The 71239-nt window shown below is 34.8% G+C and overlaps 7 protein-coding genes and 1 long non-coding RNA gene across 19 annotated transcripts in view; 7 read left to right on the forward strand and 1 right to left on the reverse strand.

Annotated features, from left to right (window-relative positions):
* The first annotated feature begins 7464 nt into the window (after positions 1–7464).
* Positions 7465–8466, forward strand: LOC122296100. Its single transcript, XM_043105528.1, has one exon. It carries the CDS (start codon positions 7465–7467, stop codon positions 8464–8466), a length of 1002 nt encoding a protein of 333 aa, XP_042961462.1.
* Positions 8467–14465: 5999 nt separating this feature from the next.
* LOC122296035 lies at positions 14466–14861 on the forward strand. The gene is made up of 3 exons (XR_006238366.1): positions 14466–14526; positions 14623–14721; positions 14814–14861. It is a non-coding gene; the product is annotated as an uncharacterized LOC122296035 (long non-coding RNA).
* Positions 14862–17616: 2755 nt separating this feature from the next.
* Positions 17617–18525, forward strand: LOC122296101. The gene has a single exon (XM_043105529.1). It carries the CDS (start codon positions 17617–17619, stop codon positions 18523–18525), a length of 909 nt encoding a protein of 302 aa, XP_042961463.1.
* A 15281-nt stretch (positions 18526–33806) lies between these two features.
* LOC122296104 lies at positions 33807–34814 on the forward strand. Its single transcript, XM_043105532.1, has one exon. The coding sequence runs from the start codon at positions 33807–33809 to the stop codon at positions 34812–34814; it is 1008 nt and encodes a 335-aa protein (XP_042961466.1).
* A 2490-nt stretch (positions 34815–37304) lies between these two features.
* Positions 37305–40869, forward strand: LOC122296056 (ras-related protein RABC1-like). 2 transcript variants are annotated; one of them, XM_043105452.1, is made up of 6 exons: positions 37309–37675; positions 37785–37853; positions 38778–38843; positions 39298–39419; positions 39743–39871; positions 40496–40869. In XM_043105452.1, the coding sequence occupies exons 1-6, from the start codon at positions 37534–37536 to the stop codon at positions 40610–40612; spliced, it is 645 nt and encodes a 214-aa protein (XP_042961386.1). In that variant the 5' UTR covers positions 37309–37533; the 3' UTR covers positions 40613–40869. The 2 variants fall into 2 exon arrangements, with proteins under 2 accessions (XP_042961387.1, XP_042961386.1); XM_043105453.1 differs by lacking the exon at positions 38778–38843 and having other exon boundaries at positions 37305–37675.
* A 6929-nt stretch (positions 40870–47798) lies between these two features.
* Positions 47799–61709, forward strand: LOC122296055 (probable protein phosphatase 2C 11). Of its 4 annotated transcripts, none has more exons than XM_043105449.1 (9): positions 47799–48065; positions 48870–49012; positions 49228–49326; positions 49440–49598; positions 49888–49974; positions 51072–51163; positions 58995–59066; positions 60497–60650; positions 61472–61709. In XM_043105449.1, the coding sequence occupies exons 1-8, from the start codon at positions 47842–47844 to the stop codon at positions 60623–60625; spliced, it is 1005 nt and encodes a 334-aa protein (XP_042961383.1). In that variant the 5' UTR covers positions 47799–47841; the 3' UTR covers positions 60626–60650; positions 61472–61709. The 4 variants fall into 4 exon arrangements, with proteins under 4 accessions (XP_042961383.1, XP_042961385.1, XP_042961384.1 ...); XM_043105451.1 differs by lacking the exon at positions 61472–61709 and adding an exon at positions 60721–60921; XM_043105450.1 differs by lacking the exon at positions 61472–61709 and adding an exon at positions 60729–60921.
* A 217-nt stretch (positions 61710–61926) lies between these two features.
* On the forward strand, positions 61927–66543 carry LOC122296053 (chaperone protein dnaJ 10). 5 transcript variants are annotated; one of them, XM_043105441.1, is made up of 11 exons: positions 61927–62511; positions 62614–62758; positions 63058–63117; positions 63315–63397; positions 63485–63638; positions 63947–64076; positions 64570–64728; positions 64822–65000; positions 65324–65404; positions 65830–65970; positions 66087–66543. In XM_043105441.1, the coding sequence occupies exons 1-11, from the start codon at positions 62393–62395 to the stop codon at positions 66165–66167; spliced, it is 1332 nt and encodes a 443-aa protein (XP_042961375.1). In that variant the 5' UTR covers positions 61927–62392; the 3' UTR covers positions 66168–66543. The 5 variants fall into 5 exon arrangements, 3 of the variants coding, with proteins under 3 accessions (XP_042961375.1, XP_042961374.1, XP_042961376.1); XR_006238368.1 differs by lacking the exon at positions 66087–66543 and adding an exon at positions 65101–65149 and having other exon boundaries at positions 61927–62758; positions 65830–65872; XR_006238367.1 differs by lacking the exon at positions 66087–66543 and adding an exon at positions 65101–65129 and having other exon boundaries at positions 61927–62758; positions 65830–65858.
* Positions 66544–67866: 1323 nt separating this feature from the next.
* LOC122296054 (F-box protein SKP2B-like) overlaps positions 67867–71239 on the reverse strand; it is a 4080-nt gene continuing 707 nt past the window's right edge. Inside the window, exons 2-6 of one of the 4 annotated variants that reach the window (XM_043105444.1) lie at positions 70997–71066; positions 70740–70911; positions 69200–69548; positions 68968–69109; positions 67867–68430 (exon numbers count right to left, since the gene is read on the reverse strand). In XM_043105444.1, coding sequence (XP_042961378.1) covers positions 68060–68430; positions 68968–69109; positions 69200–69548; positions 70740–70900 — 1023 coding nt within the window. In that variant the 5' untranslated portion in view covers positions 70901–70911; positions 70997–71066 and the 3' untranslated portion in view covers positions 67867–68059. Of the gene's footprint in view, positions 68431–68967; positions 69110–69199; positions 69571–70739; positions 71067–71239 lie in introns of those variants that run through there. The other 3 variants (XM_043105445.1, XM_043105443.1, XM_043105447.1) reach the window with 3 other exon arrangements.

Consider the following 71239-nt stretch of genomic DNA (forward strand, 5'->3'; position numbering starts at 1 on the left):
TCATATCTTAAAATTCATTCTTAAATTTGTAGTGGACTTCCAAATACTAATCAACTCATTTTAATAACATATCGTGTATTGTCATCCATTTTGACTTGTTTAATAATTAAATAAAAATATATTGACATGACATAATTTATTTAAACAAGTTTGTTTTATATAAATAGGTTGAATTAAAATACATAACTTATTGACCTGATTAACATAATTTCATATAAAAATTAAAATTTATATTTATTAGTAACCACAATAACTGAAAAATATATATAAATATTTTTCAAATTTTAACATACAATAAAACTAATATTACAAACCATATAATAACAAATATGAATATAGCTCTAAAATTGTAATCCCAACAATAAAAACAATAAAAATATAAGCACAATGAGAAATATCAATTTTATAATTTAATAATAATAAAATTTTAATTTTAAAATAAATTCTAAATGGGTCAAAACGAGTTGATTTCATGTTAAGTAGGTTGATTCGCTTATAAATTATATCTTAACAGGCCAACCCGTTTTGACTCGAATTTGTTAATATTAAACTCAAACTCACTAATTTCATATTGTGTTCGTGTTAAATTTACGGGTCATGTTACATATTGTCACTCTTAGTGCCATTTAGGTGCCATTGCTAGATGAGCCAAAAACATTGACACAAAAAAGAAATTAGGGAAGTAAGCTTAGGTTCCATTGTTGCTGTTCAATGGTTCTTAATTTTCTAATTCTTTTGGCATATAATATGGCAGCTTCTCTAAATTTTAATCTATATTTAAATTAAAGAACCAGGCTACCTTTTGCTCCGGCCATATTCATTTGCATTCTATACAGCAGCTAAATTAGCCTTGGCTTGTGCATAATTGTAGCCAAATTTGAGCTAAAAACTAAAAAGGACATTTAAAGTGGCTTTAGCTGATGATCTCAATTAATTTCATCCCACATTAAATTAGGTATGAGGTTGACTGAATTATTATCATTTTATTATTTTCAAAGTTTTCTAGAATTCACACATTAAGAAAGATGACTGGAAGAAGAAAATTCTGAAATACTGTATATATATATATATATATCCAAACATGCTTTTAAATCTAATGCACCACCAATATTAATCTCATAGTCAACTAATTTTTTTCAGCCTCTTGGAATATAGTTGTCTCATACATGAGACACGTTCCAACTATGACCTTTGTATTTTACCATGAAACCAACATTTTCAATGGTTGTTAACCTATCTTATATCGAACATAGTTGGACAGTTGGGTTCCCTTAATTTGTTGAAGGGCCTATATGTAGAACTATATAGTAAGATTATTAAACGACATGCTAGCCCATATATGCATACATGCGGCACATCCAAAAGTACCCTAGGCTGAATTTCATAGTATATTTGGGCTGGTGCTTGTTGGTCTGCAGGCACATATGGTAACCTTAATCCATTCTGAAGGTCGCAAACATTAAACAAAAGTCTGATGATCTTTTAATGTGATGTTGACATAATTTTTTTTTTTTAGGTAAAATGAAAATGTCTCGTCAATGCTGATGGATCTGTTGCAAGCTGGTCAGAAGCTTAATTATTTTGGCATTCCATAAAATTATCTAATCTTATAATTAACCTTAAGAACAATCATATATTAGGTTTGGTTTTGCAGTAAAAAGATGATATAATATTCAGAATATCACTTCGTACATGACAAATATATGCATCATCACCCATTATTTTATAATATTATGATAGCTAAATTATTAATTTAGACTCTAATTTGCAGTGCTCCAATCCCATCGAGTTATCACGGTCTCCAAGTTATTAATTTTCTGTATTATATACCCTTTTAATTTGGTGATTTAAGGATTAATTTATAGTTAGAAGTTCTACTGCTATAAAAAGATGTTATAAAAATAAATTTATAAATTAAAATACATGATTTTATATGATATATATGTTAGATTTGTTTTATAATAAAAATAATTTTATAATTTAACGTATCACTCAAATTACGTTAATTTGTAAATTTATATTTATAAAATCTCTATAATAAATTGAATAAAATATTATTATAATATTAATTTTATTTTAATATTAAGAGGAAAAAGAAAGACCCCTGCATGTAAATCAATATGGAGAATACACCATGAAAAGAGCTGTTTTGCAATACAAGTCCAAAAGCTTTTGAATTTGAATTGTCCCATGACAAGTCCTACATGAAGCTCTAAATATAATACCTCAGTGATACACTCTAAAACTGTTTCATTTCCTATCAATTGGAAAGCTACGGATAGTCCAATACATTCATTAATTGGAGCAAAGGTACCTATCAACAACCAGAATCAATCAAGAGCCATGGGAAAAACCCAACAATGTCAACAGCAAAAAATTTAGTCCAATCTATGTCACTGATAAAAAAAAAAAAAAAAAAAAAAAAAAAAACCAAACTTTGCGATTTCATTGACTAAAATCAAAGCTAGGGTTTCAGATTTTACCATGTACATGAACCAATGTGCTGAAGATATAACCGAAGTAGTGCCATTCTGGACTTGATTGAAGTACAAGGAGAAGAAGAAGAGCCACGAGAAAAACAGAGGGAAGAAGAAAAGAAAGAAGAGAAAATAAACCTAAAAACGAGAAAGAAAGAAGAGACTGGTAGGGAGAGAGAAGGAGAAGAGAAAGAAGAGAAAAAAATATAGAATGTGCAATGCGGAGAAGAGATGAGAGAAAAATAGAAAAAATGAGAAGAGAAAGAAAGAGACGCGGCGAGAGAAAGTGGGAAGAAGAAAAGAAAGAAGAGAAAAAAAAAATACTAGAAGATGTGAAAGAAGGAAGAGAGAACGCGAGTTTGGAAGAAGAAGAGAAACAAGAAAAAAATCAATCTGGAATAAGAGAAACCCAAAAGATACACGGGAGAGAGAGGGAAGAAGAAGGGAAAGAAAGAGATGTGGGAGAGAGGGGACTCGTAATTTAATTAGGCCTCTGATCCTCTGTACTTTGAAATGATGGATATGGAGAGTCGTATATAGATTTTCTTTTGTGTTAATAATTTGGACATAAAAAGTTAAAGATGGGTCGAAAAAGACTAGTTTGGTTTTTTCGACTATCGAAAATTGACACATAATGGTCTGATCAGTTTAATTTCTTTTGCGACTCACAAAAGATGACACAACTAAATGTAAGTTGATGCAAATAAAATTTTCAGTGTGCATGTGGGTAATATGACCATTTCTGTTGATTATTGCGGTAGGTTTAATGAAGACATAAATACTGATTTATCACGGCAATTTATCGAATGATGGAAAATAATTATTAAAAAAAAATGACGCGGTGAATCATATTAGTGGAGTGTATAAGGAATATGCAAATGTAACTATACATAGAGTTTTTATTTGCGAAATAATGATTTAATATTTTATTTTCTGTTTCTCAAAAGACCAACATATATATAAAACGACGACTTTGTGCGATAAATCGATCATGCATAATGCATGGGTACGTGTTCTTGTTTCTATATATAATATTTTTCGTTTTATATATATAGTTTAATCGGATCGAAAGGTCCGTCTGGTGCGCAGAACACAAGGATGTACATTAATTAATTTAATTGCAGCTTATCGATATGTTAGTCATTTTCATCTCATTTTATTATTTGTTTTTTCTTTAATTTTTTACTGCTCTTTAATTTGGCTTTTTTTTTTCCTTGCAATATTCTTGACTATAACTTTTTAAAAAATAATATTTGCAATGTGATTAAAGATTGTATAATTATTTAAAAATAAATAAATAAATACATGACTCAAATAAAAAATTAATTTTTTAATAATAGATTCTACTCATTTTCAAAATAACTGTACGATGTTTATACATTTCAGAATTATATATATCATTACTTGTCTCTTAATTCCTCCACTAATATAAATGAATGTCTACTTTTCCAGGTTTGTTTGAAAACTAGGATTATAGAGTTTGTATTTGCTAAAAAAAGTTCACGTCAATTTCCTATATATATACCTTCCCCCAAGATCGCCTTTCTCTTCCTCCATTGTCAAATTCTTCCCTTAACTCTCTTCTTATCTTCACCCGATCTCTTCTCTCCGGCCAACACTAACTCCATTCAAAGCAAGGAACTGATTACCATGGATATGGAGCAAGAAGACATGCAATTTCTTGGCTTCTTTGGTGTTTGCAGAGAAGCCTTCAAGATCATCAATTCATAGAGGACAATCTTCAGCCAGATCACCTTGGCCTTAGTCCTCCCTCTATCTTTCATCTTCTTGGCTCAAATGGAAGACTCCAAGGCACTCCTCTCCTCAATGATCATCCATATTGACATGATACTTTTGGATGAAACCAAAGCAGTCACTCCTAGTTACCAATGGCTCTCATATGTCTTCATGTCCGAAGAGATCACTTTTGACCTCTTCAAAGTCGCCTACCACATCTTTTCCCTCATCTTCTCTCTCCTCTACACCTCTGGCGTGGTTTACACCATCGCTTGCATCTACACCGGCCGTGAAGTAACGCTCAAGAAGGTCATGAGCATTGTCCCTAAGGTTCGGAAACGGCTTATGCTCACCTTCCTAAGTAATTTCGTTGCCCACTTTGCATACAACGTGGCTGCTTTGATCTTTGCTGTGATCAATTTCCCCATTTTAATACGCATGGACAATTACTTTTTGCCTCTACTTTGTGTTCTTTTCATCTTCTACTTGGTGGGTTTGGTACGTATACATGGCCATTGTTTGGCAATTAGCCAACGTTGTGACCGTGTTGGAAGACACAAGCGGGTTTCATGCCTTGAGAAGGAGCAGGGCACTGCTAAAGGGCAACATGTGGGTGGCCACGTTTATATTATTGCTGCGCGGTCTCTGTCATTTTGCCATACAAAATTCATTTCCCGTGCTTGTTGATCAGTTTGGATCATTAGACGCGGCGAGCACGTTTGCCAATGGGATTATCTGTTTGGTGTTACTTTTCATGTTGCTCCTGTTCGGGCTTGTCCTTTGGACAGTGATCTACTTCGTCTGCTAATCCTACCACCATGAAAACATCGACAAGTCGGCCCTCTCAGATCGCCTTCCTGGCTATTATATTGGAGAATATGTTCCCTTGAAGTCCAAGGATGCTCAGCTAGACCCTTGAACATTTCGATCTATGTTTGATTGGCTTGCTATATGAATTAATGGGAGAAAAGTGATTTTTCATTTTATAATAAATGGCAGTTTGTGTCACATGTAATATTATCAGCACTGTATATAATATATCTAATTCTATTATAATAAGTAGCTATCTAACTATTAGTGGTAACTTTTGTTATTTTTCCGTTAATTTTTCTTTTTTTTACATTAAATCCGTTAAGTCTATTAAGTCTTGTTTTATCAAAAGGCCCCTAAGACTCTTGACCATTTGATGTGTAGTTTCCTTGTAGAATTTAATAAATGATCTTGTTTTACCAAAAGGCCCTTAATAACTATGCGCCACATATGAATTGAAGTCTTTTTTTCATATTCTTTTTGTTCTGATAGTGTATTCAATTTACTTTCTTTTTGTTTCATTTTTTAAAATAAAAAAATTAAAATAATTTTACTCTTTAGAACAGAAATTCTTTAGAGCATTCTCATTGTAAAATACAACTTTAAGTAAATTTAACTAATAAAATACTTAAAACAATCAATATATAATATTAATTATTAATTTAATTAGAATATAATTATTATTAATATTTTAATTAGTAGAACTAAAAAATGTGATAAAATTAAAAATTAAAAAAATTATTAAATCAAGAATATTTTATTATTATATAGAGAGTAAATAAATAATCTAATATAGATGTAAACCAATGCTCATACTTTGCTTAAGTTTAGATTTTTTTTTTTAATCTTTCTTTAACCTTATATTTTCTTTTCCCGAAAAAATAAGCTATTGACTTTTTCATTTTTTTTATTTAAATCATTATATCAGGTGCACCCCAGGAATAACGCACCCGGAGCCGTTCCCTAGTATATATACACATATATATAAGAATAATATTATATACAGTCATTTTTACGTATTTCATGTGCACTTCACTGGTGTGATTAGATGTATCAATTCTTTTTTAATCCACAACTAATTATATTAATAAAGTATATAAAAGAATATACAAAAATACATACACATAGAATTTTTAAACTAACATTTTCAATGGTTGTTAACCTATCTTATATCGAACATAGTTGGACAGTTGGGTTCCCGGCCTTAATTTGTTGAAGGGCCTGTAGTACTATATAGTAACATTATTAATCGACATGCTAGCCCATATATGAATGCATGCACCACATCCAAATTACCCTAGGCTGAATTTCATAGTCTATTTGGGCTGACGCTTATTGGTCTGCAGGCACATATGGCAACCTTAATCCATTAGTAAGGTCGCAAACATTAAACAAACAAAAATGATAGTATTATGCCGCCCCAATTGTACCGTTTCAAGTGATCGCTCATGTATTTTTATTATTTAAAAAAAATACTTATTAATTCAAAATTTAATTTTTAATATATTAATATATATATTTTAAAATATTTAATTAAATGTATTAAAAAATATAAAAATAAAAAAATAAAAATCTCATTTTATGCTGGACGCATCTAAAAGTCATTACTGGGCAATAACCTAGCTAGCGCTAATCTTAAACAAAAGTATGATATTTTAATGTGATGTTGACATAGTTATATTTTTTTAGGTAAAATGAAAATGTCTCGTCAATGCTGATAGATCGATCTCACAATAATTTTATAATATAACCACACATGCATTAAAAAGAAAGAACAAATTAAGGGGATTTGCCGGCCCCAGGCTAATTTGCAGAATAAAGATTTAATATTTAATTTTCTGATTTTTAAAAGATCAACATAACGACGACGTTGTGCGATACATCGATCATCATGATGCATGATGCAGCATGCGTCCGTCTTCTGGTGCATAGAACACAAGGACGTACATTAATTAATTTAATTGTAGTTTCTCGATATATACGTTAGTCTTCATCGATTATTAATCTTTGGGCTCTCATTCGACCCCTGAATTTCATTTCATTTCATTTTGTTCTTTATTTATTTTTTAATTGTGTGGTTCATTCAAAGATATTGGTCACATTTTCATGTAAATTTCCTTGAAGACTCACGACCCAATTAATTATATATACTGAAGCTTAATTCGCGAGATCTTGAGATAATAGTCATGGGGTATTGCATCACGTGGTATTTATTATTTGCCTGTCTCTTTCCTCCATTAAATTAAATGAATCATGTCTTGACTTTTTCTGGTTTGTTTGAAAACTAGGATTATAGAGTTTGTATTTGCCAAAAAAAGTCAACGTCAATTTCCTATATACCTTCCCCCAAGATCACCATTCTCTTCCTCCATTGTCAAATTCTTCCCTTAACTCTCTTCTCTCCAACAATAACTCGATTCAAAGAAAGGAACTGATTACCATGGATATGGAGCAAGAAGACAGGCAATTTCTAGGCTTCTTTGGTGTCTGCAGAGAAGCCTTCAAGATCATCAATTCATGGAGGAAAATCTTCAGCCAGATCACCTTGGCCTTAGTCCTCCCTCTGTCTTTCATCTTCTTGGCTCAAATGGAAGTCTCCAAGCTCCTCTCCTCAAAGATCACCCACAACAAGATACTTTTGGATGAAACCAAAGCAGGCACTCCTAGATACGAAAGGCTCTCAGATGTCCTCATGTCCGAAGCGATCACTTTAGGCCTCTTCAAAGTCGCCTACGTCATCTTCTACCTCATCTTCTCTCTCCTCTCCACCTCCGGCGTGGTCTACACCATCGCTTGCATCTACACCGGACGTGAAGTAAAGTTCAAGAAGGTCATGAGCGTTGTCCCTAAGGTTTGGAAACGGCTTATTCTCACCTTCCTAAGTAATTTCGCTGCCCACTTTGTATACAACATGGTGGCTGCTTTGATCTTTTCTGTGTGCGCAAGTTTCCTCATTTTACTCCACATGGACAATTACTTTTTGCCTCTACTTTGTGTTCTTTTGATCTTCTACTTGGTGGGTTTGGTATACATGTCCATTGTTTGGCAATTAGCCAACGTTGTGACCGTGTTGGAAGACACAAGCGGGTTTCTTGCCCTGAGAAAGAGCAGGGCACTGCTAAAGGGCAACATGTGGGTGGCCACGTTTATGTTATTTCTGCTCGGTCTCTGTCTTTTTGCCATACAAACATCATTTCAGATGCTCGTTGTGCGTGCTGGATCATTGGGCGTGGCGAGCAGGTTTGCCTATGGGATTATCTGTTTGGTGTTACTTTCCATGTTGTTCCTGTTCGGGCTTGTCCTTCGGACAGTGATTTACTTCGGCTGCAAATCCTACCACCACGAAAGCATCGACAAGTCAGCCCTCTCAGATCACCTTGCAGGCTATTATATTGGAGAATATGTTCCTTTGAAGTCCAAGGATGCTCAGCTGGACCCTTGAACATGAATTAATGGGAGAAATTTGATTTTTCGTTTTGTAATAAATAGCGGTTTGTGTCAGTATAATATCAGTACTGTCTTTGATACACACACACACATATATATACATACACGCATGACGTACTTTTTCTAATGTATAATGTTTGTTGTTGTGTAATCTATTTACGTACAACTGCTTGTAATTTTCAACACTTTCTTTTTGTTCTTGCATTGCTAGCCCTTCTGTTCGGATAATGCTTATGAATTCGGGAGGGTTGGTCCATATTAGCTAATGTGGGGATGAAGCCATAGGTAGTAGGCCGGCCAGTCAAGTCTGAAATTGTCCTCCCTAGCTAAAAGGAATGCATCAACATCCTGACTGAAGTTACTGTTTGAATTTTGTAAGAGAGAGATTAGTAATGAGAAAGATACCATCATGATTTAACTAATTTATATTAATTGAAGAATATAAATTTACTAATTTATGTAAATAGACTCGTCTATTTGAGATTTGTATCTATCATTACTCTTACGAAAACCCCATCTTCGACTTAAGGTTGCTAACGCCGGACCCTGCCCAACCCCATAGCCACGAAAAACAGCCTCCAGCCAGATCCTCTTTACAACCACCAACTGATGTCGAAGGGTCGAGCCCAGGAACTGACTACGGTGCGTAGCATAGCGAGTCCGAAATATGCACTTCCGTGGGGCCAGCCGTAGCTTCCTCTCGAAGTCCAGCCTCTCCCCGCCGTCAACCACCTATCCAGCAATCCACCGTGCACCCCATGCCCAGGCAGTGTCTCTATAGCGAGTGGAAGCCATCTCAGCCGTAGTTGCATGGCGACGTCCAAACCTAGAGCCATAATAGAGCACAACCGTGTATGACCACCAACCAACACCGCCCTAAACCATCGTCGCACGGAACAAGCAAACGAATATGCCCCTGCTTTACAATGCCGAAAACAGAGGAAGTTTCATGCTCCCATCCCAAAAACGCCTTGCAAGACCGTCCAACCCCAGCGAACCACCAAAAGCTAGAAACACATCACCTCAACACCAACTCGTGAGTCTCTATGCACGGCCAGTACTACATTACCAACGTAGAGCAGAGTAGTTCCACAAGGTTAAACAGTTGCACCAGCTTCTCCTCCACCTACCTCATTTGCACCACCCAGTGCCACCCTCTGTAGAGGCCCTAGACTTTGTCCACCCCTACTGCACCAGACCCTTCCTCTATTCCCGCTGTGTGAGTGTGAAGCCATCGTGATCTTCCCTCTGCAAGCTGCGAATCTGCACTACCAATGCGTGCCCTCCTCTCTTTCCCTCCACCCTGTTGGCTTTGTGGAGTTGGCTTATTATTGTGGTTTCCCAACTTGATGATCCAATCCAACAATTATTGGTTACAATTTTTTGAGTAGATTTCCAATGAGACTTTTGCCATGTTCACTTCGGGTTGGACTGATAAGTTTTTGGCACTATTTTTGACTCAGGAAGCACTAAGACAGAATGTTTGCTTGACGTTGGCTCGACTTTCAAGTGGAGAGAAGATCAGACAAAAAGTTCCCTCCGGTCTTGCTTAGCAGTGGGCTAAAGTGAAGTCTAGATAGAGACTTCGCTTAACAATCGCTTGACTCGATACTCAAATAGAAATCAAATAGAGAATTTGATAGATGGGCGCTTGACTCTCTACTCAAGTGAATATCGTAAAAAAGTGAAATTAGGGTTCTTGTCACGTAATCCTATAAATATGCCTATTTTGTACAGTATGGTTGTTCTAAATAGTGAATTTTTTTTTAAAGTATATCTTATAATTTCTCAACATAATAAAATCCTCCACGGCTCTGTGAACATAAACACGTTGCCAAACCACGTAAATTTATCTTATGTCATTGATTGTTTGATTATTTCTAGGGGTGTTCAAAATTCCGGGACTTCCGATTCCAACCGATTTCCGCTCCGATTCCGACTCCGGCGGAGTCGGAATATTCGGTACTCGGGATCGGAATCGGAAGACTACCGATTCCGATTCTGAAGTCGGAATCGGAATCGGTACCCAGTTGGTTCCGACTTCTGAATTCTGACTTTCGACTTTTTTTAAAAAAAATATTCCAGCTACAAAACGACGTCGTTTTGCAGCTGGAATATTTGTGCAAGTAAAACGGAACGGCGTCGTTCCATTTAAATGGGAACGACGCCGTTTTGAGGAACCACTTATGACTTACCTCAGTCCGGACACAGCTCACGCCTCACAGCCTCACACTCACAGACTCACTCAGTACTCTCACTCTCAGCCTCTCACGAGTCACTGCATTGCCGATCTCCATTTTGCTCCACAGACCTCTCACGCCGCACGCCACACGAAGCCGCCGCCCCCCACCGTGACTCCGTCCGTCGTAGACTGCCATCGCCGCCCCCCACCGTGACTCCGTCCGCCGAATTCGACCAGTTTTTTCCAAAAGGTAAAAACTGGTGACTCTTGTGTAAATTGTAATGTGTATTCCGAATTTAAAATTTTAAATGGATTAGATTGGATGTATGGAATTTTTCTATGAATGGTGAACTGAGTTGTGAAATGATTATGTATTGAGGAACCGTTTTTCATTTTCAGTATTTTATTTGTTTGTGATTTTGGCCATTGAAGGCAACCTATTTGTGGAAATGTCACAAAGAAACGGAATAGGCTTAATAGTCGGAATTTTACTGTGTGAATTGGGGCTTTGATAATACATTAGCTAAAAAATACTTTTACACAAAGAAACGATTTTTTTAATGGCCTTGCTATCTTAACAAACATGAGGTAATTTGGTTGTGGTCATCTTACTTGCAAGTGGTTCATTAAGTGGTGATGCTCACCAGCTTAATTTTTATTATTGGACTAGATTGCAATGCCAATTTTTATTATTATTTTCACCTAATATGTTATTATGATGCAAGATTTAACAAAGATTGGTAGGATTTCTTTTGCATTTTCCATTGTCTCCTTACAGTAAAGTACCAATCAAGGTTTCCCACTTCACCATCATAAGCAGCTTTTTATAGAAAAAAATCTTTGAATTTACATTTTTCTTTCTATTCCTGGATAGTGGATATGCCTTTGGGTTATCAAAATACAAGGATGGTCTGTACCAATGAGCATTGGGCGTAAAGTATATATAAAAATTTAAAAAAAAACTAAGATTAATATGAATGTTGAATATATAAATATATATATATATATATATATTTATATATGCATATATACACACCATTTTTGGCTCTGTACCAATGAGCATTGGGTGTAAAGTATATATAAAAATTTAAAAAAAAACTAAGATTAATATGAATGTTGAATATATATATATATATGTATATATACACACCATTTTTGGCTCTGTACCAATGAGCATTGGGCGTAAAGTATATATAAAAATTTAAAAAAAAACTAAGATTAATATGAATGTTGAATATATATATATATATATATATATATATGTATGTATGTATATATAAAAATTTAAAAAAAAAACTAAGATTAATATGAATGTTGAATATATATATATATATGTATGTATGTATATATACACACCATTTTTGGCTCTGTACCAATGAGCATTGGGCGTAAAGTATATATAAAAATTTAAAAAAAAATTAAGATTAATATGAATGTTGAATATATATATATATATGTATATATACACACCAATTTGATGTATCTTCATTCTTCATTCTTCATTCTATAGAGTTTCATTCTTCATTCTTTCTCACAATTCTTCATTCATTTTTGGCTTCTATGTCACTTGGCAGCATGGTTTTTTTGGGTATCTGAATGTAAGACGATAAACCATGGTTATTAATTTGGTTTTCTATATATGTGACAGATTTGAAGCTATGGAGGAAGAACCATATGGGACCCCAGAACAGGATCAAGATGCCACAATGCCGTCCCCAGCACCGAGATCGAGACCCTCTTCCAGAACACAAACTTCATGTGCAAGTAGTCGATTCCCAATGCCGGTAAATATAGAAGATGAAGATACATTTAATGAGGAGGCTGAGATGGGTATTGGGGATGAGCCGGATGTACCACCTCCATCCACGAGTGCCAAGCCACCACATCCACGATCAAATAAAAAAAGATCGTGGACGTGGGAACATTTCACCAAGGTTGATGGTGATCCCTCGGAACCGCACGCGGTGTGCAACCATTGTGGCCAAGAAGTTGGATGTCATTCAAAGAAACAAGGCACTACTAGATTGATATCACATCTAAATGGTTGCCAGAGGTATAAGATAGCGAAGGGATTGGCGGCCAAAGATCAGACAACGCTGAGTTATGAAACTTCTACTGCGACTGATGGTACGCAAGTTAAGAAAATGACCATCCCTCAATACAGTGAGAAGTTGTTGAGAGATGCGCTTGCCGAGATGATCATTGAAGATGAGATGCCTTTTATGACAGTTGAAAAAAGAGGGTTCCGAAAGTTTGTCAAGTTCATTGAGCCACGATTCCCAATGTCGTCACGGTATACAGTGATGCGGGATTGTATGAAAAGGCATTTAAAAGAGAAGGCTGAGATGAGGCAAATGTTTGTGAGGACTGGCCAGAGAGTCTCATTTACGACTGACACATGGACGTCTATACAGAATGTTTCATACATGTGTATTACAGCACACTACATTGACAGTTCATGGATTTTAAAAAAACGGATTATTGAATTCAAAGAAATCAGTGATCATAAGGGTGCATCAATTGGGGCGGCAATGGATGATTGCTTGAAAGATTGGGGAATTCAGAAAGTTTTGTGCATTACAGTTGACAATGCTAGTGCCAATGATACTGCAATTGAATGGTTCAAGCGGAATACGAGAGTGAGAGATGATGTCATCCGGGACCATGAGTTTATCCATGTTCGTTGTTGTGCTCACATAATCAACCTGATTGTGACTGAGGGCTTAAAAGAGATTGATGATTCCATTACAAAAGTCCGCAACATTGTGCGGTATGTGAGGGCTTCTCCCCAACGGCTGAAAAAATTCAGGGCAATAGAAGAACAACTTGGGATAAAACATTCACGGACGCTGTGCTTGGACGTTCCCACTCGATAGAACTCTACATATATGATGTTAGATGTGGCACAGAGGTACCAGAAAGTATTTGAGCGGGTGAAGGTGGAAGATGGGGGCCTTAAGTATGCTTTGCTGGAGCCTGCCGGAAAGGGGCTCGGTCATCCGGACACACATGATTGGACGAGTGTAGGATTTTTTGTCACATTTTTACAGATTTTTTATGATATTACAATGAAAATATCTGGATCCGCATACACGACTGCAAACTTGTGGTTCAGTCAGATCTCGACACTACACCACCACTTGGAAGATGGTTGTGATGACCCTAGCGGACTTCTATCTGGTATGGCTTAGAGGATGCTGTCCAAATATAATAAATATTGGGGGCAAGTTGAGAAGATAAATAGATTACTCTTTGTGGCTGTGATCCTTGACCCCCGATTCAAGTTGGCCGTGATAGAATATTGGGCAAATTCCGTCCCTGGGGCAATGAAGGCTGCATCGTTTGTTACATCGTTTAAAACTGATCTCGATGACTTGTACTTCCATTACAAAAATAGTGGACAGCCTTCATCTTCAGCGGGTACCTCACACGTGACTCCGACACCTCCCTCTGATGACTTTAGCCCAGTAGGTGCATTGGCTCGACGCTGTAGGAATTACGACATCATGAATGAGTATCATCAGCTTGTTGCATCGAAGAATATTATGGGGTGTACTTCAGAGGTTGAACGGTATTTTATGGAAGAGGTCGAGGCACCTAGTCCTGCATTTGAGATATGCATTTGGTGGAAGGCTAATTCCGTCAAGTATCTAGTCCTTTCCCGTATTGCCCGAGATGTGCTAGCCATTTCTATTACGACGGTTGCATCTGAGTCGGCGTTTAGCACTGGAGGTCGAGTGTTGGATGCTTTCCGGAGTTCTTTGTCACCGTCAACTGTGGAGGCCCTCGTTTGCACACAGAACTGGATCAGTGATACACCCCTTGGACTAGATAGCATTGGCATTGACGATGAGAGCTATAGGCTTGAAGATGGTAACCATATTTTACTTTTTTTTTATTATTGATTATTTTAATTGTTTTTATGATTATACTAATTTATTTAATTTATATTTTTTTATCATTTCACAGATGTAATTGTGAACCCCAGTATAGTTGCTGATGACTGATGGAGTATGGATAAAGATAAGTTGATATCAGAATTAACTTATTCCGTCCTTGGTATTAATGGTAATTAAATTTTACTTTTAATTCCGTTTCAATTATCTGAATCAATATTTGGTTACATTTATTGATTGAATTCCTTTTTATCTTAATTTCAGGTACTTCAAATGACCAACTACGATGCTGCAAATGATGTTTCTTTTTTGGTTGAATCAAAATGTTTGTTCTTATGGACTGTTTAATCAAACTTTGAACTCGGCTGTTATTTCTATTATTCATTGTTTATGATCTTCTGAATTATGTATAATTAGCTCCTAGCTAGCTATAAAGGAAATATATAGTCAGACTTTTTATGAAAATTATATCAATCTAAATTTTGAATTGTAAGATAATAATATTAATACGCAGATCGGTATGCAAATTCATTTGTATGTAATAAAACTCATGAGCCGAAAATGCGAAGGGAGCTAGCTAGATCATGAGCCGCCTATATATATACACACACACACACAGATATCTATATATATATATAAGTACTATATCTCTCATAATGCAAGTCTGATTAATTAGTAAATTAATCATAAATTTAAATTAATATTATTTCAAGTTAAAATTTACTTTTTGATTAATCACATTAAACTAATACATAAATTAGTATATAATTAAATTTAAAATAAGATAAAACCTATCATACTAAAGAAGTCGGAATTTGGAATTCCAGCACAGATCGGAATTCGGAATTCCGACTCATCGGAAGTCGGAATTCCGATCGGGAGTCGGAATTCCGACTTCCGATCAGAGGCGGACTCCGATTCCAGTCGGAATCAGAATCGGAGCTCGATTTCGATTCCGACAAAAGTCGGAATCGGAGCTCACCCCTAATTATTTCTTGTTTACTTTTGCTTTATTGTCATTGTTTTTTGCAATGCACCCTTCACGTAAACCACCCCATGCATGGGATCAGGGATTGTAAGGGCCAGTCTGAAGTTGCACCACCTCAAACCTCTCTCTCTCTCTCTCTCTCTCTCTCTCTCTCTCTCTCTCTCTCTCTCTCTCTCTCTCTCTCTCATATTTTACGGGTTATGCACTTTGAATTCACTACAAGAGAAGTGGACTTTTGTGACAAAATTTTTGTGACTAAAAGGACTATTTCCTACGAAAACTGTAAAAAATAGTTATTTTGATTATTAAATTTTAGTCACAAAAGTCCGCTTTTCTTGTAGTGATTTGACCATGGTGTTATGGACTTATCGGAGAATATGGATTTATGAGAATTCAGACCAACGAAGGTTAGAGTTTTGTGATGATAATTGTCAGGATGTCGATCATCAATCAAAGTTTGATTGGTTTATAGTTTTAACGTCAATATTTTGAAGTTAAAGCAAATTTGTGGTCACGATGATTTTAGACTTTATGCATGTATATATTGAGGATTTTAATTAGAGATTACATGCTTAATTAGAGGTTTACATAAATTTCAAGTTACGTGCCCGCTTTATAGGTGACAATTGATATCTACTTGCCTTTATTGTTAAAAAGATTCAAAGAAGTTAAAGAGTGATCTAGGTAAGTAGTACTCTTATACTAAACTTTGCTTAAAATTGACTGAGGTTGATTCTGTAAAAGTCCTTCATATTTTGTTATGAAAACAACCTCAATTATTTTTTGCACTAGTTTCCACATCGAACTTTGAAATTTGACATTTTATTATGACTGGTGTAGACATGAGTAGTTTCTGTAGTCTCTTCCTCTACTACATAAATTGTGAATATGAAGATTGAAATTGTTATATAATTATATGATATTTATCTGTCTAGTACTCTGATATGATATTATATTGCGTATCAAAACCTCGAGGCATGAGATTTTGTTTTAATTTGGTTACAAGCTCTCCCATGGGTTATAGTGGTAGTTTGTCCTTGTCGTTCTAACAGTGATGATCTAATTCGTCTGATCTTCCCACGAGGGCTTCTGTGCCATCTTTCCCATGTGGTATTGGTACATAGTTGATGGTTGTGCTAATTTGAAATAAATGGCACATGACAAGATTGTAAAATAAATGTGAGATTAGTATCAGGTGGCATAAGTAAATTAGTTTGAGTAATAGGAATTTTGCCAGTATTTAATTTATTTTGTTTGGAAGAAATTTTTGAGAGATTCCATGATGAGAGATTATTGTATTTAAGTTTTATATTTTGTGAATTTAATATTGCATCTTGATATGTTAGTACTTTTGATCGATTCTTTGGGCTCTGATGCATTCGTCCCCTGAATTTCATTTCATTTTTTTCTTTCTTTAATTTTTTACTATATAGTGCCCTTTTGACTTTTTCTTTTTCTTGTGCTCTTGGCTCTAAATTTTATCACTACTTTGAGCTTATTCTGAACTATTCTTCACACTAAAAAATGGATAAAAATGATGCTGATCTTCTGTAAATTGAACTAACCCATTAATTATTATTCAGTCCATAATTTTGAGAAAACCTTATATATATATAAATATGCACTAGTAGTTCTGCACTAATCGAAGGGACACTAATTTAAACCGGTGTTATCTAAGTGCATGCATACTGATGTTAAGAAATTGTGTGGTTCATGCTTATAAAGACACAAAAAAACAAAACTTGTGGGGTACATTCAAAGATACTGAAGCGTCACTCTTGATCAGATAATGGTCATGGAGTTTTTGATCACCATGTAGTATTTATATTTACTTGTCTCTTTCCTGCATTAATATGAATGTCTTGACTTTTCCTGGTTTGTTTGAAAACTAGGATTATAGATAACTTTGTATATGCATGAGAAAAAGTCCACATTAAATTCATATATACCTTCCCCCAAGATCGCAATTCTCTTCCTAATCCATCGCCAAATTATTCCCATATAAATTTTCTTCTTATCTTCACCTCTGTTCTCTCCAACAAGAACTCCATTCAAAGAAAGGAATTAATTATAATGGATATGGAGCAAGAAGACATGCAATATCTTGGCTTCTTTGGTGTCTGCAGAGAAGCCTTCAAGATAATCTCTTCATGGAGGAAAATCTTCAGCCAGATCAGCTTGTCCTTAGTCCTCCCTCTATCTTTCATCTTTTTGGCTCAAATGGAAGTCTCCGAGCTCCTCATATCCAAAGAGATCACTTTAAGTTCATGCCTCTTCAAAGCTGCCTACCTCATCTTCTCCCTTATCTTCTCCCTCCTCTCCACCTCCGCCGTGGTTTACACCATCGCTTGCATCTACACCGGCCATGAAGTAACGTTCAAGAAGGTCATGAGCGTTGTCCCTAAGGTTTGGAAACGGCTTATGCTCACCTTCCTATGTACTTTCCTTGCCTACTTCGCATACATCATAGTTGCTGCTTTGATCTTGTTTGTGATCTCAACTTTCCTCATTTTAATCAACACCAAGTTGTTCTCTCTACTTTATGTTCTTTTGGTCTTTTTCGTGGTGGGTTTTGTATATTTGTCCATAGTTTGGCAATTAGCCAACGTTGTGACCGTGTTGGAAGACATATGCGGGTTTCATGCCCTGAGAAAGAGCAGGGCACTGCTAAAGGGGAAGATGTGGGTAGCCACCTTCGTATTCTTACTGCTTGGTCTCTGTCATTTAGCCATACAAATATCATTTCAGATGCTTGTTGTGAGGAGTGGATCATTAGGGGTGGTGAGTAGGTCTGTCTATGGGATTATATGCTTGGTCTTGCTTTTCATGTTGCTCGTGTTCGGGCTTGTGCTTCAGACAGTGATCTACTTCGTCTGCAAATCCTACCACCATGCAAACATCGACAAGTCGGCCCTCTCAGATCACCTTGCAGGCTATCATATTGGAGGGCATGTTCCTTTAAAGGCCAAGGATCGATGTTCAGCTTGAGCCTTGAACATCCCTATGTTTGATTGGCTTGCTATGAATAAATGGGAGAACAGTGATTTTTTTCGTTTTGTGGTATATAGAGTTTGCAGTGTCAATGTGTCATTGTAATATCAGTACTGTCTTTCTATACATACTTACGTTTTGTAATATATAATAATGTTTGTTCTAATTGTTGTAGCTTAATCAATTTAGGACTTGTTTAAAGTTAGTTTAGTAAAAAGTGTTTAAATAGCTTTAAAAGTAATTTAATAATAAAACTTGGTTTGTTTAGTTACTAAAAAAAATAAAATATCTCAAAAAAATAGAAAGTTCATCTTATTTTCTTCAAACATGATTTTTTGACAAATACAAAATATAGTTCGAATTTTAAAAAAGACTTTCAATGAGCAAAAATATTTATGCTAGTTACTTTCAGATAATTATAACTTTGCCCTTTGCCTATGAATATTGATAGTACTTTTATTGTTATTAATTTCACTTATGCATCATTGAAAGGATTTTTTTTATTTTTTATTTCATTGCATTTACTAAAAATTCTATTAGAATGTTTTCCTTAAGATTTGATTTCTATAAAGGATTTGGTTATAATTTTAAAGAAATTTTTAACTATAAAAATAATATGTTAGCATGTTCTTATGATAGAACTTAGTCCATTTGAGTTGGAAGAGAAATATTTTAGACACAAAAATGATCATACACAAATAAATCTACAAACTAACGTAATTTGATGTGGTATGTTAAATTGTAAAACTATTTTTATTGTAAAGTAAATTTAAAGTATTATATGAAGTCGTATAAGTTTGAAGCATTAGTTTTTTTTTTTTTTTTTTTTTTTTGGTGGTTATAGCAATTTTTGAGTTGTAAATATGTTGAGTCTACATTACAATTGGATCAAAAAGTGTAAAGATTACAAATTCGCAAGATATTATGAGATCGACTTAGTTGGAGTAAATCGGTCAAAACTTTTGATTCTCATATCTGATTAAGGTGATATTGATGTCGTTAGAAAGATAACTCAATTATCTATAAATTTATGTTTCACAAGAATCTTTATTTTCAAATTTTGATGGGGTCAAAAGATTATAAATTCGCAAGATTTGATGTGAGTGACCTATTCAAAGTAAATTAGTCATAATTTTTTTTTTTTATCACCATATCTGATTGAGATGATATTGGTGTTGTTTGAAAGCTAACTCAATTATTTATAAATTAATGTTCTTCCGATTCCAACATTTATGGGGTTAGAAGTGCTCTACAATGTCATGACTATAAAATTGGACACAAAGTTCGCTCGAGTGAAAATCTCAAGACCTTTTATTAGGGTTTGGAATCTCTAAGTAGTGTACTCAAGCCCTACGTGAATATAAAATGACATGCATGAATTCTAGGTTGGGGAGAGAGGCTAGAGTTTCCGTATTCATTGTATTCTTAAGAGAATATTCTAAAGAAATTCATTGTGCTTTGAAGATCGATTATCTCTTGATAAATAGACCTTCATCATATTATGCCCATGTTCGAGTATTGTTGAGTCCATTGGTGTGGACATGTTCTTTAGCCGGAAGAACTTTTGGAGTTGCCTGAGTACAAAGATCTAGTTGGTGCTTGTGGTGAAACTATAGAAATGTCGATGGTCAAGAGTTGTCAGGGTGTAGAGATTGAGTGTAATACTCGTGGTGTTATAATTTAGATTTAGTTATTTCAATGATCTTGTAATAAGTGTTTCTAAATTAGTTATAGCAAATAAAATTTATATGGCAGATTTTAGGTAATGACTTACACCCGAATTAATTTTAGATTTTGAAGATTTTCTTCAAATGACTTTCTATTTCGTGACCAAAATCTTCGTGTTGATTATTTCCTATTATTGATTTATTGATTGGTTGAATGATTGATTATTGATTTTAAATAATCGAACGAATTTTGAAAATATATATTCACACCCTCTAGATGTATTTGATAACTGAATCACTAATTTTTCAAAATCAAATGACTTATGTCGTCTTTATCTTTAAAAAAAAATTATATTATTTTCAAATAAATATAACATGTTTGAAATTACTTTAGACATATGGTTACTAAATAATAAATAATTTTTTAATAATAAAGCTTATCACTTAATCTCTACAACTAAAAATTCTAAAATTAAAAGCTATATTACCCACCACAACCTTCGACATGCTCTTACAGCTATTTGTAATTTTCAAACATTTCCTTTTGGTTTTTGAATTATTTGCCCTTTTGTTTGAGTGGTTAATGTTTATGAATTGGGGAGGGCTGGTCGATGTTAAAACTTGGGATCAATCCATGCTCCCTGGTCATATTCACTAAGGAGCAAAATAAATCAGAGTGTCATTATATTTATAAAAGAATAATATAAAACAACTTTATAAACTCACTTAATTTTATCAATATATTATATTTATTTTATAATAAAAATAATTTTATAATCTGATAAATTATATTAAATTATATTAATTTGTTAAATTGATTTTATCTAATGTCCGTCGAATATTTCCCAACAAATAAATGTTTCTTTGACCAAAAGGCGTGCGGATAAAGCCATCGGTAGTAGGCCGGCCCGTCAACTCCGAAAGTTTCCTCCCTAAAAGGGATGTATCAAGATCCAACTGAAGTTACTTGTTTGAATTGTATAACATTACATGAGATGGAGACGAAGGGACATGAAAAGGTCACGTCATTTTTTAACTTTATTTTAATGAAAAATATTTATAAAAAAAATGAGTTATTTCAATAAAAATAACTTATAAAATCGTTATACAAATATTATTATTTCATACAAATCCCTTAATTTAAAATAAAATTGTGAAAATTTTTAAAAATGATTGTCTTTGTCATTTTTGAAAATTCAATACAGAAAATAAGTTATACAATATCTATTATGCATTAATGTTACTTACAAATTTATTTCCACCACGTCAATTATATATATATATATATATATATATATATCATCACTTGTCTAAAAATTTCAAGTTAATAAGAAGTGATAGATTTTATTTTGAAAAATACTGTTTGCACATGCCGAAGGGGACACGCCGCGTACACACGTCCACGTAGATAGGAATTAACGAAACGGTGCGCAACAGTAGCAGTTCTCCTTCATCAATAGACCTTCTTCGTTGCCTTTCCCCCCTTCAAAATTTCTCCTTCATCCTTTCCCTCTTCAGATGAGATTAGGGCACAGCTACGGATTGAACACAGGTAATCCATTTCATCTCCTTCTTCTCCCTTCTAAAATTGGCTTTATCTTCTTCTAATATTTCCCTCATCTATTTCTGGGTTGAAATGAAGCACTCACTTTCGGCTACCCACGGAACAGATTAGGGTTCGACATCAAGTTACCCCACAGAAGACCACGAAGAGAGGTTACTTTTCCCATATTGTTCTCATATTCGAACTCTTGGAAAATAGTTCTCTTATATTTGTAGTGAATCAGTTACAATAGATTTGGAAATGTCGAAATGCCCAAAATATACAAGCATAAAAATTGTAACTGATTTTGAAAATTGGAAACCCTAACCCGAAATCTCTTATATTTGTAGTGTTTATTGAACAATAGAGTTCGAAATGCCCAAATGCCCAAAATATACAATTGGAAATATACAATTGCATAAAAATTGAAACTGATTTGGAATTAAGTATATTAAATAAAATTCTTTATTTTTTATATGTTTTAATTTCTTGAGTTATTTTCAAGGTTGAGATCAATTTGGGGAAAATATGCATACTGCTCTCAAACTACTACAGTCCACTGAGTACTATAATATACTTTATTGCTTGATCATCTACCAGATAGTCTTCTGACTTTAGCAACATAATTTACTTTAAAATGCATGACCTCATGCACTGTAATTTGGCATGCTTTTAAGTTAATTTTATTGTTGGATGTATGAGTACTATAATACAAGTTATTGCTTGATCATCTACCAGATAGTTTTCTGACTTTAGTAACATAACTTACTTTAAAATGCATGACCTCATGCACTGTAATTTGGCATGCTTTTAAGTTAATTTTATTGTTGGATGTATGAGTACTATAATATACTTTATTGCTTGATCATCTACTAGATAGTCTTCTGACTTTATCGAAAGTTAAACAATTACTTAGAAAGGATTCAGAATTTTATTATTTTAACAATTAATCAGTGTTCTATTTTTCTGACCAAATTTTTAGTGGCATTGGATTAATATAAGAATATGTCATCATCCACAACGACGTCCTCTACCTCTTTTGCCAAATGAACTCTGGGTCATCCATTATGCTTTTATGAGATTAAAGCCCAACTGAGATACTTAAATACAAAAAAAAAATCTAGGCCGACCCTTCTTCAATTGTCCAAAGTACAACAAAGAGGTAAATATATTCATATTTAGTTAAATTATTAATATTACATTCATCTAACATTTTTGCAAAAAATTTGTATTCATTCACAGGGATTTCCATATTGTAAGTATTTCAAGTGGGTAGAGGGGGATGAATACAAGATGTCAGATCGTCTAAAAACTCACAATGAACTATTAAGAAAGGAGAAAGAGCTGAAGAAAATACTCAACAATATTGAAAACATCATTATTGAGTTGCGTAAAAGAGCAGATGAGATAAATTTAGTACTGTCCAATAGAAATGAGGAGTTACTGAAGGAGTTGGTGGTTGTTGTACGTGAAGCTGAAATAAGACATTCACGCACATTAATCCGTGTGTTTTAGACTTTTGCATTTGTTGTAGCATATTACTTGATAGTACATAGGTAATTTCATATTAGTGTTAGAGACCTGTGGCTGCTGTGGTTATGTAATGTTATTTACTAGTTAGTCTTACTTGTCAACCATGTAGATTGCAGCTAGCTAACAGGACTGGAACCATCTTAATTTTGTATTGTATTTCCGTTTGTCTAGGAAATGAAGTACCTGTTATGGAAGTACCTGTTATGAAGTATCTGTTTCTATGATTTTGGTGTCAGGGAGAGGAAGGGAACTTGGCTATATTTAGACTTCCATTATGGCTCATGGACCTAACTTTGACTTGAGGCTATTTTGACTTTGGCTTGAGGCACAAAATATATGGACCTAACTTTGAGTTGAACTTGGCTAATTTAATAAAGAACCAAGCATGGCTTCACAGAGCCTTTAATTGACAGTGTACTCATAAAACTCCAGGTGCATATAACAGGACTAGAAAATCAGTTTGATAGTCACTTAATATACAAATTTAACTTCCACTATAGAAAGTCAAGAAAAAAAGAGATAAATTCAAAATTCTACTCTATTTACCAGGTTAATCAATTAGATCCTAGAATGATCACATGTAAGAGGAGCAGAATTTCAAAGAACATAATGAATAAAAATCATTCTGTCAATCAATATATATCAATAAATGAGGCTATTTTGACTTGACCTTTTAAGATCATCGAAAACATCATCAGAAGTAGGCATTTTTCCTCTTTTCTTTGAACGTGATTGTATTTCTCAATTCAACACATAATAACACCAAGTAAAAATTTCTCAATTCAAACCTGCTTATAATCACTATGTGTAAATTTCCATCACTTACTTAATATCAAAACATACAAAATATATAATCACTATAATTATTTCCATCATTTACTTAGTATAAACACATACAAAAATTATAATCAATATAATTATTTCCATCATTTACTTAGTAACAAAATATACAAAAATATGCCTGCACCATAATTTCTTCCATCATTTACTTAGTATCAAATAACATTAAAAATTTTGCATTTTCATCACTACTTTCGGAGAAATGTTTCACATACAAGGTATACTTCATTCAACTCCCATTTTTAATGTCATTACATACACCTCATGCCACAAACAAAATCAATGCTTTGGCCCTACACAGCCAAGCTGTACATCGACACATGAATGGAGAGCACGCTGACCAACAAAGATAGATTTGCAAAAAACATTTTCCAGTACCTACAAAAAAAAATCCAGATTTTGATAATTATTCTTAAGAGAAATAATGTGTTATTTAATTACTTTCTCACCCCAATTTTACTACTAATAATTACCAAAACATCTCCGTTATGAGCTTGAATAACCACTTTACCAATATTTGAAGTTAAAAGTCACTGAGGTTGCACCAGTTGTGATCCATCCACCGCAACCGGTTGTGATCCATCCAACCCAAATAGCATCTGCAATGAGTATTATGCAAATCTTAGTGTAATGTCAATATTAGACTAAGAATAAAATTCTGAAATATTACGCTTTCTTGACTCCTGATCATTGATTCTTGGCGCTGGGTTCCACTAATGTCAACAACTGGACTGTCTTCAATAGGCTGGTAATAACATCACAAACATAAAAATTCAATTGGACAGTCCAGCAATAACCACACATAAAAATATCTATATTAGGAAATTTTTATACCTGCATCAATCCAACATTGGATATATCTTCCTTTGACGGGCCAAATAAATTCCTGCACATGTTCGGCAATGGTGTATCTCCTCCATCTCTTTAAAATATATAAGTAACAAAGCACATTGAATCAAGTATGCATTAATAACTTATAAAACCGCATAATATACTATATTTATTGTTAACTAGCTTATTGAAGTACATGTTTACGTTTTTCCTTGACTGTTGCATTCTTCGCCTTCGCTTTAACTTTCCGCAGCTCTTTTTCCATTATCGATGCTCTCCTCAGAGATGGTGGTCTGTCTTTCCCTCTTACTACTAGCGGACTAAGTACTTTCTGTGAACCCGCACATATAGCTATCTTTGGTATCGAAGGAATAACATTAGAACCCGTGCATGTTCTAGATGGAGGTTCTTGGTTCTCACTATATAACTCAATCTTTGCATGCAACTTCTGTGTTGCATCCTCAGTATGTTTTTTTGAACCCGCTGCGTGAGTAATCATCTTATAACAGACTACTCTATTGAATATCTGTTAGCATTTACTCGCTAACCCCCTAAGTCATAGCTGCTGTCGATTAACGTGTACCTCCTCTTAATGTCCTTCCTCCATCTGTCTAAAATATACTGATTTGGCAAAACTTTTATACCATTACATTTAAATACAGCCAAAATATGCATTCACAATATACCCCTCATCTAAAATAGCCCACACGAACACTTTGCAGCTGTATCCACATCACTAAAGTCCACTGAATATGTAACTAGCTTAGTGAAGTCTTCCACATGAACTTTATCCTCTACAAGATACGTCTTTACACCATCATCTCTCTTAAGTAACTCTGGAGCCAAATCAATAAGACATTGCAGTTCTCGCTGAACTTCCCTAAATTTTGCATTCGTGTATAATTCTTGAAACTTCTTTTCAATCAGAGATCTACATATGCAGGGAATAATGACGCTGAATGAGTGAAAGTCAGAGCTATTTTCATTCTCAATTTTTTTCTTCAATGCGTTGTCAAACTGGTCGACAAACTCTTTCAAGTTTGTCTTAGCGTGAACATAACCATCAAAAAAAGCATTCATGCTCTCGCTCCGCTACGTTGTACTCATCCCCGCCCAAAATGAATCTTTCAAGAATGCCGGTACCCAATGCTCACGCTTAGTGTATAAACTTTGCAGCCAAGCATTCTCCTCCAAGTTGTAAGTGGTGATTAACTGCTCCCAAAAGCTTTCAAACTCTTCAACATTTTGGGTATCATACACACATTTCATCAAGGCACTCTTGATCCCACTTTTATAGGCAGAATAGGAGGAAAGCTTTTCAGGGACTTCTTTCAGTTTATGCCACAAACAAAATTGATGTCGACTTTTTGGGAAGACAATAGCAATAGCATTTTTCATTGCTCTGTCCTGATCTGTGATAATAGCTCTAGGAGCTATATCATCCATGCACTGTAACCAAGTCTTGAATAACCACATAAACGTTGCCGTATCCTCACTGGATATCAATCCTGCTCCCAAAAGAATTGACTGGTCGTGGTGGTTTACACCAACAAATAGTGCAAATGGCATCTCATATCTATTCGTCAGATATGTGATGTCGAATGTAACCACATCACCGAAATCTTCATAGGCTGCCCTACTACAGGGGTCTGCCCAAAAGACATTCTTCAACCTCCCGTTGTTATCTAAATTCATCGACACAAAGAACCCAGGATTCTTGTATTGCATCCGTAAAAAATATTCCCGAAGTGCTCCAGCACCACCAGTGCCAAGTCGTAGATGTTTTGTCTTATCGATGTAATTCCGACAATCTTTTTCCAAAAACGGGAGGTTTTCAAAACCTCCCGCGCCAATGACAAGAGATCCAAAGCTCTTATTCATTTGGATACCAGCTAGATCATTTGTATCTAAGACTCTTTTTACGGAGTCACTAACTTGTCGATTACATCGAAAGAAGCATGATTTTTTTGGACTAAAGCCGTGGTTATGAATGTTATTAACTGTTGTCAACTAACTTTCCGTCAACTTTGAAGACATTAATCTTCGCCTTACACTCTGTCTTTCCTGTCGGACGTGGCCTGGTGACATTCAACGTCCTATTACAAGCTTTCCCACCCCGGGCACAACCGAGGGTGGCATATCTGACAGTCCTATCATCTCCCTTCTCAGTCCTTCTTGTCATCACCCCAAACCCAATATTCTTAGCATACTGCTTATAATAAGTCATTACTTTTTCAAAGAAGTTAAACTCCATCTTCGACTTGGGCTCTTCAATCGTGTCACCACCAACTTCATCATCTAACTGAGCTGTCTCGCCAATTCCATCCTCAGTTTCCATAGAATCTGGTTTATCTTTGTTGCTTTCTTCAATTCTAACGGAGGTAGATGGGAACTCAGTTTCCCTACAATTGGGTGTTTCTTCTATATCACCTCTTTCGCTTGCGACAGATCCAGTAGTCATAACATGAGTTTGGTAACCATCATTATGCTAGAAGAAGAAGAAAAATATTTAAAAAACATATGACATTAATCTTTAAAGGAAAACCAAAAATTTACAAAAATTTAAGAATACAATTGTATCACCTCTTGAATATTGCATGGACATTGGTAGCCATCTGGCTGTTGCATTAGAGCTGGTGACCACGTAGGAAGTTCTCCATAGTAACCGTGCATGTGCATGTAATTTCTAAAACTTAGAGAAGTTGATGGCATGCCCTAACATGTTATTACACAAGTTATTCATGTGGAAATCCATGGATATCAAGCCAACATAGTCCAACAAATTTATAAAAAATATAATACACCGTGGTTGGGAGATTTGAGCTAGATGGTATTAGCCGAGATAAGTGTTCTTCCCCTTTTTCCATAATGAGAAGATATGAACTGTATAATTTCACAAAAGTAGATAAAACTTGCCTTACAAGTACTACATCTTTAATGAAAAACTCTAAAATAAACACAACTGAACTATAGAAGGGCAATTTAGTCATACTTAAATTAAATTGAAATAATACCAATTAATTGATCTACTCCCACAAAAGTAATTAAATTTTGCAAATAGATAATTCATTTGTGTGCTTAATTTACAAATGGAATTGGCAATATGAGCTGCACAAATTTGTTATGCACATTTAGATAAGTCTCTATCTGATAATTCATTTGTGTGCTTAAAACTAAACGATGAGTCTTTATCTGATAGATTAAAAGAAAAAACATATTTCATTATTCTACCTAATCTGAATACAACACAACCAGACCAGTCAAAGACATAGCTGATAGCCAATACCAAGATTAGCAACAACTCTGTCACCAAAACATACACCAGAAAATTGATAACATTAACACTAAAATCATATGGCTCTGCCATCCAACTAACACAACTATGGGGCAAAAAACCAAGCCATGAGTCTTTATCTGATAGATAAAATAAAATAAAAAAATAAAAAATAAAAAAAAATAAAAACTTTATGGCTCTACGTAAGTACATGAAACAATAACTTATTTTAATCATTGTTATAAATTATATTCTCTTTTTCTCTTTTCCAAGCAGGATTTGACCCTAAAACATACCAAGCTTCATTCTTTTCATTTGGCTGGAAAAAATCAGGGTCCTGGGAGGGAGAATCTAGATATGAGTCTAACCCTCATATTTGCAAACGAAGTGGTCAATCTCAAGGTTGGTAAAGCTTGAACATAGGTTACATAACATAGCTGATTATTAGCAGATTAAAAATACCATCAAATTGTTTTTAGCATTACAATCATTATAAATTGGAGAACTTCCAGCTTTTCACATCCTAGACAAGCATTATCCCAACAATACAAACGACAAAAGAAAACATGGCAACCCAGCAAAATGAAAAAAATAACGAGTCTAGCTTCTCTTCTTTTTTTTCCTTTTTATGTTTTTGGAGTGTATCTTTGTGATCGTGCTGAAATAGTAAAAGAACATATATCCCAACAATACCAAGATTAGCAACGACTCTGTCACCAAAACATACACCCGAAAAAATAACAAGAAAGCACCTCTAAGAGGTTAAGTACATTTGTCTAATCCCACGCACTGAACAACCCATTTTTTCAAATAAATTACATCCTAAGTAGCGCAATGTTCACAATAGAAATTTCAAGTTGATACTATGTTTGGCTGTCAAGAAAAAAAAAAATCCATTATTTCTAAGTTTCAACAGGTACACGGAATAGATTTCCAATCTCGAGAAACTCACAAGAAAGTGAGATGCATTTCGATGTAAGATATACATTGTATGAAAACTATCATCAATAAACACCTAGACCAACAGGAAAAAAAATGAAATCTAAAATAAGAAGAAAATAGACCAAATGTTTTCACGAAGCAGATGAATTGTTTTCAAAATTATAAAAAAAAAAAAATTGAATATTTGGAAAAAGGGTTAGAGAAGCATGTGGTAGAGGTGGACGAGGAAAGAAAATGCCGATCTTGAGGGGAGGAGGAACAAATCTGATAGAAGACTCAACATTCAAAAGCGTTTATTCAAAAATCTACTGGGATTTGAAGAAATGCAAAAGAAGAGGAAGAATAAATAGTACCTGAACAATGTAGTGGCTTTCAGAATCGACGATGAGAGAGAAGTGTGGTTGCTGGGCAAATTTCTGGTTTTGGCGCTCACAGGATGTTTTATGCACTTTCTAGGTTTCAAATGGGCTTCCTATGACGTTAATCGATTTCATTTTTTTTTTATAATATATTAGCTAATGCATTAAGCCACATCAGCGATTCCGCAACAGGTACCCAGCGGCGGGTACTTGTAGCAGTTCTGTTTTATTTTTTGTATCATATTTTAACACTTCACTCACATTATGTGGACCAGATCACATTTTTTTAATGATCAGTGGGTTCAACACATAGAATATTTAATTAAATGATATAAAGTATAGAGTCACTTTACACTCCGCTCATGTGTGCGTCAGACCCCTCTCAATGACTCTACATGGGAAATATTTAATTGAATATGATAAAATGTAAATTCAGAGCTAGAATTCAAGATATGAATAAATGGGAGAAAGGTGATTTTTTTGGTCTTGTGGTATATAGAGTTTGCAGTGTCATCATTGTAATATTAGTACTGTCTTTCTATACATATGTACGTTTTGTAATATATAATAATGTTTGTTCTAATTGTTGTAGCTTAATCCATTCAGAACTTGTTTAGAGTTAGTTTCGTAAAAAGTGTTTAAATAGCTTTAAAAGTAATTTAATAATAAAATTTGGTTTGTTTAGTTATTAAAAATAAATAAAATATCTCAAAAAAAAATAGAAAGTTCGTTTTAGGAAAATCATTATTTTGACGCTTTACCTCAAACGTGATTTTTTGAAAAATACAAAACATAGTTTGAATTTTAAAAAAGACTATCAACGAATAAAAATATTTATGCTAGTTACTTTCAGATAATTACAACTTTGCCCTTTGCCTATGAATATTGACAGTACTTGCGTTGTAATTAATTTCACTTATGCATCATTGAAAGGATTTTTTTTTTCATTGCATTTACTAAAAATTCTATTAGAATGTTTTCCTTATTATTTGATTAAGATTTGATTTCTATAAAGGATATGGTCATAATTTTAAAGAAAATTTTAACTATAAAAATAATATGTTAGCATGTTCTTATGATAGAACTTAGTCCATTTGAGTTGGAAGAGAAATATTTTAGACACAAAAATGGTCATACAAAAGTAAATCTACAAATTTATATAATTTAATGTAGTACGTTAGATTGTAAAACTATTTTTATTATAAAGTATATTTAACGTATTATATGAAGTCATATAAGTTTGTAGCATTAGTTTTGTTTTTTTTTTTTTTTTTTTTGCTATAGCACTTTTTGAGTTGTAAATATGTTAAGTAGAGTCTATGTTACAATTGGAACAAAGAGTGCAAAGATTACAAATTCGCAAGATCTTATGAGATCGACTTAGTTAGAGTAAATCGGTCGATTCTCATATATGATAGAGGTGATATTGATGTCGTTAGAAAGATAACTCAATTATCTATAAATTCATGTTTCACAAGAATCTTCATATTCAAATTTTGATGGGGTCAAAAGATTATAAATTCACAAGATTTGACAAGAGTGACCTATCCAAAGTAAATTAGTCATAATTTTTTTATCACCATATCTGATTGAGATGATATTGGTGTTGTTTGAAAGCTAACTCAATTATTTATAAATTAATGTTCTTCCGATTCCAACATTTATGGGGTTAAAAGTGCTCTACAATGTCATGACTGTAAAATTAGACACAAAATTCGCTCGAGTGAAAATCTCAAGACTTTTTTACTAGGGCTTGGAATCTTTAAGTAGTGTACTCAAGCCCTACGTGAATATAAAATGACATGCACGAATTCTAGGTTGGAGAGAGGCGCTAGAGTTTCCGTATTCATTGTATTCTTAAGAGAATATTCTAAGGAAATTCATTGTGTTTTGAAGATCGATTATCTCTTGATAAATAGACATTCATCATATTGTGTCCATGTTCGAGTATTATTGAGTCCATTGGTGTGGACATGTTCTTTAGCCAGAAGAACTTCTGGAATTGCCTGAGTACAGAGATCGAGTTGATGCTCATGGTGAAACTATAGAAATGTTGGTGGTTCAGAGTTGTCAGGGTGTAGAAATTGAGTGTGATACTTGTAGTGTTACAATTTAGATTTAGTTATTTCAATGATCTTGTAAGTGTTTCTAAATTAGTTGTAACAAATAAAATTTGTATAGTAGATTTTAGGTAGTGACTTACATCCGGAGTAATTTTAGATTTTAAATATTTTCTTCAAATGAGTTTCCATTTTGTGACCAAAATCTTCATATTGATTATTTCCTATGATTGATTCATTGCTTGGTTGAATGACTGATTATTGATTTTAAATAATTTAACGAATTATGAAAATACATATTCACCCCCTCTAGATGTATTTGAGATCTGAATCACTGATTTCTCAAAATCAAATGATTTATGTCATCTTTATCTTAAAAAAAATATTTTTTTATATTATTTTCAAACAAATGTAATATGTTTGAAATTAATTTAGATATATAGTTACTAAACAATAAATAGTTTTGTAATAATAAAACTTATTACTTAATCTCCACAACTAAAGGTTCTAAAAATTAAAAGCTATATTACCGACCGCAGCCTCCGACATGCACTTACAGCTATTTGTAATTTTCAAACATTTCCTTTTGGTTTTTGAATTATTTGCCCTTTTGTTTGAGTGGTTAATGTTTATGAATTGGGGAGGGCTGATCGATATTAAGACTTGGGATCAATCCCTCCTCCCTTGTCATATTCACTAAGGAGTAAAATAAATAAGAGTATTGTTATATTTATAAAAGATTTATATAAAATAATTGTATAAATTAACGTAATTTTATTTAATTTATTATATTTAATTTATAATAAAAATAATTTTATAATGTGTTAAATCATATTAAATTATATTAATTTGTTCGATTGATTTTATGTAATGTCGGTCGAATATTTCCCAACAAATAAATGTTTCTTTGACCAAAAGGCGTGCGGACAAAGGCACGAGAGGTAGGCCGGCCAGTCAACTGCGAAAGTTTCCTCCCTAAAAGGGTTGTATCAAGATCCAACTGAAGTTACTTGTTTGAATTGTATAACATTAAATGAGATAGAGATGAATGGACATGAAAAGGTCACGTCATTTTTTAACTTTATTTTAAATGAAAAATACTTATAAAAAATATGAGTTATTTCAATAAAAATAATTTATAAAATCGTTATAGAAGTATTATTATTTCATACAAATCCCTTAATTTAAAATAAAATATGGTGAAAATTTTTAAAATTGATTGTCTTCGTCATTTTTCAAAATTCAATACAGAAAATAAGTTATACAATATTTATTATGCATTAATGTTACTTACATATTTATTTCGACCACGTCAATTATATATATATATCATCACTTGTCTAAAAATTTTAAATTAATGAGAAGTGATAGATTTTATTTTTTGTATCATATTTTAACACTTCACTAATATCATGTGGACCAGATCATGTTTTTTTAATGATAAGTGGGTTTAACTTATAGAATATTTAATTAAATGAGATAAAGTATAGAGTCACTTTACACTCCGCTCACGTGTGCGTCAGACCCCTTTTAATGACTATACATGGAGAATATTTAATTGAATAAGATAAAGTATAAAGTTAGAACTAGAATTTAAGATCATTATTCTGATGACATGTAAAATCATTACTTATCCATAAAGTTAATTAAACTTAAAACCAACTAGCCAACTGCGAACGCTTTATTTTCATATCAACCCAAGCCTCAAGTATCACGAACAACAATATTAAAGGCAATTTCGTCCATCAAAGTGCTAAGAAATTCACCCTTTCATCGTAGAGAATAGATATTACTTAAAGCAACATGATCATCTACCACAAAAATATTCTGATCTCGGGGTTGAATAAATATAAATATTTTCGAGGCTTAGAAAAGCAAATATAGATATCTCTGTCCAATCAAAGGGACACTAACTTATAGTTTATATATACCATAGTTTAGAGAAATTTGAATGGTAGCTTTTGGTCGAATAATGGATGAAGACTTGATCAACACATATTTATTTACCTCTCTTTTTCTTCTTCCTCCATTGATGTGAATTAATGACTTTTCCTGTGTGGTCCATAGACTTGATCAAAAAGTCCAAAAGTCAATTTTCTATATATATATATATGGAAAATACCTTCTCCATTAATCTCTTCCTCCCAATTACAAATTCTCCATATCTTCTTATCTTCCTCTCATCTCTCCAACAATTAGAACTGCATTCAAAGAAAGGGATTAATTACCATGGATATGGAGCAAGAAGACATGCAATATCTTGGCTTCTTTGGTGTCTGCAGAGAAGCCTACAAGATCATCCATTCATGGAGGAAAGTCTTCAGCCAGATCACCCTGGCCTTAGTCCTCCCTTTATCTTTCATATTATTGGCTCACATGGAAGTCTCCGAGGTCCTCTTCTCAAAGATCATCCACAACGAGATGGTTTTGGGTGAAACCAAAACGGGGACGCCTAGATACCAAAAGCTCTCAGACGTCCTCAGATCTGAATTAATCACTTTGTGGCTCTTCAAAGCTGTCTACCTCATCTTCTCCCTTATCTTCTCCCTCCTCTCCACCTCCGCCGTGGTTTACACCATCGCTTGCATCTACACCGGCCGTGAAGTAGTAACGTTCGAGAAGGTCATGAGCGTTGTCCCTAAGGTTTGGAAACGGCTTATGCTCACCTTCCTATGTACTTTCGTTGCCTACTTGGCATACAACATAGTTGCTGCTTTGATCTTGGTTGCATCGGGAGCTTTCATCATCTCAATCAACATCAAGTATTTATCTCTACTTTATGTTCTTGTGGTCTTTTACATCTTGGGTTTTGTATACTTGTCCATAGTTTGGCAATTAGCCAACGCTGTGACCGTGTTGGAAGACACATGGGGTTTTCATGCCCTGAGAAAGAGCAGGGCACTGCTAAAGGGCAAGATGTGGGTGGCCACCTTCATATTGTTGCTGGTCAACCTCTGTCATTTTGCCATACAAATATCATTTGAGAAGCTTGTTGTGCGTGGTGGATCATTGGGCGCGGCGAGCAGGTTTGCCTATGGGATTATCTGTCTGGTGTTACTTTTCATGTTGCTCCTGTCCGGGCTTGTCCTCCGGACAGTGATCTACTTCGTCTGCAAATCCTACCACCATGAAAACATCGACAAGTCGGCTCTCTCAGATCACCTTGCAGGCTATTATATTGGAGAATATGTTCCTTTGAAGTCCAAGGATGTTCAGCTTGAACATCTCTACGTTTGATGGAGGGAGAAAATTAAGTATATATGTTTTGTAATAGCAGTTTGTGCCATTATAACATCTATATGTTTGAAGAAGCTACTGTCTCATGTAATGTAAACCGGTTTTCTAGTGAATTTTTGTTGCTTAATCTATTTAAGAGATTCAAGTGCTTTTTGTTATTTTTAAAGGTATTTTTTGTTTGAGAATTACTACATCTATAAATCGATTGCGAAAAAATAAACAAAAATTGATAATGATATATATACAATTATTTTTACGTACTTTCTGTATATTCTATTAATGTAATTGACTGTATTAATTTTTTTAATACACAACCAATTATATCAATAAAGTGAGTAAAAAAAAATACGTAAAAATGATTGTACATAGAATTTTAAAAAAAAAATTGACACAATCAATCACATCAATAGAGTGCGTAAAACATACGTAAAAGTGACTATTACTTAAAAATAAATGTACAAAATAACGTAATTTAATATAATACGCTAAATCTATTTTATAATTAAAATAATTTTATAATATAATATATTATATTAATTTATATAAGTTTATAAATTTATTTTTATAAAATATCTTTTAAGATTAAACGATTTATGTTTTATTTCGTTTTTAAATTAGTTAGGTGTTTTGTTGGACAGAAATGTTTTGGGTCCGAATTTGTGGCCGAAAGATTTATTTATTTGTTTATTTATTCTACTTAATGGTTAAGAAAATAATTTTTAATAATATTGTTATGAATTTTATTTTTTTGAAAAAAATATTTAAAAATATAAAAAATAATAATAAAAAGTTATCTTTCTCGGTGGGCATTCGGGCTGCAATGCGTATGAAATGGAGTTGGTTGACTTGGAATTTGTGGACTGGGGCCAATATTTCGCCATCACATTTATTAAACATGAGAACAAAATGTTTCTTAATAAGGCGTGGGGATAACGCTACAGGTAATAGGCTAGTGGTCAATTTTATAGCTAGGTACGGTTTGGGTAACCAAACTGGACGAGTTGATAAAATATTAAATATAAATTAAAAATTAAATAAAATATTATTTTTTAATATTATTATTATTTTAAAATTAAAAAAAATTAAATTATTTATTATATTTTAGATAAGAATTTTAAAAAATTATAACAATTGAAATGGTTGGAATATTTAATATTGTATCAACATATTAAAATGAGCTAGAGACAGAGTAATCTATTTATTTTTTAAAGATAAATTAAATTACATAAGACTCATCACTCAAGTGCTTCTTGACCATTTGTTTATCAACTTGCCTATCCAAAATCTAGAGTCATTCCTCAAAGATAAGGAAAATGATTGATGAAGTTTAGGGTGTACCTGTACATGTCTCGTTATTTTTTTTTTAAATATAAGTAAATATAAAATTTATATAAAAAAATTATTTTTTAATAATAGAAATTAATATTTTTTTAAAGATATTATATATTTAACATTATTCCAAAAATAAAATAAGATTTTTTTTTTTTTTTAATTAAAGACGTTTAGAATATGTAGTCTTTAGTTTCTACACTTATTTATTTATTTTGAGTTAGGTAAAATGACGTTTTTGTCACGCGTTTGTGAATGCAAACATCATTGCTGACGCTCGACGGCTCGAGCTGATCAACTACGTGTTGAAAAATGAAAAGAGAATTAGTGGACAAGACTCTTTAAAAGATGAATACTTTCTTTTGCTTGAAATTTACTCTGTTTCTAAAAAGCAGATATTTCTTAAAATATCATTTTATACCTCAAAAAATCACTATTTCTTAAAATTCCCCAATACATTAATAAATTTATTTTTTTATTTTATTTTTTATTTTTTTAACATCTTAAAAAGCTAAATCTTAATATTTTTTACACATTTGTTTCACTATTAATACTATATACTATATTTACATTTTACTTTTATTTTATTATATAAAATGTAACACTTTTATCACTTTTAAATAATATTTTATATTTAAAAAAAAAGTTAAAATTGGTGATCAATGATACCTCATCATAGTGAGATGAAAGTGATCAAACTTTATTTATAATACAAACATAGTGGTTGTACCTTGACTTATGATATAAATTGTAAAAATAATTTATAGTTTATAATTTAAAATGATATCTTATGTAGTTTTGAATTAAAAATTAAGAAAAATTAATGATAAAAAGAAAAAAAAAACATATTAGGTTCGGTTTGTTAATAGCGAGTTTTAAGATAAGAATTTTAAATTTTAAAATGAAATATTAAAATATTATATTTTAATATTATTATTATTTTAAAATTTAAAAAAATTAAATTATTTATTATATTTTATATAAAAATTTAAGAATGTTATAAAGATAAAATGAGCATATAAAAATTCTTGTCGGGGAAAAATATCCCCAAAAAAAAATCTGTATCATCAAAGTTATCCATCTATCAAATCACCGTTAATTAGTTATTTGTTGCTGATCAGAGGCCATTAAATAGGATACAAGTCAACAATCGTTAAATGCATAGCACTGGATTCCCGCTCATCTGCAAGGAGTCGGTACCGATTTCAAGAGCAAAAGAGCTTCCTTCGAATCTCTGCAACCTTTCTCCCTTCCACTTTCCGCAGAGCACACAAATTAAGACTATTTCCCATAAATTCCGCCAATTCACCGGAACCGGATTCCAGGTTAATGGTGGGGTGATCGCTTGGGAGTGTTAAGATATATATATATACACATACATATATATATAATGGATACAGCGTCGTCTTCGAGTCCGGCGGAGTTCGATTACCTTTTCAAGTTGTTGATGATCGGGGATTCCGGGGTTGGGAAGAGCACGCTCCTCTTGAGCTTCACTTCCAATACGTTTGAGGATCTCTCTCCTACCATTGGTGAGCTTAGGGTTTCCCTCGTCTTACCATCAGTGAATTATTATGTTCATTGTTTAATTATTTCTGGGATTGCGTTTAGTATTGATTTATATTATTAAATTTTTTCTAGGTGTGGACTTTAAGGTGAAACATGTTACTATGGGAGGAAAGAAGTTGAAGCTGGCAATTTGGGACACAGGTATTAAGTGAAATTTCTTCTGAGAAAAGTCGGAAAAGACATTAAATTTTCATGAATTAATGTCTGTGTCTTTTGCATACATTTGATCGTGTAATGTTACTGCCTGGAAAATCTCTGCCTTAGGATTGTGTGAACAAGTGAACAACCCTCGGATTCATGCATCATTATATGGGAATGTATTGTCATGGATTGTTTCTCCCCGTGGAGCGTGATAAAAAAAAAGGACGAATTATGGGTTTATGATAAATACCATGAATAACTGCCATTGCAGCATTTTTCTTTGTTAAGATACCATATATGGGAATGATAGCTTAATTCTTGGATTTTCACATTGTGCTTAATGGAATAAAGTTTGGTAACCTGCAGTACTTAGTCTTTGAAATATTAGGCTTAGTTCTTGTGGTTCTTCTTATAATGAGCTGATTTAAGGACCCTGATCATGTGAAGCCTATAGGAACTTGGATGAGCATTAAATATGGTCAACCTATACTAGCGTGCTTGATGTTCTTAGATTAGAGTGAAAAAGGTTACTCTTTTCCGCAAGAGACTAAATTGTCTAATGTTTACTAGCTTGAAGGATTTTGCAATTTCTACAAATATGTGAAGTTCAACTCAAAATCACAAAATTTTCGGCATTGGAAGCCCTTATGCATTTGCTTTATAAGTAGCTCATAAATATCAATTCTTTGGTTGTAGTGCATCTGCAGTATTTACTATAATTTAAATGTATTTTAGTACTTGATACATGCTATTTATGAAACCAAATACACACAACACACATGCTTACTTCGAAAGTAAATGATATTACTATCATTTCTTGTTCCTTTGATTTATTTTCAAGTTGCCATGGAGTTAGAAAAAGAGTTAGGTCCCATAGTTTACAGCCTTGTTTCTGACACAATTTTCCCATTTCTCATCATGAAGCTGGTCAAGAAAGGTTTAGAACTCTAACTAGCTCATATTACAGAGGAGCTCAAGGAATAATAATGGGTATGCTGCACCATCTCTATTATCCCTCTCTGCTTTCTATTCCTGTCTATGCTCATTTAGCATGAAATCCATACCTTTATTGTTGTTGAGAGTCCATTAATATCCAAAGCTTTTAATTATAGATCTCAACCTGTTGTGACTGATGGCAGATATCAATTTTTGCCCCATTACTACTTTTTGATTATTTCCATTCTTTTATGCATGCATAAAGCACAGTGCACATTCACTTAAGTCTTCAAAAAGAAAATAGTGAATGATCAATGCTGTTTAAGTATTGAACTAGTTCTCCTTCATTGATTCACAGGTTTTAGTAAAGCCTATAAAGAACATCTCATCTGCTTCTGACTGACTGTTTTGTTAGTAATTGATTGAGTGACTTTTTATGTTGCAGTTCTTTAGTTTCGGGAAAAAGATATTCTGTATAACTTAGTAATTGTATTTGGGAATGTTTCAGTGTATGATGTGACAAGAAGAGAAACTTTTACAAATCTGTCTGATATATGGGCTAAGGAAATTGACTTGTACTCAACCAATCAAGATTGCATCAAGATGCTTGTTGGCAACAAAGTTGATAAGGTGTGTCTTTAATGAACTTCGGTTTGTAGTTTTTTGATTCTCGTGAGCATCCTGTTCTCAATAAAAAATTTTAAGGTTAGGATTGTACTAAGATCTACCATCCCTAGACCCTATAACCGTGAGAACGATACTTGGTTATTATCCTTCCTTTGTGTGTATAGGGAAGTTCACAACAAATTAGTTCTTTAATCTTGATCAGATTATTAGTTTACTGAGTTGTTTGGACTTTATCTTATGAGCATATATTAGTTTTAGCTTCTAGGGATGCTTTATTGTTTCTATTTAAAGGTATCATGCACATTGAAGTTATCTTTAATTTTCAGGAAGATGAAAGGGTTGTCAGCAAAAAAGAGGGTATTGACTTTGCTAGAGAATATGGATGCCTTTTCTTGGAATGCAGTGCTAAAACTCGAGTCAATGTGGAGCAATGCTTTGAGGAGCTTGTATTAAAGGTATGCAAATTACTGAAATATTTTGTCCATATATTGTTTTACTGTTATAAATGTACTTCTACATGTGATTCCTAGGATGTGAACCAGTTCTTGAACAGTTTTGGATCCGGATGTCGAGTTTAGTCCCTTTGTTTAGTAATTTACTTTTAAGAAACATGAAAATAAGGTTTGCTATTAAATAATTTCGTAATGCATTCTATAGTCGCTTTATTTATCCAGAAACTTTAACAATAAAATTGCTTCTTGGCCTTGTATATATTGGCATTTTGACGTGTGTACATGCAAGGACACAACAAACAAAAGGATGCTGAAAATAACAAAATTTATCGTTTAGTATAAAGCCATGATTAGATAAGTAATGAAAGTTCTAAGGTCATCGAGGAACATAGAATTGATTGAAAAATGAAAGATATGCCATATTATTGGACTTTTCTTTTTCTTTTCTTTTTTTCCCTTAAGTCGTGTTCTAATTGTGAGAGCATTGGATCCTAACAGAAAAACCAAGTGGATGTGTCTTATTTTACAAAGAACGCACTTATTGGTTCTCTTTTATTGGTAAAGTATTTTGAACCTTATAGCATCCATAACTTGTGTGCATGATGTGGGTACCGTGTTGATGTGTAGATTTTGGAGACACCCAGTCTTTTGGCCGTGGGCTCAGCTGGGGTAAAAAGGAACATCTTCAAACAGAAACCTCCACCACCTGATGGTGCTGCCACTGGTGGCTGTTGCTCTTCGTGATTGTTCTCTGATGTTTCTCGCAAACACTCCCCCTCCAAATAGTATTTCATTTTCACTTTTTCCCCTGTTTGATCTAAAATGTTCACAAGTAGTTCAAAAGATGGTAATGTCTGTAGTGACTTGTATTCCCTTTTACAGATCATGAGTTAATTTTGTACCCCATCTCCTATTTACAAGTACATTCCCATTCTCTCTGCAGATCTTGGTTCTTAGTCACTGTTTTGCTCTTATATAAGAAGTTTGCCATTCCAATATCAGAACTGTGTTTCCTTTCAGTTTTTGCAGATAGAAATGGAGTCTTCGTAATATACTTGTTTTTTTGGAGGTTTCATTTTTTAGTCGACTTGAACTCTTTATAAATTATTTAGAAGGGGAGGAGGGTTCAAGATTCCTTAACGTCTGTATCCGAACTTGAAGGTTTAAAACGAGAGAGATAGAGACATGAGGTGGGTTTTAGAGGATTTTTTAACCTACTACCATTTTAGAATCTACTTCCAACTAGATCTTCAATCTTTTAGCTTCTTTCTTTGACATGGCAAGAAGGCTGCTTGAATATCACTAATTTAAATTCACAAACATTTAGCTAGTGAAATAAAACTTCCTTCTCAAAAAATCTCACTAACAATCAGATGGGGTTATGAATATCTCGACCCCAATTATATGAGAGAGTGATGGCCCTAAGTATCTTTAGGGGATGTATTAAAATCTTAAATAATATAATTAACTGAAAGTTTTTTTTTTTTTTTAAATGAGAAATAGATTTCTATTCATTCATGAAAGAAAGAAACTATAACTGTGACTGATAATTACAGGTAACAAATCCTAATTACAAGTCAACTACTTATCTGTTGTAAGCTTCTCCCACATACAAAATTCATTATGCTGGACATTATCTACCTTCAAAGTTTTTTAGTGACAAGACCGTTCTGAGATGTGAGATTATGTAATAACAGAAATGTCTATCTTGACTTATCTTGAGAAAACACATACCATCCCCACCCTCTCAGAGGAGGAGAGCGCTCTCCTCCTCCTCTAAAGAGGAGAAGGACTAGTCTACTATAGACAATAAAGTCCAATAGCCTGTTTCTCTTTATTTTTAATACTTAAACTAAGACTAGAAACACTAAAATACAATGACTCTCCAACAGATTGTCCATTGTCCATGATGCACTTCTAAAACGCGTGAGTGCCTGACAGGCCCCACCATCTCCTGCAGCAAACATGCACAAAGCATGCGTGAGTGCTCAACAGATCCTGCACCAAGCTCCACGTTCTTCTGCTCCCTCCAGCCCAGGCACACTTCTCCTCCATAGCAGGATTCAAGCACGCCACCTTATGCCGAACTGCAGGCCTGCAGTGGAAACACGGTCTGCACTCCGTTGAGTCCCCATCACTGCAGCCCTGAAGCCTTATTGTCACACAGGCAAACAAAACTAATCCAATAGAAACTTGAAACAAACCAAACGGGAAAAAACTTGATAACCAAAGAAAACCCAACGTACTAAATAACATGAAACACTAAAAAACTGGTAAACATGCAATGAAACTGGCTCTAAATCGGCTATCATCAATGCACATTCCTCTGTTCCCCAGCAAAACCCGTGAGTCGGACTTCACCCCATTCCTCTGTTTTCCTTGGCCAGCAACAGAGCAATCGATGTTCATCCAGGAAAGCACTTCTCCTTGGCCAACATAGAGTCATCCATGCACGTCAGTGTGCATCCACCTTCTATTTTGGGATCTTGTCCACATAAAGCATTTTCGCAGGAAACACACCACGGCTCTGCATTTTCGCAAGAACAAGCCAGGAACATACTGAGAGCACCACCACCACATTTTAGACTCACTCTGAGACCTCCCACCTCCTTCGTAAAGACCACCACGCCCAGCGGCGTGTTTTTGTTTGGGGAAAGGCTCGGAGTCAGCCAACTAAGCCAGGACCCCCACCTTCATCGTGTTAGACTGCCTCGCCCAGCTACGAGTTTTTATGTGATGGAAAACAACTCTCCACCTCCCTTGTGCATGAAGACCACCCCATTTAGCTGATTGGATTAGTATGGTGGAAGTCTCGGCTCAGTACATGGTATAGGGCTGTCAAGCCTCCATAACCACAGCCAACGGGCCCTTATTTACACTCACAAACACAAAAGCTTGGGGATAACTAGAAAACACAAAAGAGGAAGGAGGTGGGGAGGGAGGAGTTCAGCCCTTCCCGTGGTGTTGCTCTGGTTTGTGTTTTAGAGAGATGTAGGAGCTTCTCTCTCTAGAATGGAGGTTGCAAAATTTTAAAAACTTAACTGAAAGTTATTGATAATATATGTTGTGAGAATTAATTTGTCTTACCAAAGTACCAATTTCATTGTTTTATCAAGTACTTTAGTTTTCCTCACCCATATATATTATTTTCTCAACCCTTATTTTTTAGTCTTGTAACCAATGGATCTATTAAAGAGTGTTAAGATTTTAGAGGAAGTTAAAAGAGTTTGTAAATTTTTGTTAATGATTATTGATCATTCTCTTCACTAAAATAAATAAGGTTTGTGAAGTTTTTCATTATTCATGTTAATCTACAACTCACAAAATAGATGCCAAATTCTTTGAATTAAGAATCTAAGGAAAAACAAAAGGAGACTCTGAATGCTCAATCCAAAGAAGCAAAAGTTGTATTTCATGAATTTGAATGCAAGAAATAGAATCAATTAAGGTCTCGTTTGGTTATACAGTTTAGATGAGATAGGATATTTTGGTAAAAATTAAATAAAATATTGTTATAATATAATTTTTTTAATACTAATTTTGTTTTAAGATTTAAAAAAGTTAAATTATTTATTATATTTTGTGTAGAAATTTAAAAAATTTGTAATGATTATATGAGATGAGATAGTTTGATTTTGTGTTAATAGGAATTTTCATAGTAGTGTTTTTAATTATAGAGTTTTATTAAAAAATTCTACTATAAAAAAGTTGTTTACTATTTTGTAAACATGCATCTAAAATGCTTATAAAGTTAGTTGCGATAGTTTTTCACAAAGTTATTTGAAGAAGATTTATATATATATATATATATTAATATATATATATATATATATATATATATATATAAAACCTTCAATTTTGTGTTTAAAAAAAAAAGACTTTTAGCCCTTTTTTTTTAGGTGCTTATAACAGGTTTTTTTTTTTTTTTTTTTTTTTTTTTTTTTTTTTTTTATATATATTTATCAAACATATCAAATTTTTTAAAGAGTTTTTAGGCTGTTAAAAGTATTTTTTAAGTTTTCAAAGTCAAATCAAAATAGCCACTTATATCAATCACTTGAAAGAACAATGGCATTGGAATAGCTATTTGTTCTAGTTAGCCATGTTTTATCTAAGTTATCCTCATCTTCATCTACATTGGACTAGGCTAATTTGGATTTAGCCATAGTGATTCAACATATTTGTTGAGAAGTGTCTATTAGGAAAATAATATAAGAGAATTAATTTAGCTACAAAAGTAATATATAAAAGTAAATTCACAAACTGACGTAATTTGGAATTTTGATTCTTACAATAATATTCTTACTTTCTCTCTATGGTTTTGATTCTTGAACATTCTTTCCATTTTCTTAAGGGTCTTGGTAGTTTTGATAAATAGATTATTGAAAATTATGAAAATAAAAATAAAAAAGTATTTAAAAATAAATAAAAAGATGCATTAAAAAGTAGATAAAAAAATAATAAGAATACTTTTTATTATATAAAGTGAGATGACTAATTCAATGTAGGGTTCAAGTTTTGACTCATTATCCAATAGTCAAAAAGTGACATATTAGCCAAACTTCATCGAAAACTTTGCCCAAACTAATGTTAGTGTTCTAAGGATTCTATGTGCAAGGCACTATGTCCTGTTGAAAATGTTACTGCATTTTATCAAGATGAAAGAATAGAAAATGTAAAAATTAGAACGCATAACTAATCAAATGTTTATAATTCATTCTATTGAAATCATAATATGACATGCATTGCTCCGCTTGTTATACCACCAATTAGACATGTACAAAATAATAATAATAATAATAATAATAATAATAATAATAATAATCTTCTTATAAATGAAAAATTAAAATAAATGCATTATAAATAGATGAATTTGAATTGCGCTACCATAGAAAATAAAACAATGGATATGATAAATTAAAAACCAATCATGAATTAATGCATAAATTGGAACCTAAAAGTAAAAATTGTATTTTGTAAAATGATAACAATATTAATCCAACCACTATTATTTATTTTAAATTATTATACAAAAGAGGATGAAGATAATTGTTAATTTTTTTCAAATAATATTATAGAGGAATGATAATAATATTTTTAAATCTGCCCTGTGTACTTGGGATTTGCCATTTATGATGAATAAAACTTCTTGATTACTGATAAAAAAAAAAAATATTTTTAAATCAAAAAGGAATATAAAAAATACTTTTTATGAATTTTGTGCATGGTGTTAGCAATGGGGTGAGCAACAACAACTTGCACCATGACAAGAAAATAGTGTTTGCAAACTAGGGCAAGCACTATGGGAGAAGTGTAAAACTTGCCCTCTAGATGAGTAGAGAGGAAAGGGAAAGTGATCCCCAACAGGAGAAAACAATCTTGCCCAAGGTGAGCACTTTTTTCTCCCCTAAGGTCGAGTAACAATATCTCGCACCAAGGCAAGCAAAAAGTGCTTGCAACCTAGGGTGAGCATCCTGAAAAGCAACATTGCTTGTCCAAAGACGAGCACCGCAAGATGAGTGTAAATGGGAGAGCAAAGTGGAAAGGGAGAGTATTTGGCCCTAGGAGAGAACAAATTCACGCTCGATGCGACTGACATCCATAGTGAGCAAAGAGTGTTTACACCTTGAAGAGTAAAAGTGTTTTCTAAAAGTGAGCACCTTAGGATGACTATGAAGCTCGCCCTTTGGGTGAGTAGAGTGGAAAGGGAGTGCTGATCCTAAGAGAGAAGAAATTCACACTTGATGCAAGTAAAGAGTGCTCATAACCGAGGGCAAGCACCATGAAGAGAGTGCTCGCTCCCAGAGAGAAGAAATCCACGCCTGAGGTGAGTGTAAGTGTTGGCACCTAAAGCAAGCAATCGCCCTAGGACGAGCAATAGCAACTCACACTGGGGCAAGCAACAACATCTTGAACTGAGGCAAGCAACAACATCTTGAACTGAGGCAAGCAATAGTAGCAAGCACCTTGAAAAGCAATAGTATTAGCTCCAGGGTGCACGTCTAACACACATGTCGACCTAACCATAACAACTTAATGGTAGAGATTTCAAGAACTTTTTCATCATTAGAGTTGCTCTTCTGATTCTATCTTGAGTTAAGAGTTCTAGAAGTAAGAGATGTAGTTATATTTGGTGCCATTCATGTTGTAGAGGTAGTATTGTCATCATCCATAAAGACCAAGAAACTCACATTCACACTTGTACAAAAAATAAAATAAAAAAAAAATAAGAGAAAAAAAAGAGAGTAAACAGTGGCTTTGTTACGAGCACAAATGTCTTTGGAACAATGCTCCCTTGCACATTTGAAGATAGCAAAACTGGGAGCCAAAGAGTTGGGGTTTGGATAGTTGAGAGTTTGAGAATTTTATGGAATAAAAAAAAAAAAAAAAAATAAGATTGTGTTTGAATAGTAAGATAGTTTTAGATATTTTATAAATAATAATAAAAAAAGGAAAAATTAATGAGTAGTAATAAATAATAGTATAAAATAATTAAAAAAATGAAAAATAAAAATAAAATAATTAATAATAAAAAAGTAATCATATCCAAATAGTTTTAAGAGAGGCATGAGAGTAAGATAAGGATGGAAGAGATGATTCTGAAGGAAAATAAAAAGCAGTAGAAAGGCGTTAGAAAGAAGGCAGCTAGGTAAAAAGGCTTGAAAAGCACACCTTCGCTGGCACTATTGAGGGCATTTTAAGCAAGAAAAAGCCACATGTTTTGTCCGCACCCTATAGGATAATCACAAAGTTCCAAGATGCTGTTAACATCATGGACGTGGTGGCATTAAGTATACAAATATCTTCTCCTCAAGCCAGCCCATCTTTCCACACTCACAAAATAAAATATCTTATAAAGAGAGGGGGCAGATTAGGCCATCATGCATAGTGAAACCAAGATAAGTAATATCATCAAGCAAAGTAAAACACAACTTAAAAAGAAAATTATAATTGAATGATCGATTATATTTTTTTATTTTTTTAATTAATAATTAAAGAAGTGAATAATATTAAATTTATATATTTTTTAAAAAATTTATTTAAAATTGTGTAAAAATAATTAAAAAAAAGAAGAAAAAAAATATATTTGTACTTATCAGTTCATTCTTTATTTATATAGTTTGTTCAGGAAGTATTCATTATCTATATACGACATATTATATTTTTTTAATTTTTTTTTTATTAAATATATAGCATATGAATAATGAGTAAAATAATTCAATTAAGAGAATTTACATATATATATATAGATTACATAAAAATAAATTTATAAATTAATATAATTTTATAAAATCTATTAACTTTATTTTATAATAAAAATAATTTTATAATTTGACATATTATATTAATTCACATTAATTTATAAATTTATATATATATATATATTATGTCCAAAGAATTTGAACTAATTTAACTAAAAAAATGACTATTCCTATAGAATCACTTTTATTTAAAAATTTTATTATATATAAACAAAGTCACGTATTAATTTATATATTAATATTAATTTTTTTATATTTAAAATTTAAATTAATATTATTTTTAATAAAATTTACTTTTAACTAATTATATTAAATCGATAAATATATTAACACATAATTATGGTTCCAACGGATTTTTTCTTTATCTAAAATCGGGAAAAAAGTGAAAACAACAGGCCACCGGACATGGGAAGGAAATGAACTGAACTGGGGCCTTCCAACCCTTACACCTCTTGCTTGTCTTGTCTAGTGACTCTGCCTGGGCTAACCCAATCTTGGAAGTTCAAAGGGTACCCCACAAGACAGACAGAGTAGAGTGGGACCCACAGCAGGGGGGGTTCGTGTACGGTGAACGATTGACTTTGGGTGTTCGGTCCCAACAATATCCCATTTTATCCGTAATATATAATATAATATTATTTGTGTAAGTCTTTTAAAAATAAAAAAATAAAAAGAAGAAGAAGAATTAAAAAAAAAAAATAGCGAGAGAGTATGAACACAGCAGGAGATGATTCTGCCACCACCACCACCACCGCCACCACCACCACGACTGATCCCGGCAATTCCACAGTTCCGACGGACCCGACTTCCATCACCGGAGTTTCTGATCAGGAGGTGGAGGCCACACGGCCACCGATACCACCACGATTGCAAGTGCCGGCTTTCATAGTGTCCTCCAAAGATCCCGATCCCATTTTCAGTGGGGGCGGCATCAGGTATTCCTCCTCTCTCTGTCTCGGTCTCTCTTCTATTTTATCTTTTTGGGATTTTATTTTTTATTTCCAGTGCTTCTTATTTTTAAGCGTCTTAATTGTAATGTAATTTTTTGTCCGTTGGGTTATCGTCTTGATGATTTATGTTGTTTCTTTGTTTTGGTGCCGTATTTTTAGAATTTCACAGTTGTGATTGATTGATCTTTCTTGAAATGTGGTCTGGTTTTTGGGAGTTTAGTCTAATTTCGAACTCTTGACGATTATGCCATGTTTCGGAAATTCTTTTGAAGTTTTCTGTGCTTTTTGTGTTGGAGTTGTTTGTTGACTCCGGGCTTGGTTAATTTCGGGAGAGCACGTACCAAACTATTCACTTTTATGCTAAATAGCATATAAAACGCTGTTCGGGCTTTGGGTCTGATGCTCTGCTAATTATTCTAGTGGTCAGTTATATTTCGAGTGGCATGGTCATTTTAGTGAGGTTGACTAATATCTGGTTTCGAATTCAGAAAATCAATTTTGTGGTTTTGAATTGTCATATGCTTTTGAAATCTATTATGAGTCCTTTTACATGATTCAACTTCGATCATTACACAGCTAGACCTAATTTTGAGCATTTTAGTTGACGGATCAGTCTTATTCACTGAGGGAAATATTGCGGAAAGATTGTCGGACCTTTGATATATGTATGCAATTAATACCATGAGCTTGGTGAAATAAGAACAGATTATATATACCCACAATTTTCTGAGAGTATTTGAAGACTTGAAGTTACATACCTGACTAAAATTTCTCTTATTTTTTTGTTAGCTTTCTTACTGGAAGTCGAAATGGAAGTTTCAACTATGGATATTCTACTTTCAAGGGTAAAAGAGCTTCCATGGAGGATTACTATGAGACTAGGATTTCGGAAGTAGATGGTCAGATGGTTGCTTTTTTTGGTGTTTTCGATGGTAAGGCCTAGGTTTTTATTTTCTATCTCTGGTAAAATGTTGTTTTCTGAGTATATTCTATATGAAGAAAAATTCACGGCTGGTGGTGCAATGCACATCCTACTAGACTTGTAACATTCTTAGGTTCAATAGTTTTCTGAATGAGTTGGGGACAGTCTAGATGCTTTCTTATCCACTTAACTGTCTTGTTTTTACATGGTTTTTGTCTGATTCAGGCCATGGAGGTTCAAGAACTGCTGAATACCTTAAAAACAACCTTTTCAAGAATTTAAGTAGCCACCCAGATTTTATCAAAGATACAAAAGCAGCTATTGGTACGAAGTTGGTAAAATTCTAGTGTTACTTTTTGTATAGAATGTGAGTGAGATTTTTTATTCATTTGGACATGATGTACAATCAATTTACTCTTTTCTTTTTCCTATTGTAGTTGAAGTATTTAGACAGACAGATGCTGATTACCTCAATGAAGAAAAAGGGCATCAAAAAGATTCTGGTTCAACTGCATCAACTGCTCTGCTGTTAGGTGACCGGCTACTTGTTGCAAATGTTGGTGATTCCAGAGTAGTTGCCTGTAGAGCTGGTTCAGGTTTCTACCTTCTCTATTAAGATTGGGATTTCTTGAAATAATGCCTTTAAGTTGAGGATAAAATAGGGAATCAAGAACTTAAAGGATACTTTTTCACCATCTATGTTTCGTATTTTGTTCTAAGAAATGATTGCAGACCAAAATTTCTTTTTGTAATGACACCAATAAACTGGGCCAATGGATCGACTTTTGTTGGTTCTATAGTGATCTGTATAAGAATAGAAATATTTAAGCAATAATTCCATTTCTTTACTCTGAATTGGATGATTGTGATTGTCTCCTTTTGAAGCTATCGCATTGTCTGACGATCACAAACCTGAAAGATCTGACGAGCGTCAACGGATTGAGGATGCTGGGGGTTTCATCATTTGGGCAGGTAAGTTGCATCTTCCTGATTCTATATGTATGTGTTTGTTTTGTTTGGATTAGCTTGTGATGTAAACTTCTGCAGCACGAGGACTATCTGCTTAATAGTTGTTGCGTGAGGATTATAGTTGCACTGATCAATAATTCAGTGTTAATAATTGGTTTTGTACTTTGTATTGTTAGATCAAACTTTAACTGAGTTTAACTGGGATGAACATTTAGGGGAAGTTTGGATACAAAAAGTCTTTTAACTCGTCTCATCTAATCATTACAATTCGCACACAAAATACAATAAACAATTCAACATTTTCAAATCCCAATACAATAATAATATTAAAAAATAATATTCTGACAATATTTTATTCAACTTTCAACTTTTATCTCAACTCATCTGTTAAAAAGCATATATGGAATGGAACAAGTAAACATAACAATAAATTGTAAAATTCTAGTCCACGGGCTGTTCTTTTATTCAGCAAAGGGAGAGAGAGAGAGAGAGAGAGAGAGGGGGGGGGGGGGCACTTAATTGTGAGAGCAGAAAAAGAGAGAGTCTAGGAGGGGTGAGAAGGGAGGAAACAAAGAAAATAGAGACAAAGAAAGATTAACATAATTGGTAAAAAAATCCCTTTGATAAGCACATGGAGCATATTGGATGACCATAAAGGTATTAACCATAATGAGCTTGTTGTAATAAACCATAATTGTGTGTTCTTGGTTGTTTCTAGGGACATTGCTTCGTCTATTTTTTAGTACTTCGTTTTAGATTTATATAATAATTGTTTCTTATGTGCTCTCTTTTTGAGTTGGTGTGAAAACTGTTGTGTATAGGCTGCACAATTTCCACTTCATTGTTGTCTCAGGTATCTAGTTGGAGGGCAAGATAAAGTCCCGAAACAAGAAAGAAAAAAGAAAAGAAAAGAAGAGAACAGGAATAGGAGGATTACTCATGATGTGCAATATTTTTTTTTAATATACAAATGTTATCAGATATCAGTCAATGTTTAAATGTCATAGGCTAGTTTTATTACTGGTACTGTCTCCAAGGATACAAGTTAGTGTTACGTAACAGTTTTTTTAAACTTCTAACGTATAGCTATGCTTTCACAGGAACTTGGCGGGTTGGTGGCGTCCTTGCTGTTTCTCGGGCATTTGGGGACAAACTACTAAAGCCATATGTAGTTGCTGAGCCAGAAATACAGGTTAACTTTTCCTTTTCCTTTCCTCTTTTCTTTTCCACGTGAATGCTGAAGTGAGAATCTTTGATTTAAATGTAGCATTAAAAAAAGGAGACCATAATAGGTTGTCAATATAATTGAAGACATTAATATATATTGTTTGTGAGTTGCTCTTGGAATTATAGGAGGTTAGAAAAAAGAAAAGAAATAAACGGTCAATTCTTGGGAACGGGTGCAAATTAGATGGATTTGTATCAAGTAGTAAGGACGATTGCAGGGATTGTGGTAGGTCTTAGGCTCAAATCTTACCAAGGAAAAGATAAGGGCGCAGCCAATAATGCAACTTTTGTCCTATGCAAATTTTCTCTCCGTACACATGCAAAACGTTGTCTCGTCAATGATGTTGCTACGATAGTGGCGTTGTAGTATTGTGGTGTTTTCTAGATGGCAGTCTCCAGAGAGCTAGTAGTAGAATCTAAATTGATTGTGCTTGTGAAGGAGGGGGGCAATCTACTATTTCAGAGTAGGGCTGGAAGGAGAGACATGAGGTGCTGGTGGGACTCAACACAGCGTTGTGGTTTGTGAAGGTGCTGGATGAGTGCTTGAGAGGGGGGAAAAAGGAGGTGTACTCGGTGATAAGGGAGGGCTATCGAAGCTTTGTGGCTCAACGTTGTGAGAATAGCAGTGGGCGATACTTGTCAATCGTAGAGTATGGTCAAGCGGGAAGAACTTGTTTGCTCTGTTTCCCTGAAGGTGAAGAAGGGTGGGGCTGGAGACGTTTGAAGGAAACTGTTGCAGAGTTGGTCCATTCAAGGGGAACTAGGCCGGGACCCGCTGTCAGAGCTCAGGCGAGCAAAATAGTAAGGGGCCCAATGATCAATCCTTCAAGGAGATTCTCACGACGGTGGGTCCAAACCACGCGCAGATGAGGGGTGTTGGAGGTGACAAACATTCTGACGGGGTGGAGCGTTGAGCCTCACACCATGTATGGGTTGCAGAAGTTGGTAGGTTGCATGCTGGGCAGGAGGTGTGGGAGACCCGTAGGCGTTTGATGGATTTGCAGGGGTAGCTGAGGAAACTGCAGAAGGAGATGGAGGAAGTACGTTGGCACGTCGGGCTGAAAAAGGAAAGAAATTGGTACCGGGATGATGAAAGGGGTAGAAATGGAAAGGGACCAGAGCATGTAAATTCCTATCGGTGACCTTATTGGAGTAAGAAGGCTGGGCTGCAATCTCAGCCCAAATCCCATAAAGAATCCCGTAATACTCACGTGCCGTCTGGAGGGCAGCTTAAGTCTGTTATGGAAAGGGCCTAGCCCAAAGATCTATCTGATGGCAATAGAGCCTCGTCGAGTGGAGGGCTCGGTGTGAGTCCTGGGCTTCCTCAGCCCCTTTTTGCAAAGCCCAATTCCGTTAGGGAGAGTCCCCTGACTCTCTACGATGGCTCGATGGAGTGCATACCTGAGACGGTGCCACCCTCGTCGTCGGTGGATAGGGTCATGACGAGCCCACAGACACCACCGATGATCGTGATGGGGCACTCCGGTGACGTCCAGGCGGCATTGACTGATCGTTTAGAGTTGAGGCAGCTTGCGTTGGGCTCTCTATCGAGTTTGGCAGGCCTCCTTTCGGAGAGGGGAGGACAGACGGTGCCGATAAGCCATGAAGACACAAGATTGGGTTCGATTGTAGCCTCTGTAAGTCCAAATCACGAGATGGTGGAGGAGGTTGATGAAGGGGAGGGATCCGAGGATCTAATGCACTCGATGGATGGTGATCTAGGGTTTCCTGATGTATGTGGTCAGTTGGGGTTGGACAATAACGCATTAGAAGATGAACATCAAGGAAGTCAGATGAGCAGGATGGAGGACCCTGTCCCGTTGAACTTCTGTTTCCCGGCTCAACCGAATGTCTGAGATTGGGTCTTCCAGAAGGTGAGAGAGATCAAAAAATTTGGGGGGATTGAGTGTGTGACGGTTATGAGGAGCAGTTTTTGGCTCTATTCACTGCAATTGAAGCGGGACATAGACAAAAAAAAAAAAAAGGTGAATCGAAGAAGCATCATGAACTTAAAAGATTGACTTGGTCGATGAATATGGAAGGCAGTTCAAGCAGGGGTAGGGTAAAAGGGAAGGGGCTGGATGTTTCTCAATGAAACCCAAGATTTTGTCGTGGAACATCTGTGGGCTAAATGAGATCAATAAGCGCCTATGGATCAAAAACTTGCTTCGGGAGTGGAAGGCCGACATTGTATGTCTGCAAGAGACGAAGTTGAAAATGATTAATAGGAAAATTGGGAGGAGTTTGTGGAGTGGAATTCATGTGGATTGGGTGTTTTTAGCCTCTAATGGGGCATCGGGAGGGATTGTGGTGATGTGGGATTGGAGGGTGGTGGAGAAGATGGAGGATTTTGTTGGGCAGTACACGGTAGCATGCTCTTTCGAGTGTGTTGCCGATAACTTTCTGTGGGCTTTTGCAGGTGTCTATAGTCCTAACTTAGATACAAATAGAAGTTTGCTGTGGGAAGAATTAGCTGGGGTCTAGACCTGGTGGGAACTCCCATGGTGTATTGGGGGAGACTTTAATGTTGTAAGATTCCCAAGCGAAGTTTTGGGTAGTAGAAGATTGCGGACAGCTATGGAGGAGTTCTTGAAGTGTATCTTTGACCTGAACTTATTGGACTTGCCACTAGCTGGGGGTACTGCTACTTGGTCTAATAACCAGTCATGGTCTCGATTGGATCGGTTCTTAAGTTCACCAGAATGGGAAAGCCATTTCCCAAATGTACGGCAAAAACGTATGCCTCGTATTGGCTTGGATCATTGGCCTATTTTGCTGGATTGTGGAGGAGTGCGTAATGGTTGTCAGCCTTTCAAATTTGAGAATATGTGGCTAAAATCGGAAGGCTTTGTAGATAGGGTCAAATAGTGGTGGTCTTCTTATTAGTTCCAAGGTACTTCCAGTTTCATTTTTGCGGAGAAACTGAAAGCACTTGAAAGAGACCTAAAAGTGTAGAACTTGGAGTTGTTCGGTAATGTTGGGGAAAACAAAAAAATAAAGTTGCTGGAAATTCAGGAGATAGAGAAGCTCTAAGAGGTACAATCACTTACCTAGGAAGAACAAGATCGAAAGGCTGAGCTGGTTGCCGAGGTTGAGAGGATGCTATTATTAGATGAGATGTCTTGGCGCCAAAAGTCCAGGGCTTTGTGGTTGAGGGAAGGAGACCGAAGCACGAGTTTTTTCCATAGAATTGCAAACTCTCATGGGAGAAATAATAATATTGAGATGCTGAAAATCGATGGGGCAGAATGTAGGGATGAGTAGGTAATCCACAATCATGTTGTTGACTTCTATGAGAACTTACTAACGGAGCAAGTGGGATGGCGGCCCCCTCTGAATGGGATGGTCTTTGATACCATCGAGCGAGGCGTCATGCTTGGAAAGGGATTTTGAGGAAATAGAGGTTTTTGAAGTAGTAAGGAAAATGGACAGGGACAAGGCTCTAGGACCGGACGGATTTTCTATGGGATTCTTCCAAGACTGTTGGGAAGTGCTAAAAGAGGATCTCATGAAGGTGTTCCAAGAGTTTTTTGTGACTGGAAAATTTGAAAAAAGCCTTAACATCACTTTCCTAGCATTGATACATAAGAAGGTGGGGGCTACAGAGATTAAAGAGTTTCGGCCTATTAGTCTAGTGAATGGGGTTTATAAGATAATCTCTAAAGTACTAGCAAATAGATTGAGTGAGGTGATGGAGAATATTGTCACGAAACCTCAAAATGCCTTTGTAAAAGGCAGACAGATTTTGAATGCGGTGCTAATAGCCAATGAATGCCTTGATAGTAGTTTGAAAGCCGGGAATACAGGGATCATGTGCAAACTTGATATAGAAAAGGCCTATGACCATGTTAATTGGGATTTCCTTCATTTGCTCAGGAGATGTGGTTTTGGGGAGCGATGGAGTGCGTGGATTCATTGGTGCATATCTACAGCAAAGTTCTCTGTATTGGTGAATGGATGTTTAGTGTGTTTTTTTCATAATTCTCGTGGTTTGAGACAAGGGGACCCGTTGTCACCCTTGTTGTTCGTAATAGTAATGGAGGCTCTAAGCAGGATGCTCGCGGCTATGGTTGCAAATGGTCTACTAAACGAAGTCCCGATTGGTACCCCGGATAGAGGTACTATCAATATTTCTCATTTACTTCTTGCAGATAACACTCTTATTATGTGCGAAGCGAAGCAAAATTAGTTGCAAGTTTTGAAGGCTCTACTCTTTTGCTTTGAGGCAGTTTCCAGGTTGAAAGTGAACTTAGAAAAATAAGAAATGGTGCCAATCAGGGAAGTTTCGAATATACGCCAGTTGGCTAGGACGTTTGGGTGCAAGATTACCGCTTTTCCTATGACTTATTTGGGACTTCCATTGGGCAGTGTTTCGAGGGTGCCTTCGATATGGGATACAATGATTGAGAAAATAGAGCGAAGACTAGCGGGGTGGAAGAGAATGTACTTGTTGAAAGGTGGAAGGATTACCTTGATAAAGAGTACTCTTTCTAACCTTCCTACTTATTTTTTATCTCTTTTCCCAATACCTACAAGTGTGGCGATCTGTATTGAGAAGCTCTAGTGTGATTTTTTGTGGGAGGGTATGGGGGAGGAGTTCAAGTTTCACTTGGTTAACTGGGGGTAGGTGCAGCGTCTTATCTTGGGGGGAGGTTTGGGGATTAGAAGTTTAAGGGTATTCAATTGAGCATTATTAGGCAAGTAACTGTGGAGATTTGCTAGGGAACCAGACTCTCTATGGAAATTGGTGATTGAGAAGAAATATGGTGGTTTATGGGGGGATTGGTGTACAAGATAAGTAACGGGGGCCTATGGAGTTGGGTTGTGGAAACATATAAGAAGAGGGTGGGGGGTTTTTAACCGGTATGTTAAGTTTCAGCTGGGTGTGGGATCGATGATCAAATTCTGGGGAGATGTTTGGTGTGGCAATAGAGCTTTACAAGACCTGTATCATTCTCTTTTTCAGATTGCAAGTGATAAGGATGTTGCAGTGTTGGAGATCATGGAGATCTCGGGGGGACAAATACTTTGGAACATTAATTTTAGTAGGCCGGCACAGGATTGGGAAATAAGCAACTTTGTAGATTTCTATGGACTCTTATACTCTATAAGACCAAACAGGCAACAAGAGGATGTTATGTGGTGGACTCTAGCAGGCAAAGATACTTTTTCCGTTCGTTCTTTCTATAAGGCCCTAATCCAAAAGCCCAATACTCAGTACCCTTGGAGGAAGATCTGGAGACACAAGGCACCTCTCAAAGTTTCTTTCTTTGTATGGATTGCTTCTTTGGGCAAGATTCTCACCACTGATAACTTGAGGAAAAGGAGGATTATCATTGTAGATTGGTGTTGCATGTGCAGAGGAGGGGGAGAGTTGGTTTAGCATCTCCTTTTGCATTGTGATACAGCTAGGATTCTATGGAGTGAGGTTTTTGCTTGAATGGATATGGCCTGGGTTATGCCGAAGACAGTGGAGGCAGTTCTGGCTAGTTGGTCAAACATAAGAGGCAGGCAACCAATAAAAGAAATTTGGAAGATGATCCCTCTATACATTATGTGGTGCTTGTGGCAGGAGCGCAATGAGCGGACTTTTGAAGACCAAGAGAGATCGTGAGGAGCTTAAACTTTTATTTTTTAGAACTCTTTGTAGTTGGGCTATTGCTTAATGCCATGGACCTTCATGATTTTCTTGTCTCTAATGTGCCTACCTAATTGGGGCATTAGAGTTGTGTACTGACCTTGTCATTCTTTGATCAATATAATTTATTTATTTATAAAAAAAAGGGTGCAGCCAATAAAACCTGCTATATATACCATATAATTTTTGAAGTATGGAGTTTTGCTTTTATGAAGCCACCTCATCAACTATCCTAGAATATTATTGTTAAATGAAAATTAAATAATATATATCATATATTTCATTAAGTTAAACTTATAAAATAAAAATAAAAATCAATATATCCACTTTAATAAATATTTTTATTTAAAATCAAAATTACTATTACTTAGTTTTGCTAAATTTTAAATAAAATTTTGTAATTGAATTAAATTTAGCTATTTCTGTGCATTGCTCAGGTTTACAACAAGTTTTATTTTAATTATTGACATTCTATTCATTAGTCTCTCCTAACCCCTTCTGAAATTTTTCATCCTTTTATTTGTTTCGTACCTCTTTCTAAATTCTTGGTCTTATCTTACAAGGATCCATGTATCAAAAGTGCCTGAATTTTAGATGTTGTTAACCTACTGCAAACCGGCTCCTAAGCTGCTCCTCTCTCAAAGGGGGGGAGGTTAACTCTTATCAAAAGCCCCCTTCCAACCTTCCCACATATTATCTTTCTTTATTCCATTACTGATGGGAGTGGCTCATCGGATTGAAAAATTGTTTAGAGCCTTTTTATGGGGTGGTTTGGGGGAGGAGAATAAATTTCATTTTGTGAATTGGCAAAGGGTGATTTATCCGATAGTGAATGGTGGCTTGGGGGTGAGAGGCTTGAACTTTTTTAATAAGGCATTATTGGGGAAATGGTTGTGGAGGTATCAAAAGGGAGGAGATTCTTTTTTTGGAGAGGTGATTGATCGGAAATATAGGTGTGAGTGGGGGGGATGGTGTTCTAAGGAGGGTTGGGGGTCTGATGGTGTTTGCCCTTGGAAATATATTAGAAAGGGGAGGAACATTTTTTAAAAACATATCAAGTTAGAGGTTTGAGTCGGTGATAGAATCCGGTTCTGGTTTGATGAGTGGTGTTGTGAGAGACCTCTTTATGCTGTTTTTCCGGTTGTTTTCTGCTTGGTTGGTAACCAGCTGGTTGCTGTTTCAGAGGTGCTGTGTAGTGTTGATGGGGCTGTACATTGGAATGTTATTTTCACTAGAAATGCCCAGGATTAGGAACTTGATGAGATTGCAGGTTTTTTGAGTTTTTTGTATTTTGTAAAGATAGGTGCAAATGGGAGAGATCGTTTGCTGTGGAAACACTCGGGGAGCAATAATTTTCTGTTAAGTCATTTTATAAGGTGTTGTCTGCCCAACAGCATGTTTCTTTTCCGTGGAAGAGCATTTGGAAGGTTTGTGTGCCGTCTAAAGTTGCCTTTTCTACGTGGACTACTGCCCTAGGGAAGATTTTGACAATTGATAATCTGAGAAAGCATGGTATGATTATTATGGAGTGGTGCTTCATGTGTAAGAAGGATGGTGAATCGATTGATCATGTTTTTCTTCATTGTGAGGTGGCTAGGGAGTTATGGGTATTCTTTGTAGAGCTGGGCTGAGTTGGATTATGCCTTAGAGGGTGGTGGAGGTTTTAGCCTGCTGGAACAGAAATCACAATAACTCTCAACTGGATGCGGCATGGAGGATGATACCATTGTGCTTGTTGTGGTGTTTATGGACGGAAAGGAATGACAGATGTTTCACAACAGGGAAAGCAGTGGGCGATATCTGGAATTTCTATGTGTCTTCTCTTTTTCATTAGTTTTCTGCTATTGTATTAAAGGGAGAGAGTGTTCATGAGTTTTTGTTTTCTTTTCAGCTTTCTAGAATGTAATAAGGTGCTTCATCTTGTATATTTCCTGTGTACATGGGATCCGCCTAATTTCATTCGTTTCAATAAAGTTTATTACTTAAAAAAAAAAATGGCACTCGTCTCTCCAAATTTGGGATTGGCTGTGTAAAAAATATAAGTCTCTTTTACACATTGCCATTTTACTTTGCTGAAGCATGTGGAGATTTTTACTGAAGCTTCACTGTACTATCTTTACTTGTGTTTTTGCTCACTCTCTCATGTTCCAATGCTTAGGAAGAGGAAATTGATGGCGTAGATTTCGTAATTCTTGCTAGCGATGGGCTTTGGAATGTCATTTCAAATAAGGTGAGTGTTTAAGCCTTTAAGTAATCTGCAAACAAATTTGTCTGGAGTTCCCTTTTCAGTGTTTCTTCAAAAAACTGTGGATGTTCTAATTTGCATGCATGTAAAATTATTTAGATCCTTAGAAAATGAGCAGTCCTTATTTATGTTTTTTGAAGAGATGGGGGCATATTGGATCTGAGATTTCTTTGTATTTCTATTTAGAAGTTCGATTTGTGTCCCCTTATGGATTTTTTTCCTCTCTGTGAGGGAAGGATATGTAGCTAATAATATATATATTTTTAATAAAAAGGCATGAACAAGATAACCACAAAAAATTGTTATTCTATGTGTCCTGTTGTCTTCAGCCAGGATGCTGTATCTGTTACCTTGAACCTCCTACTTAACCCACAAAGTTTGGGAAGTCAAATAATTAGCTTTGAAGCATTCCTATACGTGAGAAAATGTGGTACACGTGGTGTATGCCTGTTAAGTTAGAAACTTTGTAGAACCTTATCTTGCTAATACCGTCTCCTTGTACTCATTGTCCACAAGAGATGCTTCCTTTTCTTCAGGAGCCGAGTGGCTCTGTAAGGTTCATCACAAAGTTAACTTCAGGGGCTTTCGTTCACCTTGCCAATGGGTAAATGATTAGCTTCAAGGGAAATGTACTTTCCAGTTGTCCATATCCTCAGCCCCAATGGCCCTATTGGTAGGTTATTTGGTTCAAGGACAGAACAGTTTGATGACCTGAACAGTGTAGCTACCTGCTTGTGCCATTTTCAAGCGGTAGGCTGCAGGCGGAATTCATAGATTGGATAGTACAGATTTATAACTGAGTTTTGCTATATACAAGCACAGTCGCATACTAATCTGTGTACCAATACTAATTCATTCATACTTAAAATTTAAATTAACATTGTTTTCAATAAAATCTACTTTTTGACCAATCACATCACATTGGTGCACAGATTAGTGTACAATTGTACTTGCAACTATATTTTTCCTTTATAACCTGGAAGGAAAATCTAGAACAGGAGTTGAAATTTGGCTGTTTTTTAATCATAGAAAAAAAAAAAAAAAAAGAGACAAATTTGGCTGTTTAACTATTTAAGTTTTTAAGCCCATCCCCTTCTTCCCTCTTCCCTCTCCAAATTGAGAAAAAAAGAAGAAGATATTCTCTGTTCTATGCTCTACTTCCCTTGAAATAATCTATGCTCTACTTGTCTTTTTAAGTGTTCTATTATCTTTTTCATTAATTTAAGCGTGTTTGAGTAAGGGGCATAGGATACTAAATCCACTGGTTGAGATGTTCTTCATTCTTTGTATAACCTGAAGATGGTTATATCTTCTCTCTTATATCTCCTCCATTAGTTCCATCTCATTTGCTGCATAAATTATTAATTTATCATGGAATCTCAGCATCTCTGAGTGCTGTATGTTTTTCCTTTCAGGATGCTGTGGCTCTAGTGCAAGATATTGCAAATGCAGAAGAGGCATCAAGAAGACTTATAACAGAAGCTTACGACCGAGGAAGTTCAGATAATATCACTTGTATTGTTGTTCGGTTTGACATATCATGAGCGGCAGAGAGATTAAGATTTTCAGGTATCAGTCAGCGGTCTTGCCTATCATGATTTAACATGGAAAACGCCTTAGTAATCTTTCCTCTTTGAAGCCTTGCAGGCTTTAGGATCTCATGAAAAAGTATCCATGCCAGTTAAGGAAAGGCAGCTTCTTAGACTTATTTTTGTTCATCTCTTCAAATTACCATGAGTGTGACAGGCTAACTGCTGAGTTTTCAATATGTTGGTCCTGGACAACACTTAATTTTGTATTCAATTGATGGTTTATGGAATTGATGCAAAATTAGATGCTAGTCAATCTCAAATGTGAAATTCATCGCCTGAAGTCTGTAACCCTTAGTGCCACAAGGGTTGGTGTGTGTATGACATCCCATTCACTTTCAATTTAAAGTCTAGTTGAAGATCCATATTTCTTTATCTCAAACGCTGATCTACTTTACAGTATTAAAAAAAAAAAAAATTTACAATCTAATGCATCAAATTAAGTTATTTCAAGCAGTTTTCAAATATAGTATTTGCTCTAAATGATAACACAACTTGAGTTTCGAGTAATCTCAATAGTGAGCATGTGTGATACTCTATATGATAAAGATAATAGTAGGTGGTGAATGAAATCTTACATTGCTTAAAAATGAGAGCTCTTTATAAGGTTTCGATGAGACTCTAATTGTATCATTGATTAGTCCTTTGGGACGATGACTGATGAGGATGTGATACAGAACTTGCTTTTATTTTCTTTGAAGGAAACCTAAATTTTCTTGTGGCCAAACATATGCTTTGTGGTTCTTTTCTTCTTATTCTTCTTCCTTGTTTTTTTTTTTTTTGTTTTGTTTTATCAACAAGGTTCATTCAAAGCTAGGAGACATGGTGGGATGACGTTGAGGGGTATGCTTTCATAAATGTGCGTGGAAGTGGCCCATTGCATAATACAATGCGCGTTATCAATTTAGATGTTGATGTATTTTCCTTGTTGTATGGAGTCGTGGTTAGTACTCGTGGACTTGAATCTAATTAACTGTTTTTGACTCTTTTGAGTCCTGGTAGGACCTCTTTTCATTGCATTTCCTAGCGTTTTCCTTAAGGGTACTCTAAATGCTTCAATTTTGCACAAGCTTTTTGTAAAAAAGTAAGCCCTAAAGTAAATATTTCATACTTTTTCATAGTAGGGTTGACTTTTTCATAGAGGTCCTGCTCGAGACCTGTACATTTTATGGTTATATATATTATATATCATTATTCTTTCTTTAAACCCATAAAAATAGAGGAAGAATCTGGTTATAAGTGATTTTACGTATTAATATATACATCCATTTAACGTGATTGGTTAGAAAGTTTAAGTTTAATAAGAATTGTGCCAATTTAAATTTTGAATATGAAGGCAGTAGTATTGGTACGCAAATTCGCTTGTAGACAGTATAAATCAGTAAATAAAATTCACTTTTTTTTTTAATAATAAATATGGTAAAACTTACTTTCCTATCTTTCAAATTTTGAGACTTTTAAATACGAAAAATAATTTGGGATAGTATTTTCCTAAATATTTCACATTCGATCAGCAGGAAAAAAAAAAAAAAAAATTTGGACCCCACCCTCAGAAAGCCCACTGAAAATGAAACCCGGCTCAAAAAGTAATAATCCTGGCCAGCCCCCACATGGATCCCCACCCTCAACCAAGCCCATGCCAAACAAAGCCCAAACACAGCCCCCACCTGCCGACAGCACAGCTCATGGAACCTTGAAAAGTAATTCGTATGTTGTACTATTATGATAAGCGCCACCAAAGTGACAGTTAAAATAACTGTTTCCTCCCGCGAAAAAGCGGTTTCATGCATTAGTTTATTGCCGTTAGAGAACTGGAAAGGCAAAGTTCGGCTCCCTCGTGGGTCTGTACTCACATTCTCCACTCCTTTTCTTCTTTCTTTATCTCTTCCACTTTCTTCATTATCTTTCTCAATTTTTGTCCATCCTTGTTTTGTACTTTCAAGCTCTGTCATGAGGAGTCATCGGAGAAGCTCGAGTTTCGCTATCGGGGCGAGTGCAATGATGGTGAAGGAAACTGAGTACTATGATGTTCTTGGCGTTAGTTCCTCTGCTTCTGAAGAAGAGATTCGAAAGGCTTATTATCTTAAGGTCTGGATTTGTTTTAGATCTGGTGCATGGCACTTGGAGGATACGTTTGATTCTTGATGTTTGTATTGAGTATTGTAAAGGTTGTCTCAGCTTCCATATAGATATCAAGTTAGATGGAGGTTAAACTATAATGAGTCTATGATGCTGTTTGGGATACATTTTATTGATGTTTCTATATATGTATACATTGTTCTTAGAATTTCCAATTTTAGGCCTTTCATTCAGTAGCAATATTTCTTCTTCTTTTCCCCCCTTTTTACCTTCTAAGATCATAGAGGGAGATGCTAATTTTGGTGCAGGCAAGGCAAGTTCATCCTGATAAAAATCCGAATGACCCTCAAGCTGCTGAAAGATTTCAGGCAAGTCCTCTGGTTCATCTTTAACTATATTTTCCTCCTAATAAGATTCTTAATTTTCAAGAATCTCTTTAATTTTTCCCTTTCTTCCACGAAAAGAATGGGAAAAATGATAGGAAAGTGAGTTTTTCTGTCGAGCATCAGAGACTACAACCTTTCATAGCCAATCATACTACACTCATTAATTCTAATGTGTCTAGGTATTAGGTGAAGCTTATCAAGTTTTGAGTGATCCAGTGCAAAGAGATGGATATGATCGAAATGGAAAGAATTGCATATCTAGGTAATGTTGGGGTCATTATGTCTTTTCCTATATTAATTCTCTCTTGGATATGTATAATCATCAAAGAGTTGTTGTTTTCCATTCCAGAGAAACCATGCTTGACCCCATGGCTGTCTTTGCTCTGCTCTTTGGAAGTGAGCTATTTGAGGACTACATAGGACATCTAGCTGTAGCATCAATGGCTTCTTCTGAATTAGCTGGTGAGAATGACAAGCCTGAAAATCTTCATGATAAGTTGAAGGTAAGTTCAGTTAATCCAAAAGCCATACTTTTTTGAATTCTTGGACTTTTTGGAAATGACAGTCTGCTTGGCATGTTCCTCCATGCTAGTAAATATAACTGAAAATAAAAACTACCAATTTTCAGGAGTAATGGCCAGGTTTAACTTTAAGTTAAGGTTACTTTGCTTGATCTTCTAGCTTTTCTAGCTTTCATTAGTTACTTCTGCAAGAAAATTAAAAAAAAAAATCAAGTCTGTCTGGTTTTCGATAAGTTGAACTTGTTTCTCTAATCTACCCTAAATTATTGGTTTGGAACTATATGATGTAGGCCGTCCAAAAGGAAAGAGAAGAAAAGCTAGCAAGATCACTGAAAAGTTTTCTTAATCAATACATTCAAGGTGACAAAGAGGGATTCCTACAGCATGCAGAATCTGAAGCCAGACAGCTTTCTAATACAGGTTAGTTAAGCTTCCTCCTGCTTTTTCTGAATTCATTTTCCATTCATGTAAACGTAATGTTGACAGTGACATGAGTTCTAGCTGTATATATCATGCGTTTTAAGTGATAATTTTTATATTGATGCTTTATCTATTATACTTCAGTCTTGGGTTGTTCTGTATGGTAGATAACTTTCTAACCTTGCGATGATTGCTGTCTTGTAATTCAGTTCAAGCAGAAGTTTACTCTTATGCCAACTAAAGCTGAAGTTGTCTATAATTTATTCCTTCCTTGACTACAAATATTTTAGTTGGGATGAGAATCTTTATATACAAGCTTAAGGAATTAATTGCTTCATACAACAGTTACTCATTTGTATAACCTAGTAAGAAGCCTCTAGTAATTGTCTCTTTTGAAGATAGATGCGTTAGTGTTTTGTGATCATATAAGCCTGCCGTTACTTGTGCACACTAAATTATGTTGCTAAACGATTTCTAGTGTCTTAATAAGCAGCTTTTGGAGTGGAAATATTACACACAATTGGCTACATATATTCAAGACAAGCAGCACAAGAGCTTGGAAAGAAAGCTATTTATCTTGGAATGCCATTTTTAGCTGAGTGGGTTAGGAACAAAGGACATTTCTGGAAGTCACAGCTGACCGCAGCAAAAGGTCTGTTACCCCCCCCCCCCCCCCCCCCCCCCCCCCCTCTCTCTCTCCCCAAGCCATTTGTACCTAATTGGAATGAGAAATTGTTTTTGCCAGGTGCCTTTCAGCTGCTGCAACTTCAAGAAGACATCCAGCGGCAGCATAAAATGGATGGAAGTGGCCCTGAAAATCATGTTGAATCGCGCATACGCCTAAATAAAGACACATTGATGAACTCGCTATGGAAATTGAATGTAGTTGATATTGAAGTAACCCTAATGCACGTGTGCAACATGGTGAGTTTCTATGTTTCTTTCAATCAAGTATGATTTGTGCATATCTTTTTTTTTTTTTTTTTTTCCCTTTCCTGTTCAATTATAGTTATTCATGAAACAGGTTTCTGTTGGTTTGCTGACTAACATAAAGTAGGTCTCTCTCTATGACGGTAAAAATTTAAAAATTTCATGCAGTTGGGACTATCTTTTGCTACTTTTCAACTGAGTTGGAATCAGGGAATATGAATCCAGTCTTTAACACATTCTTCCGTATAAAATGCTTAAGAAATAATACCAATCTCAATTACTGAAGATGTTTTTCTTGAATCTAATTCTGTTTGCAGGTGCTAAGGGAAAACCATGTTAGAAAGGAAGAACTTAAAGCCCGTGCTTTTGCTCTGAAACTTCTTGGAAAGATATTTCAGGTAGGACATTATATATGTTCTACACAAGGAATGGAGAACATTCTACTAAAGTCCTGGAATAATAATTGCACATAATATCTGAAAAAAAAAAAAAAAACCCACCAATAACTAATAAATAATAATGACATTTTTCATACCGTTCTTATGAAAATGCTGTAAATTAGTGAATAGACAAAGCTCTATATTTGTTTATGATAGGATGGAACTTTCATACACTCCATAAAATGAGAATTTGAGATTATCCTTATCTAATTTATAATAAGATGATGCTCACATACTCATAAGGTGAGATTTTGGATTTAGATCATGTAATGAAAAAATTGGAAATGAAAAGGAAATGGGAAAAAAAAAAGTTACAATCATGTTGCTGATGCTGAAAATGACGTTTTCCTATTTGATAACTAGTAAACTGATGGTGCTTTCAGCATGAAAAGCATGAACAAAGTGGAGGAACATCGAAGAAAAAAGATGCTGCAGATGGAGATGATGATGGAAGCACTTCTGATAGCAGTTCTGATGATGACTCACCAAGACCACTTTCATATCGAACTCCCCTACTCACTCAGGCATGTTAGAAAGCAATTTAGAGTAAATAAATCTTTCGCTGGACTACTAATCTTATTTAGATAAATGCATACATCAATGTTGATTATTTTCTTTTTCCCTTTTTCTTATCTGGCAGGGTTTCGGTAGACTATTTAGATGCCTCTGTAATCCAGCATTTGCTGTGGATGATGAAGAAATTGTGTATAAAAGCAAATGACAACTTAAGGAAGGAGCTGAGTACAAGAAAAATGCCAAAGGTCTTCTTGTTGAAAGCAGAGAGTTCTATTCCAATTGAGACTAGTGCAAGCCATGACTTTGTATTGTGTGGTCATACATTTGAATAGGAGCACATCAACGATGCCTTTGATAATCTGATTTTAAAGTGGCTTAGTGCATCAGAGTAGAGGTGAATCAGTCAATTGCAAACATATCGGTATTATTATAGTGGGATGCATTCTTTAATTAGTAGTGTTGAATCTTTTGTCAGGCAAACAATGGGAAGAGAGCTTTGAATTGCATTCCTGGCTCTCACCTTCGAACTTAAAGCACTGCTGCAACCAATCTTAGAACTTCAAAATATTGGAACAACTTTACCTTTTGTCCATAGTACTAACATTGGCACATAAAACATAAAAAATTGAATAAATAAGTTTAACCTAATAATTAAGATGGATGAAAAATGCCTATTAGTTGGATGGTAGATTATGTGTATTCTCCAAATACAAGTTATAACCACTTCTCTCTTCTTTTCCCTATTCATATTATTTTAGCATTTTAAATGATACCTCTAGTGATTCTCTCATAGCAGTGCACCTATATAATCCTTGCCTCTCTAAAACAAATTGAAACCCGGACAAAGGATGCTAAAAATTGCTAGCTAAGGTTGTTATTAATGCACCAGTAAGCATTCTTATTTTCTAATTTCTGTGTGTATAGATTTTATTGGTCAATCTGCAGAATTCTTGCTATCATGCATCAACACACAACAGTATGCTGTCTTTTTCTGTACCCAAACTTTTTTGACCGAGAGATGATTTGTTATCTCTCTCTCTCTCACGCTCACGCTCACGCTCACACACACACACACATCTTGGACCCATCTCTCTTCCTTTCTTCCTTAAAGCACATCATATCAAACTTTAATAGGCGACCTAACATTTCTTCTTTCCCTGCGTTCCACACATAGTGGACCTCCTCTTGCCTTCCCTATTTCATATTCTCATAATCTCACGTGTCTCCAGCACGTCCTCTCTTTTGGTACTTGAAGACCCCCATTAATTTCACGTTTCCATATAGGTCCAATTAATGACATTATTATTAAGATCTTATTTAAAATCTTTTTCATTTTTGTTTTTGTTTTCATTTTCAGATCTCAATTTTCATATTCCTTATTTTGATTGAAAAATATAGTTCTATAGGAACTCATTTATTTCTTTTAGTTGGGTATATTGCTCAGATCAAAAGCCAGAAATTTGCAAAATTAGGAATCTACCATTCACTTTCTGCTTCCCCCATCTTTGAAATTATCTGGACACACAATGCTCAAACAGCCCCAGCCATCCGGATTCCAGTTCGTCAATGCCATCAAAATTCTTTTCTAAGTAATTTAAAAGTATGATTTTTGTAGTGTTCTTGTTTTCCACAGGAAGATGACCCCTCAGGATAATTAAATTTGAGGTATATAGACAGGATTTTTCAAGCAGCTACAGGTAAAATGACAAATTCTCCTGCGTGTGCCTTTTGATTCATTTTCCTGAAACAAATCCAGGGTAAGGTTTTATCCAAACGGATCCTAATAAGCAAATTGAGTTGTGAGTAAATGATTGCAAATTATTAACGAGATCACCATTCCTAACATTATATTATAACCAGCAGAACTTTTATATAACAAATTTGACTTCTAAACACTCACATAATTGCAAAATTAGCATAAACATAAAGTTCAAACTATTTTTCATTGTCACTGAGTTTCAAGTTTCAACAACAAATGGCTACATAGTGTCAACCGAAGTTCTCTAGATCCTAATACAAGCATATATACAAGGAGAAGACTTCACTTCACTGGGCCACAACAGAGATGCCAAATACTTTAATCTCAAAAACCTGCATTCAATGAGCTGGGTGAGGAATGTTGCTGGCTGTGCGGTGTGCGTGGACAGCACAGGCACAATGCACAGACATTAAGTTCAAACAGCCGCTCATGATAAGTGAATGCCTTCCTGAGCAAGTGTGGAGAGCAGGAAAGGTATCGCACACTGCCTGAACAGCAGGGGGAGTGAGTGCCGTGCACTGACTGATGTTGAGAGTCCTAAGCCCATCTTCATCATTCAGCTCTTTCATAGGTTTCCACATTGGTTTCTTGTTTTTCACTCGGCTGTGGGCCAAAGAGTACATGGCTCTGTCTGTGATGTTCTGACAATAGTAGAGACCAAGGGATCTCAAATGAAGACATTTGTTTGCAAGAGCAATCACACTATCATCTGCAAAGTAAGAATACATACATCAAGATTTTATCATAATTACCTAAATATATATATAGGTACAAGCCAAATAAACTTCAAAGGAGTTCATTAACCAAAACATTACTTCCAAAAAGTAGGTTAGACAAGACTATCCATTTGTTAAGTTAGCACAGTATATTGCATTTCCAATTTTAGGGTTGGCTCCAGTTTTCCCCTCCCCTGTTTTAGGACAGTTAGATATTGATAAAAGATAGGAATTTGTTATGGATTACTACCACATTTTCTATAGGGCCCTTTATCAGATTTAGCTTTTGATGCAACAAGTAGGGGAAAAACAATTCTTAATTGTTGGAGTCTTAGATAGTTAAAAAAAAAAAAAGTGAATCCTTTGATTAAAGATAAAAAGTAGCCAGCTTATAGTAAGGAACTTATAATTTCATGAAATTAGAGCAATGAAACCGGCTATTATACCCAGTTATGAACTCTCCTACCTAACGAACAATACTATTTAAATTTTAACAAAGTATAAACTTGTTAACCCTATATATGAAATACCTGTTATACGGACGCAGCCACACAAATCAAGGGTTCTGAGATCAGGGCATCCATATGCTAAACACATTACTCCGACATCACTTACATTATCACACCATCCTAGATTTAAAGACTGTAACTGGCTGCAGTAGCGTCCAATAGCCTGCATATAAGTAAGAATATTCACAAAGTTATTTGACTTATTATGATGTAATTTGAAGAAACAAATTAGTATCTAGTAAGTCATTTATACCTGTAACACAATGTCAGATGCAGCTTGGCCGCATCCACAAAGATTTAAAACCTTTAGATTTTGGCAAAAACTTGTCAGATATGCAAGAGCACTATCACTGAATGCTGAACATCCACTAATATTGAGTTTTGAAAGATTACGACACCCATGAGCCAGGGAAAACAGGGAGCGGTCGCTGAGCTTGAAGCTTTTGCTGAGGTCCAGGACCTGCAGATCATGACAGAAGTTTGCAATAGTTTGAACAGCATCATCCTCGAGCTGTGTTTTATCTTGGCGTAGTATGAGAGTCTGCAATTTTGTGAACTTTGGAGCAAGAGATAGGACCAAGTTATTCATGTTCTTGTTGCACCTGAAAAATGAGTCCACGAAAGCTGGTAGGCAAGGTATTCCCAGGGAATCAGGATTCATATAGTTCGTTAAAATTCCAGAGAAAAATGTAATGATAGCATCATTAAAAACTGTTGATATACCATACTACAGAAACAAAAAGAACTCCATAACTTTGTTATCTCACCTCAGACAATGGAAAAGAAAAGGAAGAGTTATGATGAAGTAAAATACATTTGGACAGAGACTATAATCAGAAGAGAAAAAAATTTCAGGTATCAAAATGTTCGAAGCTTTTTCTTTTCCAGTTATGAATCTTCAAACTCATGAGGAAGAAATTATATCCCAAAACAAAAAGTTAATTTGGATCTCAAAAAATAAAAAATCAAATGAAGCAACTTGAATACATTCTTCACATACTGCCTTCCTCACACACCTCCAAATCTGAACACAAACATGAAAGTCCACCGGAAGGCCGAGTCTAATTGATTCATTAACTCTAATAAGGAAAGTAAGAGCTAATAATTTCAGAATATGATACTTACTACTCGTAATGCACAAAATCACCAGAAATAGTTAAAAAGAACAAAAAAAAAAAAAAATGGTTTGCATGACCTACAATAACAAACAACAAAGCCAACTATATAATTAACGTTTCCACAAAGCCAACTTGTCAAAAAACATGACATTTTTAGTCCTCATTCAAAATTTAAACTGATAGTTATGGTTTTAAGCCCGGTACCATAAAATTCTATAGAAATTACAAGCACATATAAGAGCAACCCCCCCCCCCCCCCCCCCCCCAAAAAAAAAAAAAAGAAAAAGAAAAAAGTAATAATAATACTAGTGGTATTAATAATTATAATAAGAACACCATAAAATAACGTGAGGTGCAGAGCTGTAAGACTTTACACCCTTAAAGCTAGTGAATCTACAACAGAACTAAGCAGCACTGGTTAAAAGTCTCTGCCCCTCTATTCTCTGCCCCTTTAAATCCATAAAGCACAAGATGAACAATAAAAGTTGGATTTAAAGAAGGGAAATGCTCACTATATGATGCCGATGAATAGGCTAAAGGAACAAAAAGGAAAATCAGTTATTCAAATTTCTTCTAATTTGTAGGGTGAGAAATTGAACCGTATAATCAGAACACAACGGGATATAGATCCAGAAAAATATCACCAGAAACATTTCAAAGTAAACAAAGATATACCATGAGAGAGAGAGATGGGTAAGGCCCAAGCTAATAGCATCTCTCCACCCACGACACACTCCAGAAGCCATGATCACTGTCTGATCGTCGACAAGAGAAACAATTTGCAACAACAGCTCCATGGGGATATCCTTCCACCCAGTGATGACACCACCTTCCATCTTTACTCCTCCTGTACCAATTCCATTTCCACAAAGCATCATAAGCTTCTCAAAGCACAAGTTCAAGTCCTCTGTCCTCAAGTTGTCTTTACCCACCATTTACTCTTAGCTTGACACAACCTTTCCCTTCAATTTATGTACTTGTGAAATAATAATCTCCGCCGTTCTGCCACCGAATAGAGAGGAAATGGATGAGGTATTTGCGAATTCCAAGACATTGAATTCAGAGGTAAAAACGTGGAGCAAATTGACATGTTAACAAAATAGGAAAACCAACACAAACCCATGCGTCATCACGATAAGAGATCGGTAGAGACATAATAAACGGAGAGTAGATTT

The sequence above is a fragment of the Carya illinoinensis genome, chromosome 15 (assembly GCF_018687715.1).
Source record: "Carya illinoinensis cultivar Pawnee chromosome 15, C.illinoinensisPawnee_v1, whole genome shotgun sequence".
Classification (NCBI taxonomy): domain Eukaryota; kingdom Viridiplantae; phylum Streptophyta; class Magnoliopsida; order Fagales; family Juglandaceae; genus Carya; species Carya illinoinensis.

Coding starts and splice junctions, on each gene's coding strand:
- LOC122296100 (XM_043105528.1), top strand. CDS start 7,465: ATGGATATGGAGCAAGAAGACAGGCAATTTCTAGGCTTCTTTGGTGTC.
- LOC122296101 (XM_043105529.1), top strand. CDS start 17,617: ATGGAGCAAGAAGACATGCAATATCTTGGCTTCTTTGGTGTCTGCAGA.
- LOC122296104 (XM_043105532.1), top strand. CDS start 33,807: ATGGATATGGAGCAAGAAGACATGCAATATCTTGGCTTCTTTGGTGTC.
- LOC122296056 (XM_043105452.1), top strand. CDS start 37,534: ATGGATACAGCGTCGTCTTCGAGTCCGGCGGAGTTCGATTACCTTTTC. Junction 37,676..37,784: donor GGATCTCTCTCCTACCATTG/GTGAGCTTAGGG, acceptor AATTTTTTCTAG/GTGTGGACTTTAAGGTGAAA. Junction 39,420..39,742: donor TTGGCAACAAAGTTGATAAG/GTGTGTCTTTAA, acceptor TTTAATTTTCAG/GAAGATGAAAGGGTTGTCAG.
- LOC122296055 (XM_043105449.1), top strand. CDS start 47,842: ATGAACACAGCAGGAGATGATTCTGCCACCACCACCACCACCGCCACC. Junction 49,975..51,071: donor GGGTTTCATCATTTGGGCAG/GTAAGTTGCATC, acceptor ATGCTTTCACAG/GAACTTGGCGGGTTGGTGGC. Junction 51,164..58,994: donor TTGCTGAGCCAGAAATACAG/GTTAACTTTTCC, acceptor TCCAATGCTTAG/GAAGAGGAAATTGATGGCGT.
- LOC122296053 (XM_043105440.1), top strand. CDS start 62,393: ATGATAAGCGCCACCAAAGTGACAGTTAAAATAACTGTTTCCTCCCGC. Junction 63,118..63,314: donor AAGCTGCTGAAAGATTTCAG/GCAAGTCCTCTG, acceptor TAATGTGTCTAG/GTATTAGGTGAAGCTTATCA. Junction 65,001..65,323: donor TAATGCACGTGTGCAACATG/GTGAGTTTCTAT, acceptor TTCTGTTTGCAG/GTGCTAAGGGAAAACCATGT.